Here is a 54,969-nt window from a genome sequence, read left to right on the forward strand (position 1 = left end):
ACAATGAGTGCATCTGCCATTGAACTCACAGATGCTAGCATCTGTTTATTGACTTTGCACGAAGTGATGCCCAGTAACTTATTTGGGATACAAGATACATGGCCTGATTCCTCTCTCATTCACACCAGTGTCAATCAGGAGTCACTCCCATTGGAGTCACTGGCGCTGATTCCTCTCTCATTCACACCAGTGTCAATCAGGAGTACTGTGACCGGGGTCCTAGTGCGGGCCAGCTATGGTCACTCAATCAGGGTGAACTGCAAAGAATGGGGCAGACAATCCCCATAAAGCTGGTGGATATTCCAATACTTAGATTTACCACGCCAGCATAAAACAGCTTCTTTATTACCTCACTGGTTACTCAGAAGTCCAAACAACACAGTTCCCTTGAAGTGATCCAGCCTCCGGCCTCCATCCAGGTACCCACGTCAAATATGTTGAAAATTTCTGTAAATCTTACTTCATCATATAAAAGAAAAGGTTCTACCAATCCCAAAAGATCGGACACATTACCTCCCAGGCTAATAATATTCCAGATCTTACCCAAATACACACTACAGCCAATTCTTATTAACTAAATTAAAATTTATTTAAAAACAAAAGACAAAGAGTATGGTTAAAAGATCAATATACATACAGACATGAGTTCAATTTATTGAGGTGCAGATTCATAGCACAGATGGTGAGTTTTGTGGCTGCAAAGAGTTCTTTCAGAAATACTTCATAGATTATAAAAAGAAAAGGAGGACTTGTGGCACCTTAGAGACTAACCAATTTATTTGAGCATAAGCTTTCGTGAGGTACAGCTCACTTGCATCCGATGAAGTGAGCTGTAGCTCACGAAAGCTTGTGCTCAAAGAAATTGGTTAGTCTCTAAGGTGCCACAAGTCCTCCTTTTCTTTTTGCGAATACAGACTAACAAGGCTGCTACCCTGAAACCTGTCTTCATAGATTATAGTCCAATGTCCAATATCACCTTCAGTGAGTACCAGCATAACTGGAACCTCAATCTTGCGACTCAAACTTCCCCTGATGACGCTTAAGCAAATCTGAGATGACAGAATCAGGATCCAAGGATCCTTTATACAATTTCATGTCTTTTGACAAGTTGGAGTTACTCAGGGAACAAAAGGTAATTAGGTGACTTTGAAGGAGGTACATCACCAGTACTTAGCTATAGGAATTAACATAAGGCCATTTGCTTGTTCCTCCACCATTCAAAGTACATTTCAAAGAGAGATGAATACCGAGATATCCCATGTTTACAATTCATTTAAATGATAGGCTCTTCTTTTGACCTCTGAATTATCAGAATACAGCATAGACAGGGACTGTTGATTACATTGTAGACCCTACTCATACATATGTAAATACACAAAAACACAAACATTATCTCCCTACATGTCTTTTGAGGGTTATTTATTTTGCAGGATGTTTAACCCTTTCTAGCCATGTCTCCCATTGGAATAATTGGTGGTAATTCCCCTCTCATGCACACCAGTGTCAATCAGGAGTCACTCCCATTGGAGGTGATTTCCTCCTGGCCTCACTCACTCCAGTGTGAATCAGGAGTGACCCCTTGGGAGTCACTGGGGTTGATTCCCCTCTCACCTACCCTGGTGTAAATCAGGAGTGAAGTCACTGGAGTAAAACTGCTCTCCAGTCCCCACCTTTGTCCCTACCCTGTGGCTCCCTCTCCCTCCATCGGACCTGCAGACTGCCAGAGCGCTCCAGAATCAGAGTGGCTAGGGCCAGACTGGGCAATGGGATTGGGCTCTCTGCCCTAATCACATCCAGCAACCTGAGGTTGTGTCAGTTCAGAGGCTTCCTGCACTTGGCCAGAGGCCCAGAAATAGGGAGTACAGGTGCCGGGGGAGCCTCTGCTTGGAGGAAAGGTGCAGCAGTGAATTTCACCCCACGTCTCAGGGGCACAGCCTGAGCTGGCATCCCATCTCCACCCAGAGCCAGGGGTGGACTCGCTCCCCCATGAATGAGGCCGGTGGGAAAGTGAAGATCGGGGCTTCACTATCCGCATCAAAAAATGCCACCTGCCCCTGTGTATAGTCCAGAGACACCCGGATCTTCCTGGGCACCCAGCTCAGAGACAGAGGGGTCGCAGGAGAGGTGATAACCAAGTACCGACCCTTCCACAGTCCCACAGCCCAGATCCCTTTCTCAGGTCGAAAGATAAACTCTCCCTTCCTCCTCACAGACTCTCTGGCCACTCCCACGGCCCAGCCTCCTCCATCCCCCACCTCCACCTCCCAAAAATGTCGCCCCGAGGTGAACCCCTCACAGCCCAGCACGCAGAGCTCAGCGTCAAATCTCTCCGGATTGTCGGGAAGAAGCTGCCGCTTGTGTCCCCTCTTCACACCTTTCCGATCCTCAGACAGGACGAGTTCGGGATGAGCCGTGTCCGGATCCAGAGTCACACTCGCTGGGGGGAGAGAATCCGAGCATGAGGGGCAGAGCTCGGCCCTGGGGGAGGCTGGGACCATTTCTCACACTCCCCAGCAGCCCCGTCCCGGCTGGGACCCTTCCCGATTTCCTGCCTTGCCCCAGCAGGGAGCTGCCTCTGTGCTGGGGCTGAGCAGGGATTTCTCCGTGGCCTTCCTCCCAGGCCCTAGAGGTGCTGTTATAGCTGACGTTTTTGGCTGCAGATTCTGCCTCCTCCCCGGTGGCATCTCCCTGGTCCCCCTGCAGGGGCTGCCCCGCTCCTGGCAGCAGGGAGAGAGCAGGGGAGGGAGGCCACAGGCACCGACTTTCTAATGTGCAGGGCGGTGCTCTGCCCCCAGGCCCCGCCCCTACTCCACCCTTTCCTCCAAGGCCCCACCCCATCCCTCCTCTCCCCGCCCCCACTCCACCCCACCCCGCCTCTTTCCGCTCAGTTCCACCCCCTCCCCCCAGCACGTGTGCCCTCGCTCCTCCCCCTCCCAGCGGGCAGGAGGCTGCAGGGAGGGTGGGGGAGGTGCTGATGAGTGGGGCCTGCCAGCAGACAGCAAACAGTGGGGGCAGAGGGGGAACTGATGGGGGGCTGCCGGTGGGTTCTCAGCTCCCACCATTTTTTCCCTGTGGGTGCTCCAGCCCCTGAGCACCCACGGAGTTGGCGCCTATAGGGAGGGCTGCTGGGAAGATGCCTCCCCAGCCCTGCCAGCCAGGAGGGAGGAAGCAGGAGATGGCAAATAAATGGACCATAAATTTACTCTGGTCAATGTCACAGTCGTGGGATTTTCACGGTCTCAGGTGTTTACATCTGAAATTTGACAGTGTTGTAACCGTGGGGGTCCCAACCCAAAAGGAGGTCATGGGGGGGTCACAAGGCTATTGTAGGGGGGTTGTGGGATTGCCACCCTCACTTCTGCGCTGCTGCTGGTGGGGGCTCTGCCTTCAGAGCTGGGCAGCCGGAGAGCAGCGGCTGCTGGCTGGGCGCCAGGCTCTAAAGCCAGTACCACCAGCAGCCGCAGCGCAGAAGTGAGGGTCGCAGGGTATCGGGGGATCAGGAGCTGTCCCAGCCAGCATCTGCAGAGCTTCCTGCACCTGGGGGGAGGTGAGTCTGACCCACCTCTCGGGGCAGCCCCTGCAGGAGAAGAGGAAGTCCTGTCCCTCCCCAGCCTGGACTGGGACTAGTAGCTGGAGCCCGGCCCACAGTGGGAGCCCAAGGCTGGGGCACCCCCAGCCATGTCCCTCCCCCGTCATAGCCAGATTTCACAGGGGAGATCAGATTTCACAGTCTGTGACGCGTTTTTCAAGGCCGTGAAATTGGTAGGACCCTACACAGGAGGGACATTGTGCAAACCCCACTCCAGAAGGAAGGGGCTGGGGATTGACACTGGGCGTGGGGCAGAGGGATGGGTCAGTAGCACGTGGAAGGCGGAGGAGGGGTGATGAGACACTCCTCTGCCCCGGCAAATGGGGGATGGATGGCAAGGACAAGAAAGGGCCCCCAGCCCACAAGGGGAGGAAGAGAAGGAGGCACCAGCAGGAGAGGGTCTCCTCCCCACCTAGGTGGACAAGATGGAGCACCCAGGAGAGAGTCCCCAAGGACAGGGTGAAGGGAGACCCCCCAACCCAGCAAGAGAGAGAGATCGAAGAGGATGACCGGAGACAGCAAGAGGCTCGGTCCAACCAGTTAAGGGATTAATATGCTGGAGTGTTTAAAGCCGTCCCCCTCTCTGGAATGCCCATTCTCTAGTCATAGCAGCTTTGGTTTTGTTTGATCTCAGAAGCTTCTTCAGCAAGTGAATCCAGGGTCACCAACACAAACTGTTATGATCTCTTCCCATTTGCAGCCTTCTTCCCCGGCCCCACCTTTCCCAGAGGGACTCACCCCATTTTCTCTCCAGTTCAGAGGGCAGGGTGTCTAGAGAGAGAGGAGAAAGATGAGATGTCATGCTGTCACGTTATGGCAGGATTTCTGCCGTCCATAACCAGAGCTGGGATGAATTTGGGGACATAGCAAGAAGAAGTGTTTAAATATTACACGGTGGCAAAAGAAAAAGAAAAATGTAAAAGTGAAAAAACAAAACAAAAATACCCCACTTGTATTCGGTGCCAAAAAAGAATGGGGAGGGGGATGACGACCTGGAAAATAAAAATTTAGAGAATTTTTTGGGGAAAAAAATAAAAACAAAATCAGGGGGGTTTGTTTGTTTCTTTCTGTTTGTTTTCTTTGTGGTTTTGGAAGTGTTTTTTTGAGGGGGGGTGGGAATTTCTACCAAACTTTTTTTGAATGAAATGTTTTGACCAGCTTTAATACTGAAGGCCCGGTTTTACAAATAATCAGGATACATGTGCTTGCCGGCTGGACCAAACACAGAAGGAAAGGGTCAGAGATACCCAGACAGAAAGAGAAATTAAGGGCATGGCTACACTGGAAACTTCAAAGTACTGCCGCGGGAGCGCTCCCTTGCCAGTGGCATAGCCAGGTGGAAAAAACAGGGGGAGAGGAGATTAAGAAAGGCGCCACCCGCTTGTACTCACCCGGTGGCGCTCTAGGTCTTCAGCAGCACTTTGGCGTCGGGTCCTTCACTCGCTCTGCTCTTCGGCACTGAAGGCCCTCCCCTGCCACCGCAGTGCCACCAAAGACCAGAGCAAGTGAAGGACCCGACTCCAAAGTGCTGCTGAAGACCCAGAGAGCCGCCGGGTGAGTACCAGGGGGTGGTGCCTTTTTTCATCTCTGCTCCCCCCCGAACCCGCCGCCGAAGACCCGGAGCGCCGCCGGGTGAGTAAAAATTGTAAAGGCGCCAAGTAATTAAAGAGGCGTCACTTCTGCTCAGTGGGGGAGCAGCCGCTGCCCCGCTTCCCCCCTAGCTACGCTACTATCCTGCGGCACCGCTTTGAAGTGCGAGTGTGGTCCTGCGCAGGCGCTGGGAGAGAGGTCTCCCAGCGTTCCTGGTAATCCACCTCCACGAGGGGATTAGCTCCGAGCGCTGGGAGCGCGGCCCAGACTTGCTGCGCTCAGGGGGGTGATTTTTCACCCCCCTGAGCCAGCAAGTTAGAGCGCTATAAAATGGCAGTGTAGACAAGCCCTATGGGCATGCCAGCACTGGGAGTGAGCTCTCCCAGTGCTGTAAAAATACCACCTCCACAAGGGGAGTAGCTCCCAGCGCTGGTGCACTGTCTAGACTGCCACTTTACAGCGCTGAAACTTGCAGCACTCGGGGGTGGGGGGGGAGGTTAACGCCCCTGAGCAAGAAAGTTGCAGCGCTGTAAAGTGGCAGTGTAGACAAGGCCTAAGAGTGAATGTGAAATGTCTCCCCTCCCCCATGTAGAATGATCAACCTGTGCATGACTTAAGTCCACTTAATATGGTGTAAGGAGGACTTCATGCATCAGACTTGTGTTGTCCTCTCTGATCAGTCATGAACTTTATTTATGCCCAGGGAATTTCTACTGAGGCCAGACTGAAATTCAACCCAGGCAGAAATAAGATCAGAGCACTCTGTATGGCCGTAACGCTTGCTTCCTCCAAAGAGATTGCATTCCTCTATAATTCAGGCAAACAAGTTAAGGTGACAATGATTCACATTCATATCATAGTTGTTTCGAAATCAGAATTTCATTTGCCCTAGAAAATTCGCCAGCCCAGTCCCCTCATTCAAGAATATTGATCTATCTCTTTTCTGTTAGTTTTAAATTAGCAGTTGATTGGTCAGCAAATCCCACAATTCTAGAGACAACTTTTTATTTCCCTTCCTAGATCCCTTCCTGGTCGTACCTTTCAATTTCTTCAGCGTCTCCTTTAGAACAAGGATTTTCGGAGAGAAATCGCTGAGTCTCTTCTCCAGCTCAGGAGAAATCTCCACTGGCTGCTGGAATTGCCCCTTCTCGCACCTAGGAGACAGGCTGTTTTGATTCATCATTTGATTACTTCATCGTTATTCTCCATTATTTTGGCATTCATCATTTAATATCAGTCACATGTCAGTGGAAGCAGATGGGCTGTGAAAGCTGTTAAGTTGAGCACATTTCTCTGTGTAACCCAGCCTCAGAACAGGTCCAGCCCAACCAATGGCGGAGCAAGTCTCTCTTATAGTGACCCCTGTGACGCTGGCAGGCCAGATGCCAGCTCTTGCCCGGGCTGCAGGCATTAGCGAAGAACTGGAAAACTCATAGCTTGAGACCAGACCGGTTCACTTGTGTGTTAGTTTTGCTCAGAATAGCTATTAGTCTTATAAGAATGTATTTAGTATTGAGATTCTGTGAAATGCTTGTAAATTGCTGCCCGCACTAATCTCACTTGTAATGTCGATATTCCATGCTATAAAAAATATGTATATGTATGCTCTATAACTTTGAGAATGTTTGCTGTGAATTTGGGAACCCAGGCATGGGAACTGTCCCCCCAGCCCACCCAGAAGGACTGTCAAAATCAGATGGGCCATCAAGAAACATCACAATACAAAGGACTGGTTAATGGCCCTATTGCACCTTGGAAATGCTACCTGCAAGAAAGCTCATTCCTGTGGGCTTGGAAGCTGAATGATGGAAATAAAGCAAAGTCACAGGAAAATTTTCCATCTCTTTGCTGTTTGATATCTGACAGAGCCAGAATCCTGAAACACACTTTGGGTCCACCCTGACAGACACTTTGAATTGGCAGATCACTACAGCTCTGTCACTCTTTGGATTAATTCCAGGTCTACACTACAAACTTACATCGCTATAACGCTGTCACTCAGGGGTGTGAAAAATCCACACCCCTGAGCAATACAGTTTTACTGACCTAACCCCTGGTGTAGACAGTGCCAGTTGTTGTGGCACAGGTGGGCCATGGAGTTTTTATAGCAAGTTCCTATATTCAGATTAATAATTAAAGAGCATCCAGCCAAGTTTTGCTTCACCAGAGGGGGGCAAATGCCTGAATACCCTGCCCGGCATGCTTTGCTGTTGTCTGTGAAGGAGATGAGGATTGGACACGGGCCCAAGCACAGTGAAGCGAGAGAGGGGACTGAGAAGATGCCACGTACCTGCTCAGGGTGCTTCTGACGTCCTAGAGAGAAGAAAGGAAGCTCAGTCTATTAGTGATAACAAAGAACGCATAGTCATTGAACCTGTTTCTATGTCCCACGGGTGAAGGGGGCACACACCCCATTCCCAGGGCGGTGCGTTCGGCAGCGTCACGGTTAGCACCGTCGCATTGCAAAGACAGAGCCCAGGCTCCTGTTCCAGCCGGCAGCCTTGTGGTTAAAGCACTGACCTTGGACGCAGGAGATCTGGGCTCTGTTCCTTGAACTGCCCTGGACACCCTTAGTGACTTGGGTAAGTTACATCATCTGGCTGTGCCACCGTTCCTCCAGCTTTATAATGGGTGCAATAGTGTGATTCACATAATATTTCCCAGCCTGCCAAGTCTATACCAGGAGCCAAGATCTCACCTGTAGGAATTCACTTGCTGGCTGCCGGCACTTCCCCTCCATCTCACGGATCAGCTCGTTGAGATGGGAAATCTCCTCGCAGAGTTTGGTGACATTTTCATCCCTCATCTTTCTCATCCCCTTCTCTAGCTCTGCCAGCCGGGCCAGCAGGAGTCGCTCTTGTTCCTCCAGGAACTGGCGCAGCCGCTCAAATTCAGACATGATCTTCTGCCTCTGGGCGTCTGTCTCCTCCTGCCATGAACAGACAGAAAGAGGGAAAAGGCAGGTCAGGGATGTGGAGAGGGTCAGGGGATATTTCCCTGGGCCCTGACTGTGCAATGGGGCAAATTTCATTGCAGATCCAAACTTCAGAACTTGCCATTTAGAGAGGAACTTTCTCCGAGTTGTCAGAGAGAAGATTTTGCCCAGCACATCCATCTTGGTCCTACTTTCTCTGATGTCTGGGAAGGGAGGAGGCAGGGCCATGGCCCCACAGCCTGCACTGGCCAGAGTAGCAATTGCATCCCTACCATGGCTGTAGCAGCTGCTGAGCTCCCTCAGGGCTGTTCTGAGATCCTCGGGATCTGGTCCAGCCTCACTGAAGGGTAGAAATCACTGGCACAATCCAGCCCATGGAGAGACAGGGATATCCCCAAAGGGCAACATGCACAGACACGGGAAGCCCAATTTTCAGGCCTTTTTAAATTGCACTGAGAATAACCCTGTGCTGCGGGTTGCCCCGACCAGGGTAGAATGGCATTTATGTTCGACAGTAGTCCTGCTCCCAGCCTATGGAATAAGAGGTACAACAGCAGTGTGGAAAAAGCCCACTGCATCCCAGCTGGTCTCTGCTACTCGGGCCCCTTGGGGAGCCAAAGTCAGCTTGTGCAACCCCGAGGCTGCTCTAACTTGCATGGAGGGCCCAGAATTCAGGGAGGGCAAAGGTCAGTTTAAGCCATGTGAGACCATCCCCAGGCAGGAACTGACTGGAATATTGGTTCCCCGTGATCCCACCAGACGTGGTCAGAGACACACACACACCCATCCCCACACTCATCCAGGGAGACAGACTCCCACACCACGTCTCTGCTGAGTGATAACACTGGACACACGTACCAGATACTCCCGGCTTCTCCCTTCTGCTGACACTTTCAACCCCAGGAGCTTTTCTCTCTCTTCCTTCAGAGTCTGCAGCCGGGTCTGGATTTGTTTCTGAGCAAAGAAAAATAGCATGGCTGGAACTAACTTTTTGCGTGTGTTTGTGGACAGTTTCCTCAGCAGGAATCAGGGAGTCTGTCCTCCCTACCAAGCCCTGTGCACAAGAGAGGGCCTCCCTCTGGCACCGGCTGGCCTGGAGCCTCCTCCCCTCAGAGTGGCCAAGTGGCCTGGTGCACCTTTCTGTCCTCAAGAGGCTGTCTATTCTGTAAAAGCCAGAATGGCAGCCAGCTAAAGTGACTCTGGGAGGATTTGAACCCACAACCTTTGAATGACTGTCAAACCAAACCATACTAGGTGGTGTTCCTTAGAAGTCCAAAACACTTTCCACTGCGCGATGGATGGGTTGAGCACCTCATCTCTTCTCTCTACTTTGCAACACTGCAATTGCTGTGGTAAAAGCAGGTGAAGATGTGAGGAAAACACTGAGCTGGCTGGGAATTGAACCCAAACGAACTGCTTGGAAAGCAGCCATGCCAACCACTACACAACCAATGCTGCCTTACTGGGAGCTGTCAAGATCCATGACTATGCATTACCTAGAACCTGTTTTCAGCCAGATTGCAGCCAAAGTGACACTGGCGGAGTTCAATTATCTACACTGCTGTTTTTTTCACTTCCCTCCTGAACCCTGAGGGGTTCTGGTGGCTGGCTCCCAAAGTCCGGCACAGACCAGCTGCCACCCGCTCCAGGGACAGTCTCTGGTGGGGACATTCACGGGGTGCTACACCGGCCACATCCTAGCCCAGGTGTCTTACAGCCAGCTCAGGGTGGACAGAAACCTTCCGTGGAGCTGAAGGGCTAAAGTGGTTTAATCTTCATCTTCACTCTCAATAGAGAGGGTGAAAGCAGAGCCTAGGTGCCAAGCAGAGCAGCTCCCTGGCTGCCATCTCTGGAAAATCAGCCTTTGAGACAAGCCTTTGCCTTTTCCCCCAAGACCTACACTCCAGGGCGGAGTCCTCCAGCAAATTGGGAAAGGGCCCCGCAACACCTGGCGCAGGGGGCTTCCCTGCTCGGGATGTGGGGAGAATCCAGGTGCCAGAGGCGGGAATGGCCAGTCTGAGGGGAGTAGGGCCCATCTGAGAGGAGAAGGAGAGCAGGGCGAGCCTGCCAGGAGGAGTGTCTGGCCACCTCCTCTCTTCCCCTCTCTGGGGCCCAAGGCCACGGGCCTGCCGCCCTCCTCAGCTGCCTCCCCCACTCGTCGGAGCACTGGCCTGAGCTGCTGGGGCACGAGCTTGACCAGCTGACCACAATTCTTTCCGGCCCAGGTTTCCTCCTCAAATGGAGCCCAGCAGGGCCCGTTCTCCCCGGCAGGAGAACCCACACAAGAAGGCTAAATACTGGGGCTGCAGCACAAGGTGGGGTGGCTTAAGAGTCGACACCTGAGTTAGTGGAGAGGCTTAAAAGTTGGGCTCTTCAGTGTGAGGCCAGGGATTGCTGGACCCCGGCTGCCCACTGCTCAGTGGCAGTGCCCCAACCCTGGTATGGCCAGAAGGGGGCACCCAGATAGGCCGGAAAGGAGCAGCCGCAGAAGGCTTGTACCAGGCCTCAGCCACTGGAAGAGGCTTTGGTTTCTTTTTCTCCTTCCCATTTTTTCCTTAATTCTCTAGGGGGTTAAACACGTCTCCCTGCGCAGCGGAGACGCAGGTAGAGGCTTCTACCTACTGGTAGCCAGGCGCGACTTTCGGCCCTTGTCTTGGCCCCATTTGGCTGCACTCCAGTGGCTGACTATTGCTAGGACCCTACCAAATTCACGGCCACTAAAACGCGTCACAGACTGTGAAATCGGGTCTTCCCCTGTGAAATCTGGTCTTTCGTGAGCTTTTGCCCTATACTATCCAGATTTCACAGGGGGAGACCAGCATTTCTCAAATTGGGGGTCCTGACCCAAAATGGTGTTGCGGGGGGGGGGGGGTTGCAAGGTTATTTAAGGGGGTAGCAGTATTGCCACCCTTACTCCTGCACTGAGTTCAGAGCTGGGCGGCCGGAGAGCGGCAGCTGCTGACTGAGGGCCCAGCTCTGCAGGCAGCAGCGCAGAAGTAAGGGTGGCCATCCCATACCAGGCCATCCGTACTTCTGCACCGCTGCCGGCCGCGGCTCTGCCTTCAGAGCTGGGCTCCTGGCCCGCAGCCAGCACTCTCCAGCTGCCCAGCTCTGAAGGCAGCACTGCCACCAGCAGCAAGAGCACTCCAACCCCCTCCGCCAACTCCTTTTTGGGGCAGGACCCCTACAGTTACAACACCGTGAAATTCCCGATTTAAATAGCTGAAATCATGACACTTACGATTTTTAAAATCCTATGACTGTGAAATTGACCAAGATGGCCCGTGAATTTGGTAGGGCCCTACCCATTGCGTACAAGCCACAATGGTAGCCAGGAAAGCAGCTAAAGTGACTCTGGTGGGATCTGAACACACAGCCTTTGAATGACTGTCGTCATGCAGGCAGGCCAGGCACTGCTCCCTAGCAGTCCAACACGCTATCCACTGTGCCACACAGAGCCCTCGGTATGGCAAGGGAGCGCCTCTCCTCTCTCTGCTTGGCAACACTGCTTTGCTGTGGTAAAAGCAGGGGAAGAGCTGAGGCAAACACCGTGCTTGTTTGGCACTGCACCCAGACAGACTGCTTGGAAAGCAGCCGTGCTAACCAATGCCACTCTGCTAGCTGTCCTCGGGATCCATGACTATGCATTACCTAGAACCTGTCTTCAGCCAAAGTGATGCTGTCACGGTTCAGTCACTATACCGCTGGTTTTTTCACTTCTCTCCAAGCGTCCGGCACGGGCCGGCTGCCCCCTGCTCCGGGGACTTTCACTGGGGCACTATGCCAGCCAAAATATAGAAAATAACTATCATCAAAACAAAACAAAACTGGTAATAGCTCACCTTTCCTGATCACTCTCGTTACAGTGTGTATGGTAACACCCGTTGTTTCATGTTCTCTGTGTATATAAAATCTCCCCACTGTATTTTTCATTGTGTGCATCCGATGAAGTGAGCGGTAGCTCATGAAAGCTTATGCTCAAATAAATTGGTTAGTCTCTAAGGTGCCACACATACGCCTGTTCTTTTTGCGGATACAGACTAACACGGCTGCTACTCTGAAACACAAGACACCCAGGCCTTACCTTGTACTCCTGGGCCGCCTCCTCCACTGGGAACACCGTGTGAGCTCTGTGAACCTGCGACTCTCTGCAGATCACACAGATTAGTTGGTGATCCGTTTCACAAAATAGTTTCAGGGCCTCCCGGTGTGTCTCACACCCTTGCTCCCCTCCAGCGGTCACTGTGACCTGGAAACTCAGCTGCCTGGCTATTTCTACAACTTTCCCCAGCTCCCTGTTGGGCCTGAAAAGCTTCTGCTGGGCGGTTTCTCTGCACTGGGGGCAGGAGAAGTTTGTATCCGTCTCCCCCCAGAACTGGCTGATGCAGGCCCTGCAGTAGTTGTGCCCGCAGTGGATAGACACCGGCTCTTTGAAATACTCCAGGCAGATGGAACAAGAGAGTTCATCCTGGAGACTTAGTACAGGGCTGTCTGCAGCCATGGCAGCGTGACAGGGTTAGTTTCATTTCCCTGTGTTCAGCCTCTGCTCAGCCTATGGGGCGTTCCCCTTAGATCTGGCTGATTTGCTACTGTTCCTGTGAGTTGTGGCTGACAGTTTCAGTCTAGGAAGGGCTCCAGACTGGGGAGAAATGTGACTCTCTCTGTGGGCAGGGAGCCACGTCAAATTCCCAGCGGTGGTGCTCAGGGAAACAAATCAATCTCTGTCTGGTGTTTTAGGGGGGCAGAAAGGGGGAGTTTAATAAGAACATCAATCTTGAGTCACACGAATGGTGCATCTAGCCCAGTATCCTGTCTTCCGACAGTGGCCAATGCCAGGTGTCCCAGAGGGAATGAACAAGACAGGCAATCGTCAAGTGATCCATCCCCTGTCGCCCATTCCCAGCTTCTGGTAAACAGAGGCTCAGGACCTGATCCCTGCCCATCCTGGCTAATAGCCACTGATGGACCTATACTCCATGAACTTATCTAGTTCTTTTGTGAACCGTGTTATAGTCTTGGCCTTCACAACATCCTCCGGCAAAGAGTTCCACAGGTTGACTGTGCGTTGTGTGAAAAAATACTTCCTTTTGTTTGTTTTAAACCTACTGCCTGTTAATTTCATTTGATGACCCCTAGTTCTTGTGTTATGAGAAGGAATAAATAACACTTCCTTATTTACTTTCTCCACACAGTCATGATTTTATAGACCTCTATCATATCCCCCACTTAGTCATCTCTTTTCCAAGCTGAAAAGTCCCAGTCTCATTAATCTCTCCTCATATGGAAGCTGTTCCCCCCTACTAATTTTTGTTGCCCTTTTCTGAACCTTTTTCCAATTCTAATATAACTCTTTTGAGATGGGGTGACCACATCTGCACACAGTATCATAGAATATCAGGGTTGGAAGGGACCTCTAGTCCAACCTCCTAATTCAAGACGTGGGTGTGTGATAGATTTATATAGCGGCAATATGATATTTTCTTATCTATCCCTTCCCTCATGGTTCCCAACATTCTGATCCGGTTCAAAGTGCAGCTGAAGCTGGGAGTGAGCCCCATGCAGGCGCTAGGGCAGGGATCGGCAACCTATGGAACACGTGCCAAAGATGACACGCAAGCCAATTTTTAATTTTTAATTTTAAAAATCCTGCCCGGCCTGCTCTTTTCCGCCCCCGGCCCCCCGCTCTCTCCTTGCAGGGCAGGCAAGCTTCCCCCTCCCCCCGCCTCTTCCCCCAGCATGCTGGGTTCCTGCCCCTCCTTCTCTCCCTCCCTGCTGCCGATAGGCCCTTGCTATGAAGGGGGAGAGGGAAAAGCAGAGTGGAATCAGGGCATATCCCCTCCAGCCCCCTGCCATGAGCCGCTCAGGGCAGGGGGCTGGGAGTACTCCCACGACCCCAGCCCACACCCCCAGCCCCCTGCCCTGACTCCTGCACCCTCCTCACATACCCAGCCCCCCACACCCCATGCCCGGACTCTTGCACCCCCCACATTCCCACCCCCACCCTGAGCACCAAACGGGAGCTCCTGCACACACGCCCACATTCCCACCTGCACCCCTCGCACCAAATGGGAGCTGCCCAGGTAAGCACTCAACACCCAAACCTCCTGCCCCAACCCCCAGCCTGCTCCTTCACCCCCAGCCCTGTTCTCAGCGCACTCCCACCCTCCTCTCAGTGCAGAGAGAGAAAGAGACTGGCTAGAACCAGGGAGAAGGTAGGTACCCACTTTATGTGGACAGGGCCGGGACCCCAGACCGGCAGCGGGCTGAGCGGGGCCGGCAGCCGGGATCCTGGCTGGCAGGAGCCAGCGGACAGAACCCCAAACCGGGAGCGGGCTGAGTGGCAGCGGGCTGAGCCACTCAGCCCACTGCTGGTCTGGGGTCCTGGTCGCCAGCCCCGCTTATCCCCCTGCTGGTCTGGGGTGCCAGGCCCAGGGCAGTCACTGGCGGCTGGCGGAAGCCAGGAGCCGAGCGCTGCCCCTGAGAGCAAGGTGGGAGTCGGAGCTGGTGTCCCCCGCAGGCCGAGCTCCAAGGAGAAGTGCACTGGATCTCCGTGCTGGGGAGACAGTGGAGGAGTAGCTGTGCCAGTGGCTGATGCGCAGGAGGGGGCAGAGCCAGCTGCAGCAGCCGCAGGGGGACAGACGCTGCCAGGTCCTCGCTCGTTGTGCCTGTGGCTGCTCTGAACGGGGTTGCCAGTTCTCCAGGCTTTCCCGGGAGTGTCCCTCTTCTGAGGGCGCTGCCCTGAGCACTCCGTAAGGCTGCCCATTGTATGCTGCCAGCCGTCCAGTGTTATGGGCTCAGGAGCATCCTCGATACTCCGGGGTGGGGGTTGGGTTGTATCTCCGAGGCGGGAACCCCAATTCCGCACCGCTGTGTCTCTCCCACCTAAGCGTCAGTTGGCGCATGATCTGGCCCACATCTGGAGCAGGTCTGGGAGGGGTGTGATTGTGGGGACAGGCCCTCTGAGAGAGACAATTCCTGCCCTGCTCCCCTCTGGTATTGTGTAATGGGGAGGGGGGAGGAAGGAGCGCACTTCGGGCCCAGATTCTCCTAAGTATTTAGGCACCTAACTCCCATGGGTTAAGTGCCTAAATACTGTTGGGGCTCTGGGCCTTACTGCCCCTTGCCAGCAGCTCTCTAAGGCCCCAATCCTGCAGACGCTTGCTCACAGGGGTTTAACTTTACTTCTGTGAGTAAGTGAAGTCAATGGGGACATCTCATGCCGAGCCCGAGCCGCCCAGCCCTTGGCCACCAGCTGGAGCAGAGCCCCTGCCAGCTTCAGGGGAGAGAGGGAACGTGGGTGGGGGCCACAGGCCTGGGTTAGGGGAGGCTTAGCCTCCTCTGGTCTATGATACCCCCCACCCATGTTTTCCAGTTTTTGCGTGTTAGAGGCAAACAGACGTCGTGTATATGAACCTGCGAGAAAGATGAGACAGTTTTTTGGGCACAGAGCTCACTGAAGTGGCAGACGAGGGGATTTCTGAGTGAGAAAATCATCTGCTGCTGTTTGTTTGCACTGTGTTCAGGGAAACAGGACTTGATGCATTTTCCCCCTCAAATGAACAAGATTACACTAAAGAATACAGCTGACTGTTATCACTGATTTCTCCTCATGCAGGGCCCCCATTCTGGCTAACCTCCTGGGCCAAAGGGGCAACTGTAAAATGTTTAGTAAGGAATATTCACTATGGATGATAGAGAGCAGATTTTTCTAATGCTCTCTTGGAGGCCCGACACTCTGTGTATAACGTGGGATCTCTGGCATGATTAGGATAATCTGTTATCACTGGCCTGTGGCAATCCAGGGCTAACAGCAGAAAGGGCAGCAGGAGGCAGGATGCAGCACTGAAAATCATGCTATTCTGACAACAGTTCCTGGCCCACAAACAGATAAAGTGCACAGAGAGACAGAGAAGGCACAAACTCACGAAGAGTTATGGGTAAGGGTACAATTTTGGCAAGGGTATTTTTATTAAAAGTCACCGACAGGACGCGAGCAACAAGCAATAAATCACAGAAATGAAGCCAGAGCCCTAGCACCTGGGGCTGAACCCGAACCCTGCCACCTGGGCAGGGGCGCTGGAACAGTGGGGCCAGGAGGCATGGAGATAATCTAGTCTTTGATTAAACTCTTTTTATAGCATCTCCATTGGCAGGAGGAAGTGATGCCAGTTGTCTGAAAACCCACTGCCCGGAGGTGCTGGGTGGGAGGAGGTTTCTCTCCAGCGATTCCCCTAGATCCTCTCACCAGGCAGTAATATTGACAGCCATCGTTCCGGGCTGCACAGTGCACAGCAGCAAGGGGCCCTGCACCCAGCGCTGCCCTGGCTCTGAGTGATCTGGATAGTTTGATCCCCAGAAATGAGTTTACCCTTGTTGGGATGGAAGTGAGTAACACTGACAAAAGCGGCCAGTTCTGGGTTCAATCCCAGCCTCTGTGTGGTATAAAAGAGGTAGAAACATGTTGGACCTGCCCATGAGGGAATCCCCTGGCATAAGAGGGAATCCCTGGCCACACGGGACCAGCAGAATGACCATTTGCCATCCTCTTCCCAGCCTCCTTCATAGGGGCCAGCTGGGGGCATGTTGGGTTGGCCAGACCGCCCTGCACTCTGGCTGTTTGCAGGCCATGGCAGCAGATTGTAAGCTAGAGCAGTCCCTGGGGCTGGGGATCCAGGCGGCCCCCCTGAGAAGCAGATACCATAAGGAGGTGGAAAGTTGTCATACAGCCACCTCTGCCCTCCCTCTCTGATCCTGCACTGAGCTCCGCTCGGCCGGGAGGGAGAGTAAATGACTCTGGTCTTTTTAATGCACAGTGTGTGTGGATCCGAGCAGAGCATGTTCCAAAGAGAGTGGGTGGGACGTGCCACTCGCGGCTGGCTTCCTACCTCCTCTTTGGTTTGCATCCATCTTTATAGACTGCAAGCCCTTGGGGTCAGGGACCTGTTTACATGTCAGACACCAGCACCCATTTGGCTGCTCTGTACATGAATAATGAAATGTGGGTAACGACGCAATGTGTAATAACCCTAATGAATGAGCTGGGAACCTTTCCCAGGGCCAGCCAGATTAAATCAATCTGGAGTTCTGGACACACCAAGGTATGCCCACCCTCCCACCCCCCGTGACTCCACCCTCATGGCCCCATTCCTTCCACCCACCACTTGGGATGCTGGTGGCAGGGTCCATCCTTCCCCACCAGGATTAGCTACCAGGGGACCCCTATACTCAGGAGGAGATGGGGAGGCAGTAGGGCCCCCCCATTAATTAGTTCACCACTATGATGTGTCCACTTGGGAGTCCTGGTTGATCACACTGCCCACTTCCCCTCCTGCCTCACTTAGGTCTGGTCTACACTACAGACCTATAGCGAAACAAGTGCATCACTCAGAGGTGTGAAAAATCCACACCCTGGGCCCTGAGCGACGTAGTTATACCAACCTAACCCCCTGTGTAGACAGTGCTATGTTGACAGGAGAGCTTCTCCCACCAACATAGGCACCGCCTCTCAGGGAGGTGGATTAACTACGCCAATGGGAGAGCTCTCTCCCGTCAGCATAGAGCATCTTCACCAAAGCACTATAGTGACACAGCTGCTTTGGTGTAGTAGCGCCAATGCAGTATTTTAAGTGTAGACATGCCCTTAGGCCTGTGCTGGGGATTCCAGCTACTTTCTCAGGCTCTTTGCAAACTCAGGCTGATGTCACTGTGTCACCTAAGCTTGATTTTCATTTTCAAGCTTTTCTCTGCAGACAGGAAGGCTAAAAGTGTACTTTACAAAAAGGAGGGGTGGCAGAATTGAGGTTCCAATGCAAGAAGAGGAGGACTTGTGGCACCTTAGAGACTAACCAATTTATTTGAGCATAAGCTTTCGTGAGCTACAGCTCACTTCATCGGATGCAAGGAGGAGACTCCAAGAGCAGGGGGCCGTAGGCAGGGGTCCACAGATCCCGTGCCTTAATCCAGCCGTGTAAATGCTCCCTGAAGGATAGGGAGGGTTGCTGTGTTCATCGTGACTGTGAAGCAGGGGTGCTGGAACGGGGAGGTCCAGGGGGCCATAGCCCTCCCACATTTTACTGGCTGTAAGGGCAAATGAGAGGTGGAGGGAGAAGAGTGAGCAGAGGGCGGAGTCTTAGGGGGGAAAGGCAGCCTCAGGAGAAGGGGTGGCGTGAGGGCAGGAGCTCAGGGGGAAGGGGCGGCGCAGGGGTAGGGCCTTGGGGGAAGGGGCAGTGCGAGGGTGGAGGCTTGGGGGAAAGGGGAGGCATGGGGATGGGGGCTCGGGGAGAAGGCATGGTGTGAGGGCGGGACCTCGGGGGAAGGGGCAGTGCAAGTGTGGGAGCTTGGGGGGAAAGGGAAGGGTGGGGGCTCGGGAGGAAGGGGCAGTGCGAGAGCAGAGGTTTGGGGAAAAGGGGCGGGGCAGGGGCAGGGCCTCGGGGGTAAGGGGCAGTGCGAGGGTGGGAGCTTGGGGGGCTCTGGGAGAAGGGACAGCATGAGGGCAGGGTTTGGGGAGAAGGGGCGTGGCATGAGGGTGGGACCTCGGGGGGAAAGGGGCAGGGTGGGGGAAGGGCCTTAGGAGGAAGGGGTGGCACCAAAGCAGAGACTCGGGGGAAGAGGTGGCGCAGCAGCAGGGCCTTGGGGGAAGGGGCGGCATGAAGGGGCAGGGCCTTGGGGGAAGGGGCGGCATGAAGGGGCAGGGCCTTGGGGGAAGGGGCGGCATGAAGGGGCAGGGTAGGGGCAGGGCCTTGGGAGGAAGAGGAGGTTCCAAGGCAGGGCCTTGGGGGGGAAAGGGGCAGGGCCTTGGGGGAAGGGGCTCAGGGGGAAGGGGCAGCACAGGGGTGGGGCTTCGGGGAAAGCAGCAGTGCTGAGCCCCCGCCAGCTTCAGGGGAGAGGGGGAGTGAGGGCAGAGCATGGGTGGGGCCTCAGCCTGGGTTAGGGGAGGCTTAGCCTCCCCTGGCCTATTATACCCACCGTTCATGCACATTTTAGTCTGAAAAGGGAAGGATTGAATTGGCCGGGATGCAGAGTGTTTCCTACTTTACCTAGTATTTCTGGGCAGCCTCCTCAGTGAAAAGCACTTTGTGAGATCTGTGCTCTGCCGATTCCCAACACGCCACACACACGACTTCCCCGTCCTCTTCACAGAACAGGTTGAGTTTCTCCTGGTGTCTTACTCACAGCTTCTCCTGTCCCTTCCTTTCCAGGAGTTTGATGGTTTCAGTGCTATTCACCAGCTCCCAGTTGGGCTGGAGAGTCCTTTTCTGGATCCGAGCTCGGCAGTTGGGGCAGCACAAAGGTTCGTAATCCCCCTTTCCCCCAGCCTCGCATTAGTTAGTGATGTAGACTCGGCAGAAGTTGTGGCCATACTCTGTGTTCACCAGCTCTTTCATATAATCCAGGCAGATGGAGCATTTGGTTTCCTCTTGGATTTCCTGTGCAGGAGTCACTGAGGTGATGTCTCCTTGGATCTCTGGGTTTCTGGTCTCTCTGCCTTCTGCTAGATACCAAAAATGATGGGCTTAATAAAAAAACACTGGATTTATGGCTCATTACACCAATCTGTAACCCACTAACCTTCTCTGTCCTGAGCCAGAGAGGGGTTAACTGCTCACTTCACCTTGCAACATGTGTTAACTCCTTATCTGTTCCACCTTGTATTTAGCTGCAAAACTCTGAGGTTACGTCTACACTACAACAAAAAGCCCGCAGTTTGAAAGAGGTGCTGAGTGTATAGAGCTGCCTGTGTTGGGTCTGTGGTATAGACCAATAAGGATTGTGGTTCCCAGAGTCTGACAGCCTTTCGCTACCAGGAAATTCACTCAACCAAATTAAATAAATAGAATAGAATGGGCCTGGCTGGTGAGGGTGGAGTCAGCTTATGGGAAAGACAGGATCTAAGCATCCCCTTTAGGCCCAGATCAAGGGATTTAGGCACCTTTGAGGATCTGGTCCCTACAGGACTAAATCCCCTTCTGGGATGGTCAGTCTTTACCAGCATTTCCTGGTACTGCTACCCAATCCTAGGAAATCTTGGAGATTTCCCTCAAAAATAAACCAAAGTGTCTTCATTTCTAGCACATTTCCCGTTCAGGAATGCTTTACTGTGTTATATAATTAATCCCGTTCAGGCTTGTGGCCTATAGGGCTATTCTGATTGCTTGCCCATATATCTTTTCTTACAAGTTTGATCATTTGTTACATTAGAAGTATGTTCTTTGTTATTACAATAGGTTTATTATAGAAGGTCCTTGCAAATTCTATGTAGCCTGATTCTGGGCTAAGAACCTTATTATCTTCTGATCAGATGAACTGGCGAGCCTATAACCCATATTATCTATTAATCTCCCATAAAATCGGGCAACATCCTGTTAATCTGTAGCTGAAAATACAACCTGGGAAATGCCCTGATGATTCGTTGTTATTTCTCCTTGAGCTTGGAGCATATCCTTGGCTCTGCACAACACATGGTCCCTTCCCCAACTGATGAGGGAACTTGTAATCCACTGTGGAAGTGGGACCTCTGCTCAACCAGGGCTTTGGATCAATATGGTTAAAGCAAAGTATCTTGACAGTAAAAAACACCAGAAGCAAGATCTGCTGAAGGCAAATCAGACTGCGATAAGCGTATCTCCTAATCTCTAGCAGTCAAATAAGATTTTTCACTTCAAGACAGTCACCTTCCCCACTCCTGGGCAGTCTGGGGATCTGAGCCACAGCCAGCTGAGGTCTATAGAAAGACTACAGGGCCCAAGATATTTAGGTGCCTAACTCATATGTGATTTAGGCACCTAAGCATCTTTGAGGATGCTGGAGCTGGAGCTCTGAGACAACCTGAGTGATTGCAGCAAGCTCCCAGCTAGTCCTGTGGTCACAGTGGAGGAGATGGGAGAGCTGTAGAGGATGAAGGTATCTTGTGGGAGAGACCCCAGCCCCTCTCCTCTCTATCCCTGAGGGGAGAATCTCGACACATCTTCCTCTCCCCTCCACCTGCTCAGATTTAGGGTAAGGGAGACACAAACATACCCATAAAGGAGTAAGGCCCACAAGGTATTCAAGCACCTAACTCCCATTGAAACCAAAGGGAGTTAGGCACCTTTGAGGATCTGGGCCTAACTCCTTTATCCCCAAGGGTAGGAGCAAGTCATTTGGGGGCTGAAGGTCCTACTTTGGATCCCTATTAATAACTGTGATGTCTGTCCCGAGGCCTGTACACGGGGCCTTGACTATGTAAGTTCCATCGAGGCGTCGAGATTTGGATCTAGCAGGCTAAACAGAGTGCAACGGGGCAGGATACTTCCTAAACTACTACCTCTTTCATATGGCTTGGGTAGATAGCAACAACTACAAAGGTAAATCTAAGTTTAATAGCCAGCACATTGCCGCAGCAGTGAGCTGATGAACATTCTTCAGGTCCCCGGCAAAAGAACGAAGGGGACATTCAGATATGACGTGCTCTATCATTTGGGCCTAGTGACCAGTCACATACAGGTTTTTGCCGCATTTTCCATTTAAAGAGGGTTTGTCCACATCTGCCCCATTTCTAAACTGACAAAGGGGGGCGCTGTTCATCTGGCTGCAGCTACCATTCCCTGTAACCCATCTTGAGGCACAGAACATTTCAAGGGGGGGGGAGGGGGAAGGGGCAAACAAAGAAACAGCAACTCTTTTTCTGATCACTTCCGAGTTTATTTCTGTATTTAATGCCAAATGGCCCAGACAAGAGGACCCTTTAGCATCCTCTAGAGACCCTGTTCTAAAAACACTTTGGTCCCAGATTATGTGAATCATTTAAAAAAAAGAGAATTTGCTCAAATAACACTGCCTAATGTCCACCAAACCCTCTTTGCAGCTGGGGAATATTAATTTCCAATGGGCAGGAAATCCTGTAAAATACAAAACGGTGCTGTAAAGAAAGAGACATGCTTCCAGTGGCAAGTCGTTCATTGATGTTATTGTGTAGTACTGGAACTGTGTTAGCACGTGCCGGTACACGTCTGGGCTCTGGGGCCAATGGTGCTGTATTTCAAGACATCCCCTGCCCTTAAGAGTTCACAATCTGTGTAGATGAGGAGAGAAAGCAGGCGGACACAAACAAAGGAGGACGGACTCAGGAATCAGCATGTCACAATAATCAGCATGTCACAGGAATCACAATAAGCAGCCATTGACAGCCGCAACCTGGCCCCTTGCTCCTAAAATAAGCAGATTAATCAGTACAGTACAGAAACCTCAGCCCCGTTCACAAAGTGACTGATACTCCAAAGCCTCCCTTTCCAAGGGACTCTGCCCTCTCTGCTCCCCTCCAGTCAAACAACTTCCCAGCCTGCCCAGCGCTATTGACCACCTCCGTAACCCAAGGAGTGACTAGGGCAGCAGGGGAGAGGCTAGTTCTTTAGCTGGAAGGTGAGGAACAGAATTCCAGCTCCTCCCTGGCTGGCCATCCCCAGCCATCAGGGCCCACAGGGGCCTAGATCCCAGCTTCTCTCCAGGGAGAGAGAAAGTGGCTCATTCTGGGCTCTCTCACTGGGAGACAGTTTCTAGCGGGTGAAGGGGAGCAGAGCGGCCGGAGACTGGAGATTGTTACCTGGGGGCATAGGGGCAGTGAGGAGAAAGGCAGCTGGAAACTATTTACTTTTCAGGAAGTCGGACAGGGAATAAAAACTTTTCCTTTTTATGGGCTGGGGGGTGGCTGCCTGGGCTGAATGGGGCTCTGTTCCCCTTATAGGGTAGGTGGCATGGGCTGGATAGCGGTGGATCGGCCTGCGGGGGTGACAAGTGTTTGGCCTCAGTTTCCCTTGTTGGAAGGTACTGAGCCGAGAGTTGCCTGAGACAGGGGTTGCGTGCTCTGCTGAGGGAGTGGCTAAGTTTAATTCAGTGCCGCTCATTCTTTCTGGATATTGGAGAAACCCTGGGGGTGCGAAGCAGACACGATGGTGACCTTTTTGGGGAGAATGACTGTTGGAGATGTGGATTTGAAACCTCATTTCTGAAGGAGCCAGTCTGAGCCAGGACACCTTTCCCACCACCCAGAAGAAAGGGAGGACTCTCTCCCCAGTGAAAGAGGCCCTCAGGTAGCAGAAGATGAGGGACTTGCGATCAGCATCAAAAAATGCCACCTGCCCCCCTTCATAGTCCAAAGAAACCCGGATCCTCTGGGGGACCCAGCTCAGAGACAGGGGGATTTCTTCAGGCGAGGTGAGTGCCCAGTACTCACCTCTGCGCAGAGCTACAGAGAAGATCCCTCCCTCAGGGCTATATTTGACCGGTCCCTTCCTCTTCACCGACTCTCTGGCTACCCCCACGGCCCAGCCTCCCCCTTCGCCCACCTCCAGCTCCCAGTAATGTCTCCCTGAGGTGAATCCCTCACAGCCCAGCATGCAGAGAGAAGAATCAAATCTCTTGGGATTGTGGGGCAGATCCTGCCAGGCATCTCCATATTTCACATGTTTCCGATCCTCAGACAGGATGAGTTTGGGATGAGCCGTGTCTGGATCCAGAGTCACATTCACTGGGGAGAGAGAGAATATGAGCATTAGGGGCAGAGCTCAGCCCTGGGGGAGGCTGGGACCATTTCTCACACTCCTCAGTAGCCCTGTCCTGGCTGGGACCCTCCCTGATTTCCTGCCTGTCTCAGGTCCCAGGGAGCTGCCCCTGCAGGGGGCTGAGCGGCCATTTCACGGCAGCTCCCTTCTGCCAGGCACTAGGAGGCACTGTAAGAACTGACTCTGCATCTGCTCCTACCGGGGCTGCTATACCCCCCACAGGAAGGGTGGGAGTGGGGGCAAAGTTGAGTGAAAGAGGGAGCGTTTTCAGCTGTCCGCTGGGGAAACCCACTGGCTAGCCCAGAGGGAAGGGGAGAGGAGGGAACAGCATGGGGAAATGGAAGTGACACTGGGTGGAAGGAGAGACCCACCGCCTATGGGGAAGGAAGACAGTGGGAACCCTGTGGAAGGGCACCCAGCCCATGGAAGGGCAGGAAGTGTGGGAATATGGCATCGGAGTCCAGGAGGAAAAGACAAGAAAGCAATGGGACTGGAGGAGAGAGAATGATGGGAGTCATGCCCCAAGGAGACACTGGGGGATGGAGACATCACACCACTGACTCCCAGCGCATCTGTATATCACCTCTTCTCAGTCGTATGCTTAGAGCAGTAATGACCTCTCCACCCAGCCCTTTTCCTACAAGCCTCCGGAAGCGGGAAACTGCCATGAGGTGGGAAACTGGCTCTGTTTGATCCCAGACTTTTCTTCTGCAAGTGAATCCAGATCCGCAAACCCGTCTCCTCTTCGGTTCTTCTCACTGTTACAATATCCCCGGGAAAACTTACCCTTTTCACCTACGTTTTCCATCTCCTTTGCCAAAAATTGACTCCCTTCCACCTCCAGCTCAAATACCAGCGTGTCTAGAGAGAAGACAGGGGGAGAAGAGATGCGTTTTCATACACTCATATTTATGATAAGGTTTCCTACAACTGACATGCTTTATTTCTGTTACACAAACACAGGGGAAGGGAGCTCAGATACCCAGAGAGAGAAACAAAGGAAGAGAGCGTGAATAATAAAATTCACTCTTGTTGTTGGTTCTCTATTGTATTTTTGTAGGCTTATTTTGTGATTCCCCATAATTATATTTGTGATTCTCCATGATTAGTCCCCCACAATTTAAAGTACAGGGCACTACCAATTCAAAGATCTTTCGGATCTCTTGTTCACTTGCAAGCTGCTGATGGTGTCTGCGTAAAGCTTGTAAACCACTCAATTGCTCTAAGTGATACTTTGTAATTGATATTGACATTTTGTGACAACAACTTTTCTTAGAAATGACACAGAGACTCCCACCCTCTGTAGTTTTATCTCACTTTACATATTAAAAGACAGGGAGTTTCAAATGAATTAGCAACACCCCAAAAGTTAAAAAGACAGTAGAATAACTGTGATTAAGATAAAGAACGTATGTGAATGAATGATTGGTTCAGATGAATAATGGTAATGAATGAATGGTTCGGAAGGTGCCAGCCTAGGAATTCAGTATCGATGGGCCGAAGAATGCGCTGAGTGGAGACAACCAGATGACCCCTGGAGGGCAGACTGGAATCCACCCAACAGCCTCAAGGATGGGAGAACCGAAGAACAAGATAACCTCTGGCAGCACGGAGCCGTCAGGAATGTGCCATCTGCTGATTGATTCAGCAACAACATGATGAAGCAATTCCCATGGACTGGCATAGGAATAAATTCCTATAAAAATGGACTCTCGAAAGTGAGAACTTTGAGTCTGGTTCTGCTGCCACCCTCCAGGAGCATCGGATGTGCATCTGACACGGACTTGGCTCCACTCTTGTGAACAGACTACCTGGCCAGTACTCTGTCACGGGCAACTTCTAGGCTGGTTAACTATAACAACTAAGCAGAATGAATGTATGAATGGATATGTGTATAAATAAGGTATAAGTAAGGAATTGTAGTGACACAGAATTGTGTGTTTTTATCTTTGTATTACATTTACAATAAATGCGGCATTTTACCTTATCCCCTTTACAAGGTCCTGTTGGTCTTATTTTTATGATATAACATTTTCTCTTCCCTTGGCCCTTCCTGGGAATGTATAACCTATTTTTTTACGATTATTGAGTTGGGCTTGACATCAACACTGTTTATCCAGAGCCCATGTCCTCCCACAGTGACATTTTGATTTGCACTTCTTGATACCTTTGAATTCCCTCAGAAACTTCTCCAGAATGATCCTCTTCTGGGAGAAATCACAGATTCTCTTTTCCAGCTCGGAAGGACTCTCCACCGCCACCTGGGCCTTCCCTTTCTCACACCTAGAGAGAAACAGGCTTTGCTAAGGAATCGCAGTTTGCTGTGTAATTATGCATTAGTTATGTTCTGATCATCTTGGAAGTGAAAGCTGGGAAGTGGAGCAGCCTGCTGGATAACTTGCTCTACTCGGGGCAGGTAGGCCCAGCTCCACAAAGTTACTTGGGCAACAAAACCTCAGATTTTGGTGCCAATGTCCCGATTTTAGGTGCCACAATCTATGTGCCCCAGCTGCTGCCAAACCCTAAAGGCACCTAAATTTGCTCAGCACTGACATTTTCGCAGTGCAAGTGCCCTAGGTGCCTACGTTCTTGCTTCTCACCAGATATCCGCATGCCCAAGCCCCAGAACAATCCACTAACTGGGGGAAGAGAGGCATTCCTCTGCCTAAGCCTCCCGTGCGGCCCAATTTGGTAACCATGCTCAGACATCACCTCTGCTGGATCGGGTCCCTATTGGCATAGGTGGCACATGAGTCTTCCATTTGGGGAGATTCACATGCCGGAAGCTCCCTAGAAGTGAGGCGGGGGCCACTGATGGCTGGACCATGGCCCCACCCTAGAGACCATGCCCCTGAGACCCCGCCCCTATTTGGCCTCTTCCCCTGGAGGCCCAGCCCTGGCCCCATCACTTTTTCCTGCCTTATGCAAGCAACCCGGGGGCGGCGGGGAGGGACGGAGAGGAGCAAGCGGTGGGCAGGGAGTGGCCTCGGGGGAAGAGAGACACAGAGGGGGTGGAAAGAGGCAGGCAGGGCCATGGGGGAAGAGGACGAGTGGGGGTAGGGCGGAGCGAAGGCAAGGCCATGGTCCAGGCACCAGTGGGGGACCCTCCCACTTCCATGGAGCTTTGCTTCTGGTTCTCCGAAGGCAGTGGCTGGCCAACACACATCCAGACAGGTGACCCATGATGTATCCACGGCATTTCCCCCCTGCGTGGCCGGCCTTTTCAGGACGCTCAGCCTTCCCTGGCCTTTTATACGTGCCACCCATGCCTATTGGAGAACTTACACAAAATGGCTGGGGGGAGAAGAGACTCCTTCAGAACTTCTAGCCCAGGGATTCCAGTAGTCACCGTGGACATTGGAAACCCCCAGTTCAAGTACTCCCTCCAACTGAGGGGGGGAAGGGTTAGGCCCAGACTGCCAGACATATTTAGGTGCCTATCTTCCACTGAAATCAATGGGAGTGAAGGGCCTAAATACCTTTGAGGTTCCGGGCCCCAGGAGTCTAAGTCTGGTGCTGTTCAGGCTCTTAAGTCACTCAGGCACTTTTGAATACTGTGTCGTCAATCTTTTGTTTTCAGTGGGGTTTTTTTTAAATTGGAAAAAAAGGAAAATACTTTCTTGAAACCCAAGTAAATAAATGAAAATGGGTACATTAAGGAAAAGGAAACGCTGCTTTTTGAAGCTTGTGGAACAAAAATGACTTTGCCGTGTTTGTATTTCTTTCCCCCTGGGTTTGTTTTTTTTTTTTTTTTTTTTTTTGGGGGGGGTGGGGTTGGTTAATCATAAAAACATAAGAACGGCCAGACAGGGTCAGACCAAAGGTCCATCTAGCCCAGTGTCCTGTCTGCCAACAGTGGCCAAGGCCAGGTGCCCCAGAGGGACCGAACAGAACAGGGGACCATCCAGTGACTCATCCCCTGTCTCCCAATCAACTCTACCCAGCATGTCTTGAAGCAGGGAAGATTAGTGGCTGGGAAGATGCGTGTGCACGCCCTTTCCCAGCACCGTGAGGGATCAGAGGAAGTGAGGAGCCACGTACCTGCTCAAGATGCTTCTGATATCCTAGAGGGGGGAGAGAGAGAGAGAAAAGGAGCTCCGTATCACAGGGACATGAATCAGAGCTGACAAATTATCTTGGTGCCCATTAATTTTTTTATTTATCTCACACGTAAACTAGAGCAATAGAAGCCTCGACATACCTGCTCTAAGGTTTGAAAAACCGTACTCAGAGAAGCGTTATCAATAGCTCATAATCGAGCTGGAAGGGCATATCAAATGGGGACCCACAGGGATCTCTCCTGAATCCAGTTCTAGTCAATCTCTTCATAAATTATTTGGACAATGGCAGAAAGAGAACACTTATAAAGTTTGTGGACGAAAGCAAGCTGGGAGGGGTTGCAAGTACTTTGGAGGACAGGATTAGAATTCAAAATGATCTGGACAAACTGGAGAAATGGTCTGAATTAAATAGGATGAAATTCAAAAAGGACAAATGCAAAGTGCTCCATTTAGGAAGGAACAATCTGTTGCACACATACAAAATGGGAAATGACTGCCTAGGAAGGAGTACTGCGGAAAGGGATCTGGGGGTCATAGTGGACCACAAGCTAATTATGAGTCAACAGTGTAACCACTGTTGCAAAAAAAGCAAACATCATTCTGGGATGAATTGGCAGGAGTGTTGTAAGCAAGACACAAGAAGTTATTCTTCCACTCTACTCCATGCTGATTAGGCCCCAACTGGAGTATTGTGTCCAGTTCTGGACGCCACACTTCAGGAAAGAGGTGGACAAATTGGAGAAAGTCCAGAGAAGAGTAACAAGAATGAGTAAAGGTCTAGAAAACATGACCTATGAGGGAAGATTGAAAAGAATTGGGTTTGTTTAGTCTGGAAAAAAGAAGACTGAAGGGGGACATGATAACCATCTTCAAGTATGTAAAAGGTTGTTATGAAGAGAAGGGTGATAAATTGTTCTTAACCACCGAGGACAGGACAGGAAGCAATGGGCTTACATTGCAGCAAGGGAGGTTTAGGTTGGACATTAGGAAAAGCTTCCTAACTGGCAGGGTGGTTAAGCTCTGGAACAACTTACACAGGAAGGTTGTGGAATCTCAGTCATTGGAGGTTTTTAAGGACAGTTTAGACAAACACCTGTCAGGGATGGCCTAGAGAATACTTGACCCTGCCTCCATGCAGGGGACAGGACTACATGACCTCTCGAGGTCCCCTCCGGTCCTACTTTCTATGATTCTCTTTAACAGTGTAATCTCAGGGATATCCTCTGTACCTAACTGCTTAGTTAACTGTACTTCCCTGTCACAATCACTTTGGAACACAAATAAGTGTAACAGTAATTAATAAAAAGAAAAGGAGTACTTGTGGCACCTTAGAGACTAATCAATTTATTTGAGCATAAGCTTTCGTGAGCTACAGCTCACTTCATCGGATGCATACTGCATACTGCATCCGATGAAGTGAGCTGTAGCTCACGAAAGCTTATGCTCAAATAAATTGGTTAGTCTCTAAGGTGCCACAAGTCCTCCTTTTCTTTTTGCGAATACAGACTAACACGGCTGCTACTCTGAAACCAGTAATTAATAATTATCATCCTCATGCCCAGATCTGTGTTTGAATGAAGTAGCCACATGGGACTGGGTATTTGGCTACACACCATCCCAATGCTGCTGAGTTGGTGTTTAAGTGGTTAGCATATCTGCCTTCTAAGCCTTTCTCCTGGGTTCTTTACCCAGCCAGCAGAGGGCAATGATGTCTGTAGGAGAGGACGTTTGGCTTTGTGGCAAAGCACTTGATTGAGGTGCAGGAAAACTCCATTCAGCTCTTGGGCACAGACAGAGTTGCACTCACTTAAGGGACGGCTACACTGCAATCCGAGGAGTGACTGCATGTGTAGCATGTGGGGACGTACGTGAGCTAGCTCCAATCAAAATAGCAGTGAAGCAGTGAAGCAGCAGCATGGATTATACACCCCAGCTGGGACCCTGGATATGTACTTGAGCAGTGAGTCCATGGTGCCACCTGCACTGCCCTGGCTTCACAGCAATTGTTATTGGAGCTAGCTAGATCAAAGCTGACTCAGGCATGTCTACACGAGCTGCAGTCACACTCCTGCTTGCAGCGGAGACGTACCCTTAATCTCGCTGGGTCTCAGTTCCCTACTCACAAGAGGAGGAAAATTCATTAATAGCAACATAATTTGTTTAAAAAATACACACTGTGAGCTCTATACTGAGGTTTGAATTTTGCACTCCATGACTCGTGAGTTTTATCCTCTCCCCCTTCCCCAAATGCCTTGCAAGAATCAGGGGTCTCACCTGCAGGAATTCACTCGCGGGCTGCTGGCACTTCCCCTCCATCTCACTGATCAACTCACTGAGACGGTAAATCTCCGCTGAGAGTTTGGTGACATTTTCATTCTGCATCTTCCCAATCTCCTTTTCCAGGCCTCCCAATTGGGCCAGCAGGAGTCGCTCTTGTTCCTCCAGCAGCTGGCGCAGTTGCAGAATTTCAGACATGATTTTCCGTCTCTCATCATCCGTCTTCTCCTGTAACACATATAACACATTTGTGTCTTCTCCAGACACAAATAAGGAAAAGGTAGGGCAGGGGACATTTCGTGGGATACCTTGCACCAGATGTAAATTAACTAGGGCTGTCAAACTATTCAAAAAATCAACTGCAAGATTAAAAATAATAATCAGTTTAAATCACACTGTTAAACAATAATAGAATACCAATTTAAATTTATTATAAATATTTTTGGATGTTGATTTCAATTACAACACAGAATACAAAGTGTACAGGGCTCACTTTACATTGTTTTTTTTTTATTACAAATATTTGCACTGTAAAAAAGGATAAACAAAAGATGCAATCTAGAAGTCAAAGCATGAAGGGGCATACGAATGTTTAGCATATCTGACACGTAAATAACTTGCAACGCTGGCTACAAAATAAGAAGCAAGCAACATTATCTCCCGTAAAGATAAACAAATTTGTCTTAGCGATTGGCTGAACAAGAAGTAGGACTGAGTGGACTTGTAGGCTCTAAAGTTTTACATTGTTTTATATTTGAGTGCAGATATGTAAAAAACAATTCTACATTTGTAAGTTGCACTTTCATGTTAAAGAGATTGCACTACAGTACTTGTATAAAGTAAATTGAAATACGATTTCTTTATCCTTTTTACAGTGCAAATATTTGTAATCAAAAATTATAATATAAAGTGAGCACTGTACACTTTGTATTCTGTGTTGTAATTGAAATCAATATATTTGAAAATGTAGGAAACATCCAAAAATATTTATAATACATTTAAATTGGTATTATTATTTAACAGTGAGATTAAAACTGCAATTAATCGTGATTAATTTTTTTTAATTGAGGTAACTAAAAACAAATTAATCACTTGAGTTAAGTGCAATTAATTGACAGCCCTAAAAGTAACATATTTTCATTAACCCCCCCATGGCCAGGTGTGCACATTCAAGAGAATTTCATTGCCACTTGTGAAATGTCAACAGGGCCTTTTGATAGAAACTCCCCCCACGCCACTAGATCAGTGTTTTCCCCTAAAGCTTCCCACTTTGGTCATAATGTCTCTTAATGTTGTGTTGGCCCTAATTTGTCTTTCTGCTGCCTCTTCATGTATCATCTGATCAATGGGCTCCAACAATCCAGATTCTTCCAAGAGCAGGTTTCAGAGCGACAAGGGCAGCGGTTTATTGGGACAGAAGCCGAAGGAAGGTGTGAAAATCAGTATAGATCAAAACAAACAATTTAGGAGCATCACGATGCTCATGCAGAGACAAAAGAAAGACACACACCAGACATGCCAAACCCGAGGAAAAAAATGCAAACATTGGACTCGGTTTTGGCTTAATTGGCTTGTGTGTTGCTTGTTGGCTAGTTTTGGGCTTGTAGCTTGTTGCTTGTTTGGCTTGTTGCTTCTTTTTTTTGATTGGCTCCCGGCAAGCAGGGGCAAGGGGGAGCACGCAGGGCAAGTTGAGGAGAGAGTCAGGGGTGTACAGTGGGCCCACCACAGTCCCAGACTGCACGCCGGGGGGATCTAGTCTCACAGAGTGTTGGGGTTCTTAGGGATTGGCTTGTTTTGGCCTTGTTTTGAAATGGGATTAGGTAGATTTTTGGCTTATTGTGAAAGTCAGGGTGCTTATTTACTGCGTGAAAGTGGGCAACTGTGATGCACACAGGGCTGCAAACATGCATGCAAAGAGAGAGAGGAACAGAGGAAATGTGCAAATCCAAGACACACCCTGGAACAGGGCCACTTGCCCCAGGAGCTGAAGAGTGTGGGGCTAAGCCAGAGCTCCCCAAACTGTGGGGCGTTCCCCCCTGGGGGGACACGGAGGACCCTTCAGGGGGCGCAGCGGGGCCTGGGCCAGCCCCCACAGGGGGCAGGGAGGGAGCACCACCCAGCCCCTCCCCGCCCCCAGCTCTGCTCCAGTCCCACCTGCAGACACAGCCTCAGCTCCCAGCCCCGCACCTGGCCCCTCAGCGCAGCTCTGCTTCCAGCCCTGCCCCCCAGGCCCTGGCTGCAGCTCCAGCCCCAGCTATGGCCCCAGCCTCTCCCCGCATCCGGAGCCATGGCCCCACTCCCAGCAGGAGCAGGCTTGAACAGGGATAAGGGGGGGGGGGGGACCCTCAAAAGTTTTGGGACCACTGGGCGAAACCAATCCAGATTTTGGAAGAAGCCCCACCTGAGGGGAATCAGGCAATTGCCGACAAAGAGCAGATAGAGGTGGCTGTCCTCAGGGAATGGCTAGTGCAAAGAGGAAGGCAATGTCTACACGTACAGCGCTCTATGTTCTCCTGTTGGCATAAAAATAATCACCCGTGAGCAGCATAACTTATGTCGGCGGGAGAAGCACCGTGAACATGTCGGTGTAACTGATGTCGCTTGGGGGGTGGAATATTCACCCCCCCGAGCGACAGAAATTTTGCTGACCTAGGCAGCCGTGGACACATAGCTGCAGAGGAAGGCTCCGGCAGGACCATGACACCAGGAAGCTAGGAGGGTAAAGCCCAGTGAGCGGAGGCTCAGGGCGCTGGGAAACCCTGACTGTGTTTGGGAGTGGGTGTCAGAGCTCTAGTGAGGGGGAACGTTTGGGAGATCAGACCAGAATGGAAGAAGAGCCCGGGGGGGCAGGAGAGGGAGAGAGAAAGTGCTCGAGCTAAATATCTTCCACAGCTAGTCAGAATATTAGACAGACACGGTAGGTGAGGTGAAATCTTTTAGCAGACCAGCATCTCAAAAGCTTGCCTGTTGCACCAACAGAAGTTGGTCCAATAAAAGATATTACCTCACCCACCTTCTCTCTCTCTCTAGAGCTAAATATGGACTTTTTCTTTGTGTTGTTGGAATAGACTTTAGTTTGGGACTCTGGCTTGTTGCAAACTGGTTCTGGTATGAAACTAGGGGTACCGTTTACCAGAGAAAGCCTCTGAGAGTTCTTAAAGGATCCTGAAGAGAGGGGAAAATGGAGGGGGCGGGGTCGGCCTTCAGAGACACCCCTAGTCAGTAAGCAGTAGTCATGTTATTCCCCACCACCACCAACCTACAGATTCATAACAGGAACCTACCAGGTATTCCTGGCTTTTCCCCTCCTTGGCCTGTCTGTATTTGAGGAGTTTTTCTCTCTCTTCCTTCAGGGTCTGCAGTTGTGTCCAGATTTGTTCCTGAGCAAAGAAACACGGTATGTGATCTGTTCTGCTGGGAGGGGCATCCTGGGTGTCTTCTTCACAGAAAACAATTTAAATAAACAAAACCTATGGATCCGATTCAGACTTTAGAAAGAATTTACACAATGTATTCAACTTTACAGGAGTTGCTGGTGCTGTTTATAGGAAAACTCACTTCCTAGAGCTTTTGAATGTAACCAGATTTGCATCTCACAATTTACTGGATTGTTTTATTGGTTAGCAATATTATAACCCTGGTCTGGATAATCCATGTAACCCAGAGGCTCTGAATAGTCCACTGTGCTGGTTTATGATTGGCCAGGATGTTTTGGAAGGAAGAATTGAGTTGTTACTCTTAGGAGACTGAAATGACTGGCACAGACAGAGGCAGAATAAATTTCTCTCTGGTTGGGCTGTTTTTCTTTTTCCAGTGAGAGGCTACCAGCAGCTGAGCAGCTATAGCAGATGAGAGATTCATTCTTCATTTCCTTGGGTGTGACTGAAATACTACCCTGATGGTTGTATTTTCTAATGGACAACCTACCCCAAATTTTCAATTCTTGAGGGACAGTCTTCACTCATTGATATATTTGCTTTCCACAACCCACTCTCTGTATATCTTTTCATAAGTGATGTACCCAAAAACTTGGATGCTAATATCTAAACTGTATTGTTCAATGTATTCACCTAAATTTGGGTTCTTGCTGATTATGTGCTATGTATCTTATGACTTTTAAAACAAACCCTGTATTTGTGGATAATCTAAGCACTATACCCAGATGTACAGACACTCTTTTCTTAACCTGTGTACTATGTAATGTTTTTAACCTTAGCTTTAATACATTTTTTAATCTGTCCTGCTCCTACAGAACCTGGTTACAAAGAGAGCTGTTAAACAGGCAAAAGGCAGCATGACTTAGGTCTAATTCACAGACCCTAGGGTGACCAGATGTCCCCATTTTATAGGGACTGTCCTGATATTAGGGGCTTTGTCTTATATAGGACTCTATTAACCCCCACCCTGATTTTTCACACTTGACATCTGATCACCCTAACAGACCCCCTACACTAAAAATAAATCCTTTAAAGTAAAGAACACAGATTAGTAATTCCAAGGTCAGACTTTATCCAATTCCTGCCAGCTGGGTTTCGAATCGTTGATGGTGTTTTCCTACCTTGTACTCCTGGGCAGCCTCTTCGATTGGAATCACAGGGTGGTCTCTGTGAGCCTTGGATCTGTCACACACCACGCAGATGGGGCTTTGATCCTCCTCACAGAAGAGTTTCAGAGGCTCCCTGTGTTTCTCACACACTCCCTCCCCCTCTGGATCTTTCCCTGCTTGTAACTTCAACTGTTTCACTAGCTCCACCATGTTCGCCAGCTCCCTGTTGGGCCTGAAGTTTCTCTGCTGGGCGGTTTCTCTGCACTGGGGGCAGGAGAAGTTGGGCTCCGACTCCCCCCAGCACTGGCTGATGCAGGCCCGGCAGAAGTTGTGCCCGCAGTGGATAGACACCGGGGCTTTGAAATACTCCAGACAGATGGAACACGTGGCTTCATCCTGGAGTTTTTGCACAGCAGCCATTGCTCCCTGCACTGCAGATGTGCGGGACCAAGTTAGTTTCACTTCTCTGGTACAGCCCAGCTGCAGGTTTCATTTCCTGGATCCCTCTCATTGGCTGAGCTCTGGTGACCCTGGCTGGGCTGGGAGCTGTGTGATTGTGCTGGTGGACAACCCCGTTGAGTCCTAGAGAGGAGAATACATCTCTCTGGTGCTTTAGCCCAGGGGTTCTCAATCAGGGGTACGCGTACCCCTGGGGGTACTCAGGTCTTCCAGGGGGTACACCAACTCCTCTAGATATTTGCCTCATTTTACAACAGACTACATAAAAAGCACTAGCGAAGTCAGTGCAAACTAAAATTTCATACAGTGACTTGTTTGTTACCTCAGTTTCCCTAGAAACCAACCCAGGATTACACTTATATTGCTTTTATTAAATGCTGCTATTGGATCAAACAGAAAAGGGATGGAGCTTATTGATGCACGCACACATTCCCCGCATTCATACCCTCATGCACCCCCACAGGTGGAGAGTTACCGGAGATGGCAGAGGAACCTGAGAAGCCGAAGCATAGTAGATCTAGTGTGTCTGCCTGCAGTCACGGATCCGGGCCAGTGAGCAAGTCAAGAAGCAGGAGGCTTGTGTGCATGCCTTCCTTTTGCTGGAACTAGGTGGCTCCTGTCACATACACTGAGTTTTTCCTTCTGTGTCCATCACTGAGAAGCATTCCCAGACCTTGTTCCTTTCATGCATACCAGGTTCTTCTTTTCTTTACAGGACTCCGTGATCGCCTTCTCAGGGCAGATTACATCAGACACACCTGGCTCTTTTCTCCTTACAGTTCCTCTCCGCCCAGTCCCACATACACTCCCTGGTTCACACTCCCTTATCTCCCACACATACTCCCTTGTTCACACTCTCTCTGATCACGTGATGGAACATAGCAAAGCTTGGAGGTTATACAAAGTGGTAACTGAAAAGGTTACAAAGCTTGCACAAGTTACAAAACTTAAAGGGCTATGCTAACAATAACTAAAGTTACAAAGTTTGCAAAAGGTTACAGAACTCAATGATCATACTAGCAATGACTGAAAAGTTACAGATCTGACAATCACATTCTACTGGATTGAGCGGAGGCTTTCCACAACATTTCCCACCCCTTGGTCACCCAAATTGTGGTGACCATCCAAAGGGGGATGGTGTGCCGCCGCTCATCCATGCCAGTGCTTCGATTGCCAGAGCAATTCCAGATTTTCATTACACGTAGCATGTCCACAGTAACAAAAATACATATCAAAACATTGACCAGTGGATGTAATGAGTGTCAAACAGCCATTCTCATGTACTACATTGAGATGAAAATCAGAGCATTCGGTGGGGAGGTGAACAATCGGTAAAGAGGCAGTAATAATCTTGATGTATCACAGGCTTTTGGACAGAGGTGGCCACCAGGGGGATAGGTGTGTGATTGACAATTTGGCAGAAGGCGGAGGGGTAGGGAGAGGGAGGGGTCCGGTTAGATTACAAAGGGCTGTGAGTATGGTTTGTTGCTGTTTCCTGCCTAATGCAATATCCCCCCTTTCCCCAAACACCATGCACCGTAATGCTAACAATGAGACAAGCGCGACAAGACAAACATGAGACATGAAACACGAAACACAAAACACAGAACATAAGACAACATAGAAGTTTGTCGCGACGATGCACCATGGTATGTTCCAATTGTACTTCAGCTGGTACCAGCTCTCTCTGGTGCTCTGAAAAACAGAAGCTGCGAAAAAGACTTAAACATTGTAAACCGTAGAGAGGAACATGGAGTCAGGGTGGTTCCCCCTACATGCTTGAGCTGTCCCCAATGGACCCACTTCCTATGGGGGCTTTGGTCAATTTGGAACACTGTATCACTTCTCTTGGTATGTCTTGCAACACCTGGGTCATGTCTGCGACTACTGGTGCCCACTGGGGGGTTACTGCATTGACTCTCCGATAGTCGACAGTCAGTCTCCGTGAGACATCATCAGCTTTCCTCACAGGCCATATGGGGAAGTTAAAGGGGAAAGTCATTCTTTTCACTACTCCCTGCCCTTCCAGCTCTCTAACTATCTCTGCTACAGCCTGGCGTGCCACAGTGGGGATAGGACATTGTTTCTGTGGGGGGACCGCTGGTCCTTCTATTTTCACTGGTTCCCCAGTCCATTTACCACAGTCCAGCTTGTGAGCCACCCATGCCTGGGGAAAATGCTTCCTCCATTCCTCCTTGCTATCCCCGGTCACTGCCGCCACTCCCAACATACTACCGTCAGCAATCCGGTATCTCCCTTCCCTACTTCAGGGGTCCAGTCTTTCTTTGGGGTCCTCTATAAACCTTTGTTAGCCCAATCAACCACTATTCCTCCCTCCCGCAAGCAATCTATGCCCAAAACTGGTTCTGTAGTTGCGGGGCTATAAATCCAGGGCCATCTTCGGGTATGATTCCCCACCCGGGTGACCAACCGTCCCAACACTTGTCCCTGCACCAAGGTGCCATCAAATCCCTGGATCTCAATGGTTCCCTGGATTGGCACTCCCGGCACAGGGCAGGGAAGTAGTGAGACAGCCACGCCGGTGTCCACCAGCGCCAGAAAATCTAGTTCAGATGTCTCAGGGTGCTCATATGGCGCCCCCACCCAAAGGTGCGACTGCAACTTTCCTGCCGAGTCCACCTGGAGAGGTCCCACCAAGGTCCATCCCTGGGTGCTTTCCTCTCCCAGTTATTGGGAGCTCGGAGAGTCGGGGCTCCCCTAATTTGAGGTTGCTTTTTTGGCCCAAGTATCGCCTCCCGGCTCTGGGAGCTTCAACTCCAGCTGAATACAGCGGAGTACTAGGGACTCCGTGGGTTTCCCGTCCCATTGGCCCATGGGTTCCCCCTGGTCCTTTAAGGCCATCCACAACTGTATGCAGAGCTGACTGGTGTCCCATCGGGGGCGCCTGTGTTGAGGCACTGGGGCTACAGCCGCAGCAACGGGAGCAGGAATCCCAGCTCCCGGCTGACCAACCGCTCTGGTGGCCTGGCACGCCGCTTCCTTAAGGTGTGATATGTCTAGGGGCTCTCCCTGCCGCCACACTCCCACAGCCATCTGAACATCTTCGGGCAACATTGCTGCACGAAGCCTTAATTCGGCCGTTGGAACCACAATCTCGGACAGGGTCCTGGGGATCGCTCTCCCCTGGGCACGGGCCAGACACCGCCCAGTTAACAATCCCGCTAATACCATTCTCTCCACAAAGACGTCAGGGGCCTCCCCCAGAGCGGGGGAGCCTGCTGCCTACTGGGGGCTGACCTCCTGCAGTGCCTCTCCTTGAGCCAAGTTGCGAAAAGCACGAACAGGGACTGCCACTGTCCAGCTGCCTGCGTCCACAGTGCGATTCCCATATTGCACCCCGGTATGGTGGATGCCGTCCTCAACAGCTTCCTAACCTCCCCTGGCTTTAACCCCTTCCTAACCTCTTCTGGGTTTAACCCCCTAGAAACTGACACGCCCATTCCGACAATGTGCTCGTCTTGGCTGGCCCTAACCCCTGAGCCAGAGAAGTTATCTCCACAGGGGTCAAAGCTATTTCCTGCATAGTTACCCCAGTTACAGTCTCGGGCTCCCTCCCTGGGCTGTGGGGGGGGGGGGGGGGGCCCATGCTGGAAAGTTAACCATTGCACAGCTGCCCCCGGGGCTAGCCGAGCTCCTGGCCCATCTGGCAGCCATCCCGTGTCAGGGTCATACCATATGTCCCCATCCCAGTCTCTGGGGTCATATAGGAGCAGCGCCTTTGTCCCCGATCCCAGGGGTCCTGCTGCTCTCCCTCCTGGACAGGTCCCCTGCTCTAACACCAATCCCCGCAAACACTCCGCCTGGACCTCCAGCTCCTTAGATTGTTCCCTCTCTTCCTCGGCCTGTTCAGCTCTCTCCGTCACCCTGACGGCGGAGATTGCTAGCTGCTGACAACTTGCCCCTGCCGCTTGTGCCTTCCACATATCCCTTCCCGCCCTTACTCGTTCCAACTCCTGCTTCACTTGCACCGTTTCAGAATTATAATCAGCTCTCGCAGTTTGCCAAGCACAACAAGTTTGCCACAACAACCATGCTGCTGCCCGATCCTTAGTCTTTGAATCCGGATGATAAAACTCACAATATTTCTGGTATGTAGTTTCTACATCCACCATGGTGTCCCCTGATGAAACTGTCCCTGGGACCCAGCGGTCAACACCCTTGGAGTGGGCCCAGAGGAGGAGATGCGGAAATTTTGCCCCCTTCCACTCCATTGTGGATTCGGGGGGGCTTTTTCCCTTTCTAAACAGTGGCATCGTGCCCAAAATCATGAAGGGGGAGCAGGTGCACCACAGTTCCTAGGCTACCCATATGCGCTCTCTACTCCATGTCACCCCTTTCCTCGAGTGTACCTGGAAGGGGGAGCAGGCGCCACACATGCTCTCTACTCCTTGTCGCCCCTTTCCACTAGTGTACCCTATCGGTGGTTGCCTGCATTCTCCACCACTAATGTTACCTCAATTTCACTAGAAACCAACCCAGGGTTACACTTATATTGGTTTTATTAAATGCTGCTATTGGATCAAACAGAAAAGGGATGGCGCTTATTCATGCACGCACACATTCCCCACTTTCATACCCTCATGCACCCACACACTCACGCAGGTGGAGAGTTACCGGAGACAGCATAGGAAGCCAAGAAGCCAAAGCATAGTAGATCTGGCGTGTCCGCCTGTGGTCACGGATCCAGGCCAGCAAGCAGGTCAAAAAGAAGAAGGGCTTGTGAGCATGCTTTCTTCCTTTTATTGGAACTGGGCAGCTCCTGTCACATACAGTGAGTTTTCCTTCTGTGTCCGTCACCAAGAAACATTCCCAGACCTTGTTCCTTTCACGCATACCAGGTTCTTCTTTTCTTTACAGCACCCTATGATTGCCTTCTCGGGGCAGATTACATCAGACACACCTGTCTCCGGGCTCTTTTCTCCTTGCAGTTCCTCTCCGCCCAGTCCCACATATACTCCCTTGTTCACACTCTCTGTGATGGTGTGATGGAATATTGCAAAGCTTGGAAGTTATACAAGTGGTAACTGAAAAGACTACAAAGCTTGCAAAAGTTACAAAATTTAAAAGGTCATGCTAACAATGACTAAAAAGTAACAAAGTTTTGCAAAAGGTTACAGAACTCAATCATCATACTAGCAATGACTGAAAAGTTACAAATTACAAATCTGACAATCACATTCTACTGGAGTGGGCGGAGGCTTTACACAACAACCCTGGTCTATGAAAAGTTTGGACCAATAACTAGCTGCATGTCACTGTTTGTCTGAATGCTCGATGCGCCCAGGCTGGGAAATTTGGATCCAACACACACTGGGTGAAAGCACCTGAATATGGCCGAGCAGAGACATGATCATTACTACTGTTGCAATTCCAATGGCCTGTAACCCACCTCGAGCCCACTGAGCATGCCAGTAAAATGCAAACAAACCCTACACTGGTGAATCAAGTAGTTCTGATGGCTCCTGGGTTTATTGCTATATTTTACCCAGCAGGAGACAAGAGAAATTATTGTGAGGCACAAAAATTTCAGCATCTTTACAGCTGTGAAGTGCTGCGAATTACACCTGGTAGGACACGCACACAAGTGCTGCGAATTACACCTGGTAGGACACGCACAGTTCGAATCTAGGCTGAGGCACAGAAATAAAGTCCACAACTGCAGAGTTCCCAAAAGACACTAAGTTTATTACGCTCGAGCGTGGTGCCCCCCGCTAGCCAGGAGGGGACCCTGAATACAGATTATACAAAGGTTATATACTTTTTAGCAAAGCATGTTGCCCTCGTGCATCGGAAACCTTAGCCAATAAACAAACCCTTGTCTTATCTACCACCTATCCCTGCTTGGTGCATTCCTCGTGCTATACCAGTATGTTAATTACACAGCATGGTTCTAAAGCCATGCATCAGTAACTTTTATTATCAGGATGGGAGGCCTCACATCAAGGCCAAGAGACAGGGAGTTAGAGACTGACAAAAACCAGATACTGGGAATCAAGGCAGGCTGGAGACAAGGAGGAGGATTTTCACAGGGATTCAGTATCTAAGGATTACTCCTCCTGGTGTATGATGTGCTGGCATTTAAACAATGGTGGGCCCCAAACCAAAATGGAGTCACATATGCTAACTTTTCCTTAACAGAAGACACAGAATCCACTTGATGAAAAAACAAAAATGCCTGCAGCAGCCAATGATTGTGGGAACCATAAAACAAACCTCCGTGGGCTTGATATAAAAACACCTTTGTTAAATTCTAGACAACACTCATCAAAAGTGAAGATCATCAATTGTCTTCTGCCCCTCCCCTTGTCCCAAAGGTTCCCCACCTGTGGACTCGCCTCCCTCACTCGGGACCTTCCTCTTAGTCTCTGACTACGCAGACTGTTAGAGTCCTCCAGGATCATAGAAAACAGTGAAAACCAGGCTCATCAGTGTCCCTGAGAGTTCAGTTGGTTGGTTTTTGGGTGGAAAACAGGTCACCAGCAGTGTTCCCTCTAAGCTGTGCGCATGTGCGGGAGCACAAAGATCCTAAACCCCGCACACACGGCAAAACACCGCGCACACAAAAATTTGTACAGAAGCACAACGATTTGCACAGAGGAAAATTTTTTGCGCGCACGGCCTGTCAAAAATGAGAGGGAACACTGGTCACCAGCCCGCTTTAACTTCCAGGGTTGTAGAAATGAGGATGTCAGTGGCTAGAGAAGCCTATTTCATGGCCTGCAGTAGGATATTTTACCCTGTGGATCAGGGACAGAGCCTAAACTGGGTTTCGCTGTCCCAGAAACAGAACCAAGAGTGGACTCTCTCCCCATTGAAAGATGATGGTGGGAAAGTGAAGATCGGGGCCATGCTGTCCGCACTGAAAAATGCCACCTGCACCTCGTCATAGTCCAGACAAACCCAAATCCTGGTGGGGATCTGGCCCAGTGACACTGTGGTCTCAGGGGAGGTGCGAGCCTTATATTGATCCCCCTGCAGCCACTGCACAGCCCAGAGCGCCTCCTCAGCGTTAAAACTGAAACCCGCATTCCTCCTCACAGACTCTCTGGCCACCCCCACAGCCCAGCATCACCCATCCCCACCTCCCAGAAATGTTGGGAAATCGCTTCCAGGGTTGTTGGGCACTTGCTTCCGTGTCTTTCTCCGTTTCACATGTAGCCAATCAGCAGGCCCGTTGCATCTGGGGTGAGCCGTATCTGGATCCAGAGTCACATTCGCTGGGGGGAGAGAGAATCGGAGCGTGAGGGGCAGAGCTCCGCCCTGGGGCAGGATGGGACCATTTCTCACACTCCCCAGCAGCCCCATCTGGGCTGGGACCCTCCCTGACTTCCTGCCTCTCTGTCCTGAGTCTCAGGGAGCTGCCTCTGTGCTGGGGCTGAGCAGGGATTTCACCACAGCTCCCACCTCCCAGGGCCTAGAGGGGCTGTTATAGCTTCAGATTCTGCATCTCCATCTCCTCCCCTGCTGCATCTCCCTGCTCCCCATGCTGTGGCTCCCCACTCCCAGCAACAGGGACTGGGCAGGGCAGGCAGCAGAGCCTGGGGTGGGACCGAAGGGGCATCAGCCTCAGCCGCCTCTTGGGGAGACCCCCGTCAGAGGGAATCAAGGAGGCAGCAGAGAGAGGAGCGCAAACCCCAGTGCAGCTGGGACAAGGGAAGGAGGCAGTAGCCCTGGGTGGAAGGAGGCGGGAGGGAATTGGTGGGTATGCCAGGGCAGGGCCCCTAGCCCATGGGGAATGGGAGAGGAGGAGGCAGTGTGAACAGAAGACCACACAAAGACAGAGAGAATGGAGAGGCCTAGTTGGCAACCCAAGAGTCCAGGGGGGAAGGGAGAGGTGGGACCCACAGGGTGAGACAGAGAAGGGGGCGATGTCCTATGGACACTCCGAGGGAGGGTCAGACCAGGCACCCACCCCCAATCAGCATAACAGAGGAGACAGAGCCCTCACTCAGTCAGTACAATAATTAAGGGGTTAATAATATATTGGAGTGCTTAACGCCAGCCCCCTTCCCTGCAATGCTCACTCTATATGAATGGGGGACTCTCTTTTGTTCGATCTCTTTTGTTCCTCAAATGAATCCAGTGCCACAAACACAAACTGTCCTTTTCTCTCAATCCATCTAAAACCCGACCCATAACACTACTCCCTTTTGCCAGAGATCCACTTACTTGCTGTCTGCAGTTCAAACACCAGAGCGTCTAGGGAGGAGAGGGAGAGAAAGAGATTTCATGGTATCAAAATTATGTTTCATGCCGGATTTCCTACAATTAATCAGAATAACTGTACTTTAGTTCTGGGCCATGAACAGAGGGGAAAAGGCAGGGAGACCCAGAAAGACAAATAAAGAGAGAGAGACAGTGCAAAATTCGCCCATGTGGAGATGAGCCACTCTCAGGCTTATGGACCCCTTTCTGCACTAATAAACTGGTTATAAACATGGCTTAAGTGGCATTTCTACAAGAGAAAATTCCTAGACAGCTCAGACTGGAACAAAACAGACTCAGGAAGAGTAGATGGAGCCCTTTGCATTAGCACACAGTTTCACTCAACCAAGTATTTTGCAGTCCTCAAGAATTAGGGCAAACAAAGTGACAAAGAATCACATTCAGACTACTGTTGTTCCTCCATAAATATCGTATATCTTGGGAAAAAATGTCTTAATAAATTCAAAACTTTGTTTATATTTCGTCCATGTTCTTAAATTGAATTTTACATTCACAGCTAATTGGACACAGCCCGTTTCCTCCAACCTTCACAGAGACCAGTCTCCATTTTCCTTTTTCAGTCCCTGCTCACTACCTTGGAATTCCTTCAGAGTCTCCTTTAGCACAATGTTTTTTTGGGTAAAATCACCAAGTCTCTTTGCCAGATCAGGAGAAATCTCCACCGGCTGCTGGAACTTCCCCTGCTCGCACCTGGAGAGAAACAGAATTCTCTAATTAACTGATTGTAAATCACGATTTTATCCGCATCTCAGATGATTTCATGCCAGGGAAAGCTGCTGGACTGCAGGGCCTGGAGGCTGGACTGTTCTATGTATCCCGGCCTCAGAGCAGGTACCGCTCAGGCAATGGCAGCACAAGCTTCACCCCCAGCGGCCCAGTTTGTTTCTAGCATGACCCGGAGAGAGACGACATCGAGGGGAAGTGGAGCAGGGAGATGGGCCAACAGGCTACATTGACTCTGCTAAGCTTTGTGGTGTGGACACCTGCCCAGTCAGAAATGGATGGAGACCACTAACCTAGGCGTTCTCAAACTGGGGGTCGAGACCCCTCAGGGGGTTACGAGGTTATTACATGGGGGGTCGCGAGCTGTCAGACTCCACCCCAAGCCCCACTTTGCATCCACATTTATAATGGTGCTAAATGTTTTTAATTTATAAGGGTGGGTCGCACTCAGAGGCTTGCTATGTGAAAGGGGTCACCAGTAGAAAAGTTTGAGAACTACTGCACTAAGCCCAGATCACCTCACGCAGGGCGCCAAACGGACACAAGCTGAACATATTTGAACACTGCTGCTCTGGAAGTGTCCGTATTCCCATTCCCCGGGACACAAGAGATTTAATGAATCTATTCAGGTTTATTAACCTGCCCTCATGCTTCATCATCTAAGGGTATGTCTACACTACGAAATTAGGTCGAATTTATAGAAGTCATTTTTTTAGAAATCGGTTTTATATATTCGAGTGTGTGTGTCCCCACAGAAAATGCTCTAAGTGCATTAAGTGCATTAACTCAGCGGAGTGCTTCCACAGTACCGAGGCAAGCATCGACTTCCGGAGTGTTGCACCGTGGATAGCTATCCCACAGTTCCCGCAGTCTCCGGAAATGAGATTCAAAAGTTCGCGGTTCTTTTCCTGTCTACCTGGACAGTGCATCTGAGTTGAGAGTGCTGTCCAGAGCGGTCACAATGGAGCACTCTGGGATAGCTCCCGGAGGCCAATATTGTCGAATTGTGTCCACAGTACCCCAAATTCGACCCGGCAAGGCCAATTTAAGCACTAATCCACTTGTCAGGGGTGGAGTAAGGAAATAGATTTTAAGAGCCCTTTAAATCAAAAAAAAGGGCTTCATTGTGTGGACGGGTGCAGGTTTACATCGATTTAACGCTGCTAAATTCGACCTAAAGTCCTAGTGTAGACCAGGGCTCAGCGTCTCAAATAAAGAGCATCAATCCCAGGAGTAATGTCAGCAGAGGGGAGATTTGGATCTGAGGGGTGACCCTGCCCCGCACAGTTGGCCATGGTGCCCTGAGGAGATGTGGGCCTCACATGGCGCTCAAGCCCCTGCCCCACAGAGTGACGTGTCCCTGAGAGCGAGACGGAGCCACGTACCTGCTCAAGGTGCTTCTGATGTCCTGGGGGGGGGGGGGGGGAGGAGAGAGAACAAAGAGCTCCGTTACGAGTGATAACCATGAGAAGGACGTCAGCTGGTGAAAAAGAGGGTGGGGTGGGCCACACTGTGATCCTGGTTCAGGGGTGGTTGGTGGTGTCATGGGGAGAACGGCAGCTGGCCTGGGATGATTTCCAAAACAAAGTCCCCCTCTCTCTCCGTGAAATGGGGATCACGTTATTTAAATAATATTTCCCTGCCTCAGGAGTGGTGGATGAATTTGTGTGTGTTATTAACGGGCTCTGCTCCCCCAGTGATGTGGGCCTTAAGTGGACCCAGAACACTGTAAAAAAGACCATTAAAATCTAAACCCTACAAAGGGGCCCCTCTCCCGGGATCCCTCAATCCTAACAACACAAGACTGATGGCTCATCTGCCTAGTGTCCTGTTTTCTGACAGATGCTTCAGAGGGAATGAACAAAACAGAGCAAACTCAAGTGATCCATCCCCAGTCCCAGCTTCTGGGAGTTAGAGCTTTAGGGCCACCCAGAGCATGGGGTTGTGTCCCTGACCATCTTGGCTAACAGCCATTTATGGACCTGTCTTCCATGAACTGATCTAATTCTTTTTTTACTCCACTTATACTTTTGGCCTTCACACCATCCCAGGACAACGAGGTCCACAGGTTGACTGTGAGGTCTATGAAGAAGCACTTCCTTATGTGTGTATTGAACCTGCTGCCTATTAAATTTCATTGGGTGACCCCTGGTTCTTGTGTAATGGGAAGGGGTAAAAAACATTCCCCTGTTCACTTTCTCCGCACCGGAATGAGTTTATAGACCTCCACCATATCCCCTCTTAGTCACTTCTTTTCTAAGCTGAACAGTTCCAGTCTTTTTAATCTCTGCTCAGATGGAAGCTGTTCCAGACCCCTCATCAACTTACTAATAAAACAAAAGAGAATAATAAAACAGAAGCAAGTGCAAGTGATTGTAAACCAGCGAATTCACATTTTAACAGTAGTTCCTAACAATTAAATGAGGTACCATTAAAGAGAGAGCGAGAGAGAGGATTCCTATGTAAAAACTAGAAATAGTGAGTTCCACTGTAGTGTTAGGATCCTGCACTCCAAGCCACATGGGTCTCCCCGTTCATCCATTTCCCAAATATCTCCAAGGCTCTGAGGTCTCACCTGCAGGAATTCACTCGCTGGCTGCTGGCACTTCCCCTCCATCTCGCTGATCAGCTCGCTGAGACGGGAAATCTCCACAGACAGTTTGGTGATATTTTCATCCTGCAGCTTCACAATCTCCTTCTCCAGCTCTCCCAGCCGGGCCAGCAAGAGTCGCTCTTCTTCCTCCAGAAACTGGTGCAGCTGCTTAAATTGAGACACAATTTTCTCTCTCTCAGCGTCTGTCTTTTCCTGTAAAGAAGAGGCACAAACAGGGAAAAGGCACGTCAAGGACACACCGAGAGGCAGGGGAGATTTCACAGAGCCCTGTGTCACCGGGAGGGGGAATTTCTAAATATTCAGCACCTCAAAAGCAGACAGAAACTTTCCCCTGTGACCAGAAAGATTTTCCTAGAAAGTCCCACCTCGCCCTAAATTCCCTTCCCATCTCACATGGTTTGTTTCTCTTGTGATCAGTGACCTGTGACAATCTCAGTCCTTCGAGCAGTAGAAAGGGCAGGATTCAGAGGTACATGAGCAGAGACTTCCTGAGAGAGACTGAACGGGGTAAAGAAAACACAAAATAAGAAAACAAACTAATACTCCCAAGTTTCACTGAGGAAGCTCCAGATATTCACATGCCCTGCAGGATGCCCAGCCACACCTGTGGAGAGCCATGAGAATTCAGTGCCTAAAAGCTAAGTGTGTTAGTGCAGAGATCAGGATCTCTAGTGCAGCCTCAGGCCATAAACTTATACCATGAAATCAAGAATGAAGCAAAGACAAGCACAGCTCTGAAGACAAGGGAATGTAGAGTTAAGGTTGCGTCTCCTACGCACACTGCCACCCAACCTTAACTCTGCCCCCTTTCTGGCTTGAGGAGCACCTCTCTCCTCGAACGTGCTCACATCACTTTCCCATGTGCGTATCCAAGATGTATGAGTATTTACAGAGCCTGAAGGACCCTCTTATAACTTCTACAGTGCTGTTACCCTGGTGTGGCCCTGGGTGCCGGATGCTAGCCAAGGTGAAATCCAATCAGACCCAGCTCAGTTTGGGGCTGATCAGTGCTATGATCTGAGCCATAGGCGGGCACAAAAAAGTTTTGAGAATGGGAGACAAATTGAACGTCAGGTTATTTTTGTCTGAGCCCTTCACCTCTGTAGCCCATTCGCCACTTGACTCCTGATTCAGTCCAATAACCCTGTCTCAGGCCTGGATGGGGCACCGTGATTTTCCAAGACAACGTCAGGATGCAGGTGGGTTTTAGAGCACTGTGAAACCATCAGCGCTTAGCATGAGAGCTTGGCTGTCACTCAGCTATTGACTCTCTAGTGCTCATCTATAACAAAGAGAGAGATGAGGGGTTGAGGTGATCTCTTTGATTGGACCATCTTCTGTCAGAGAGAGAGAGAGAGAAGCTTTCGAGCCACCCAGAGCTCTCCAGCCCAGACCTCAAGAACAGCTTTGGGTAGTGTGCAAGCTTGTCTCTCTCACCAACAGAAGTTGGTGCAAAGATCTAACCTCCCCCTCTTGTCTCTCCAATATCCCGGGACCAACATGGCTACAACTGCACTGCATAGGGTGAAACAGACAGTGTGTGCAGACACAGACAAAGATCAAGCCTGAAGCCGAACCCAGCAGACCTCTCTGACAGCTGAGGATGGACCATTAACGCAGCCTTGGCACTGCCAGAGCTGAAGGGAGGAGGTCAGGCCATGACCCCACATCCCGTCCATCCTGAGCAGAGGGGAGCACAGGCTGCACCTGCTGCTGGATTCGATCAGCGTCTGCCCTGCCCCAGGGCTGCCCATTGCTCCTGGGGAATCTGTCCTAACCCCAGAGCCAGGCAAGGAGTCTCAGTCCCACTCCAGCCCATAGAGAGGAACAGAGACAGACACACACGATCCCCAACCAGCAGCACACAGCCCCAGAGAGACACAGAAGCCTCCCTCACTGACCTTCATCCCCACAGCCCTGCTGGGTAACAGCACTGGGCACCTACCAGGTACTCTGAGCTTCTCTTCTCTCCAGTCAGTTTCCATCCCAGGAGCTTTTCTCTCTCTTCCTTCAGAGCCTGCAGTCGGGTCTGGAACTGTTCCTGGGCAAAGACAATTGGGGGTGGGGCGGTAATTTTTTTTCTTTTCGAGCTTGAAGAGCAACGAATCCCACCATCCCCCAGCAATAACGCTGCTGCATGGATGTAGCTTTCCAGCTTATTTAACCCAGCAGCAGGCCGGGAGAGCACCCACAGGGCAACTCACAGGCCAGGCCAGGGACACTGCAGGAACTGGTGAAAAGCAGCAGGCAGCAGAGGAGAACTAATTCATTCTGACACCTGGGGGCTAGGAGCACAAACTGGGTCCACGCGGCCAATGCACAAACCCTAGTGCCTCCGCAGATAGCACTGGCCTCTCAGCAAGATTTCTTTCCTACAACTCTGCTCTCAGATTGCTGATCCTAGTAAAACAGATGGTGTCAGGTTTGCTCCAAAAATTCCTCATCTGTCCACCAGTCAGGAGCTCTGACTGCACCCCTGCCTCACCTCGCATCCACCAGCATCTTTTGGGGACCAAGAAGCAAGTTATTTCTCTGTTGGTTTGAAATGAATGAAGCAGAGCGTGGGAGGATAAATTCCCGCAGTCTGATTGAATCTTTTCAAAGATCGCAGGATTTTAGAACGGTGGGGGCTGCCAGTGCTGGTTCCGGTGTGCCCCGCTCAGCAGGAACGTGTGTTGGAACAGAAATATTCGCTGAGGAAAAGGGCATCACAAGATAATGAATATTTTTCCCCACCCACTCCTGGAAATTGGTCCTCAAGTCAGTGCAGAGATCCATGTGTAAGGTTCAAAATCTTTATCACAACACTGTAGTTAGCAAAAAAACATCCTTTATGACAGCAGGAAATGAGGAGTTCAGGTGACACTAGAAGGAAACCCAAACATTGGAAAGCCTGGGAACCCCCAGTTATGGCCGCAGGCTACATGACCTCTGCATGAGCAGCTCTACTCTGGGCCTGGAAATATATCTGAAAAACCCCATAGGTACAAACACTGATGCTGGGCGGAGATTTCCTACCTTGTACTCCTGGGCAGCCTCCTCTATGGGAACCACCGTGTGAGATCTGTGAGCCTTGGATTTATCACACACCAGGCAGATGGGGGTTTCATCCTCCTCGCAGAAGAGTTTCAGAGCCTCCTGGTGCCTCTCACACACTCGCTCCCCTCCTGAGCCTTTGGCTGCCTGGAAACTCAGCCCTCTGGCTATTTCGATAACTCTCGCCAGTTCCCTGCTGGGCCTGAAGTTTCTCTGCTGGGCGGTTTCTCTGCACTGGGGGCAGGAGAAGTTGGGCTCTGACTCCCCCCAGCACTGGCTGATGCAGTCTCTGCAGAAGTTGTGCCCGCAGTGGATAGACACCGGCTCTTGGAAATACTCCAGGCAGATGGGACAAGAAAGTTCATCCCGGAGACTTTCTGCCTTGCTCTCTGCAGCCATGGCTCCCGGCGGGAAGGGGAACAAAAAGCTCGTTTGAATTTCCAGCGTCTGGGACAGGAATTGGGTGTTTCCCTTCCTGGCTCTGTCTCATTGGCGGAGCTAGAATCAGCTGGGTCTGTGAGTTCTCCCCGCCCCTGGGGGCTCTGGTGAGAAACGTGACCCTCTCTCTGCTGGGAAGAGTGCACAGGGGAAGAAGCAGGGTCAGGTTAGGGAGAATGTCACTCTTTTCGAAAAAGTGAAGAGTTGACTTGAATTCTATTATTTGACTCCCAAATCCACACACCCCCTGGTTGGGCAGGGCTTTGTTCACTGCAGCAGATCTGATTTCTCAGTGCTGGGATGCTCTCCCAGGCAGGGCTGTGCCCTTCTGTTGGAGGCCCAGGCAGACCGGGCAGCAGCTGGATCGACCATGGGCTGCAGCGGAGCATCGTGCAGACTAGAGTACACGCCTCTGATTCCCTTACGGGTTTACTGCCGGGGTTTATTTTAAATGCAGCGGCTTGGCAGCTTGCTTCAGTCTGAGGATGCTGATTTAGAACCTTAATTCCAAGGGCCGCGTCTAGCAAATGTCCGATCCAGTGCAGAGCTTCCTGCCGTGGAGCGTGTCTGAGAATGCACTGGGTTTCTTATTGCAGAGAGTGGGGGAACTATTTGTGGGAGACTCAGAGGTACCCCAGAATTTTGTTCCTTTTGCGCAGCAGAGGCATTGAAACTTTGAGTCTCTGAGTCTGGGACTCAGTGCAGACTCCAGGAATCCTAGACTCTCAGGGTGGGAAGGGACCTCAGCAGGTCATCTAGTCCAACCCCCTGCTCAACGCAGGATCAATCCCCAATTTTTGCCCCAGATCCCTAAATTGAACTCACGTTTCTGGGTTTAGCAGGCCAATGCTCAAATCACTGAGCTATCCCTCCCCCCTGAGAGGGAGATTTGGTGCCAGACTGGAGAGTGGGTGTGGTGTTTAAACAGGGGCCAGGAAAGGGAATTCAGCTGCAGGGGGAAGACAGTGCTGGCTGGAGACACTTCTGCAGATGCGGCTAGTTGCACTGGCTGCTCTGCACCTGGATGGAATGGTACATCCATTCAATGTGAATACGTTGGAAACAGACCGGGATGCACTATTACAAATCAGCACCTCCTGCCCTCGCTGTCTTGGGCAGCCTTGTGCTGTTCAGGATGGGCACTGTTTCTAAGGCCAATGAGATGTTGGATTGTTTACAGGTCAGATCATAACGATTGACTATTTGTAATACCATTGTACCAAAGCACCCATGTCATGGATCAGTATACAGAACAAACAGAAGGCAGTGCCTTTCCCCAAAGAGCTTACACTCGAAGCACCGAACAAGAGACAAAAGCCAGGTCTTTTGGAGCAGAATGCGGTTAATGGCCCTGCACACTTTCATCAACACGAGTCCAACAGCCGACTTTCCCACTCTGAACTGGTTAGCAACTGATCGGTAGCAGTCTGGAGTAGCCAGCTTCCACAGTGCAAATGCCACGCGCTTCTCCAGTGACAGGGCAGCTCTCATTCTCATGTCCTTGCGCCGGACGCAGCGGTGTATTAATGATTTTGCCGCCCCTAGGCCCAGAAATAATTGCCGCCCACCCCCCGCCCCAGCAGCTCCCGGCCCAGCTCACCTCTGCTCTGCCTCCGCCCTCTCGCCTGAGTGCACCGCCTGGTCCTGCTTCTCCCCGCTCCTTGCCAGCGCTTGTGCACGAAACAGCTTCGCAAAGGAGGGGGGAAGGGGGGGAAAGCAGCGCACTCAGGAGAGGAGGCGGGGCCGGGGTGGGGATTTGGGGAAGGGGACCAATGAGGGCGGGGAATGGTGCGGGAAGGGGTGGAGTTGGGCGGTGCCAGGGAAGGAGGGCGCGAACTAGCACCGGGGCGGGGGGGAGCAGCCTCTTGCTGCTATTATAAATTTGCCGCCCCTGCAAATTTGCCACTCTAGGCCTAGGCATTAAAACGCCGCTGGCCGCAGGGCTGGGGCGAGCTCATCACACAGTCCCATGAATGTGGCTTTGTTATGCAGACAGAACTACACAGGATCGTTTCAGGGGACAAGACAAGAAGTGACGTTTATTATAAAACAATTTGATTTATGACCAATAACTAATATCTAATACCTATGTGTACACACACACACACACACTCACACACACACAAATGTTCTGCAGCTGATGTATCATTACCAGTCCTGAATGTAACTTGAGTTTGTGGCTTGGGTTCGTAGCTTGTGGAGGCTAACTGGCCAGGAAAGCCGGGCACAAGGAAGGGCTGGGTCTCTGGTGGGCATGCACTGATGCTCTTCCATGTTGGCAGCAGAATGTTACCCTCCAAAGTCTTCCATCTCATCCATCCTTTTTGTAGGCTTTAGTTTGAATCCAGAGTCTAGGACTTTAGGTCGAATTTAGCAGCATTAAATCGATGTAAACCTGCACCCGTCCACACGATGAAGCCCTTTATTTCGACTTAAAGGGCTCTTAAAATCGATTTCCTTACTCCACCCCTGACAAGTGGATTAGCGCTTAAATCGGCCTTGCCGGGTCGAATTTGGGGTACTGTGGACACAATTCGACGGTATTGGCCTCCGGGAGCTATCCCAGAGTGCTCCATTTTGACCGCTCTGGACAGCACTCTCAACTCAGATGCACTGGCCAGGTAGACAGGAAAAGAACCGCGAACTTTTGAATCTCATTTCCTGTTTGGCCAGCGTGGCAAGCTGCAGGTGACCATGCAGAGCTCATCAGCAGAGGTGACCATGATGGAGTCTCAGAATCGCAAAAGAGCTCCAGCATGGACCGAACGGGAGGTACGGGATCTGATCGCTGTACGGGGAGAGGAATCCGTGCTATCAGAACTCCATTCCAGTTTTCGAAATGCCAAAACCTTTGTCAAAATCTCCCAGGGCATGAAGGACAGAGGCCATAACAGGGACCCGAAGCAGTGCCGCGTGAAACTGAAGGAGCTGAGGCAAGCCTACCAGAAAACCAGAGAGGCGAACGGCCGCTCCGGGTCAGAGCCCCAAACATGCCGCTTCTATGATGAGCTGCATGCCATTTTAGGGGGTTCAGCCACCACTACCCCAGCCATGTTGTTTGACTCCTTCAATGGAGATGGAGGCAATACGGAAGCAGGTTTTGGGGACGAAGAAGATGATGATGATGACGAGGTTGTAGATAGCTCACAGCAAGCAAGCAGAGAAACCGGTTTTCCCGACAGCCAGGAACTGTTTCTCACCCTGGACCTGGAGCCAGTACCCCCTGAACCCACCCAAGGCTGCCTCCTGGACCCAGCAGGCGGAGAAGGGACCTCCGGTGAGTGTACCTTTTAAAATACTATACATGGTTTAAAAGCAAGCATGTGAAAGGATTACTTTGCCCTGGCATTCGCGGCTCTCCTGGATATACTCCCAAAGCCTTTGCAAAAGGTTTCTGGGGAGCGCAGACTTATTGCGTCCTTCATGGTAGGACACTTTACCACTCCAGGCCAGTAACACGTACTCGGGAATCATTGTACAACAAAGCATTGCAGTGTATGTTTGCTGGCGTTCAAGCAACATCCGTTCGTGTGTTATCCTCAGGAGAGTGAGATATAATCCATGGTCACCTGGTTGAAATAGGGTGCTTTTCTTCAGGGGACACTCAGAGGAGCCCATTCCTGCTGGGCTGTTTGCCTGCGGCTGAACAGAAATGTTCCCCGCTGTTAGCCACAGGGAGGGGGAGGTTTGAGGGGGTAGCCACGCGGTGGGGGGAGGCAAAATGCGACCTTGTAACAAAAGCACATGTGCTATGTATGTAATGTTAACAGCAAGGTTTACCCTGAAAGAGTGTAGCCAGTGTTTTCTAAAATGTGTCTTTTTAAATACCGCTGTCCCTTTTCTTTTCTCCACCAGCTGCATGTGTTTCAATGATCACAGGATCTTCTCCTTCCCAGAGGCTAGTGAAGATTAGAAAGAAAAAAAAAACGCACTCGAGATGAAATGTTCTCCGAGCTCATGCTGTCCTCCCACACTGACAGAGCACAGACGAATGCGTGGAGGCAAATAATGTCAGACTGCAGGAAAGCACAAAATGACCAGGAGGAGAGGTGGCGGGCTGAAGAGAGTAAGTGGCGGGCTGAAGAGAGGGCTGAAGCTCGAATGTGGCGGCAGCGTGATGAGAGGAGGCAGGATTCAATGCTGAGGCTGCTGGAGGACCAAACCAGTATGCTCCAGTGTATGGCTGAGCTGCAGCAAAGGCAGCTGGAGCACAGACTGCCACTACAGCCCCTGTGTAACCAACCGCCCTCCTCCCCAAGTTCCATAGCCTCCACACCCAGACGCCCAAGAACGCGGTGGGGGGGCCTCCGGCCAACCAGCCACTCCACCACAGAGGATTGCCCAAAAAAAAGAAGGCTGTCATTCAATAAATTTTAAAGTTGTAAACTTTTAAAGTGCTGTGTGGCATTTTCCTTCCCTCCTCCACCACCCCTCCTGGGCTACCTTGGTAGTCATCCCCCTATTTGTGTGATGAATGAACAAAGAATGCATGAATGTGAAGCAACAATGACTTTATTGCCTCTGCAAGAGGTGATCAAAGGGAGGAGGGGAGGGTGGTTAGCTTACAGGGAAGTAGAGTGAACCAAGGGGCGGGGGGTTTCATCAAGGAGAAACAAACAGAACTTTCACACCGTAGCCTGGCCAGTCATGAAACTGGTTTTCAAAGCCTCTCTGATGCGTACCGCGCCCTCCTGTGCTCTTCTAACCGCCCTGGTGTCTGGCTGCGCGTAACCAGCAGCCAGGCGATTTGCCTCAACCTCCCACCCCGCCATAAACGTCTCCCCCTTACTCTCACAGATATTATGGAGCACACAGCAAGCAGTAATAACAGTGGGAATATTGGTTTCGCTGAGGTCTAAGCGAGTCAGTAAACTGCGCCAGCGTGCCTTTAAACGTCCAAATGCACATTCTACCACCA

General features: G+C 50.8%; 2 protein-coding genes across 3 annotated transcripts; both read right to left on the reverse strand.

The window, feature by feature from the left end:
- Positions 1-897: 897 nt before the first annotated feature.
- Positions 898-12,642, reverse strand: LOC141998013 (E3 ubiquitin-protein ligase TRIM39-like). 2 transcript variants are annotated; one of them, XM_074970629.1, is made up of 7 exons: positions 12,199-12,642; positions 8,973-9,068; positions 7,878-8,108; positions 7,470-7,492; positions 6,218-6,333; positions 4,328-4,360; positions 898-2,437 (listed from the first exon to the last, which is right to left on the reverse strand). In XM_074970629.1, exons 1-7 carry the CDS (start codon positions 12,613-12,615, stop codon positions 1,923-1,925), a joined length of 1,431 nt encoding a protein of 476 aa, XP_074826730.1. In that variant the 5' UTR covers positions 12,616-12,642; the 3' UTR covers positions 898-1,922. The 2 variants fall into 2 exon arrangements, with proteins under 2 accessions (XP_074826730.1, XP_074826729.1); XM_074970628.1 differs by having other exon boundaries at positions 6,218-6,345.
- Positions 12,643-21,790: 9,148 nt separating this feature from the next.
- LOC141998901 (uncharacterized) lies at positions 21,791-50,026 on the reverse strand. Its single transcript, XM_074971862.1, is given in 15 exon segments — positions 21,791-23,616; positions 24,437-24,511; positions 25,818-25,933; positions 27,692-27,714; positions 29,986-30,216; positions 33,273-33,368; positions 34,547-35,000; positions 37,425-37,557; positions 41,767-42,231; positions 43,184-43,213; positions 43,815-43,930; positions 45,349-45,371; positions 46,539-46,769; positions 48,523-48,618; positions 49,596-50,026. Coding segments are annotated over 15 exon segments (3,390 nt in total). The 5' UTR covers positions 50,013-50,026; the 3' UTR covers positions 21,791-22,732.
- Positions 50,027-54,969: the final 4,943 nt, after the last annotated feature.

The sequence above is a fragment of the Natator depressus genome, chromosome 14 (genome assembly GCF_965152275.1).
Source record: "Natator depressus isolate rNatDep1 chromosome 14, rNatDep2.hap1, whole genome shotgun sequence".
Lineage (NCBI taxonomy): Eukaryota > Metazoa > Chordata > Testudines > Cheloniidae > Natator > Natator depressus.

Bases quoted from the DNA above. Each gene is read 5' to 3' on its own strand.
- LOC141998013 (XM_074970628.1), bottom strand. From the start codon at position 12,615: ATGGCTGCAGACAGCCCTGTACTAAGTCTCCAGGATGAACTCTCTTGT. The intron at 7,493-7,877 runs GTGAGATCTTGG...TCTTCTCTCTAG, and splicing joins CAGCAAGTGAATTCCTACAG to GACGTCAGAAGCACCCTGAG. The intron at 6,346-7,469 runs GTACGTGGCATC...GAATCAAAACAG, and splicing joins GTCAGAAGCACCCTGAGCAG to CCTGTCTCCTAGGTGCGAGA.